This window comes from Puma concolor, chromosome E2 (assembly GCF_028749965.1).
Source record: "Puma concolor isolate L17-30 chromosome E2, mPumCon1.1.hap2, whole genome shotgun sequence".
Classification (NCBI taxonomy): Eukaryota; Metazoa; Chordata; class Mammalia; order Carnivora; family Felidae; genus Puma; species Puma concolor.
In genome coordinates, this window is record NC_141681.1 from 11575873 (window position 1) to 11636820 (window position 60948).

The 60948-nt window shown below is 41.1% G+C and overlaps 1 long non-coding RNA gene and 1 pseudogene across 1 annotated transcript; both read left to right on the forward strand.

The window, feature by feature from the left end:
* The first annotated feature begins 51972 nt into the window (after nucleotides 1-51972).
* LOC147573369 (uncharacterized) lies at nucleotides 51973-60103 on the forward strand. Its single transcript, XR_015244535.1, has 3 exons — nucleotides 51973-52023; nucleotides 57467-57606; nucleotides 59888-60103. It is a non-coding gene; the product is annotated as an uncharacterized LOC147573369 (long non-coding RNA).
* Nucleotides 57494-57593, forward strand: LOC112857610 (U6 spliceosomal RNA; annotated as a pseudogene).
* Nucleotides 60104-60948: the final 845 nt, after the last annotated feature.

A 60948-nucleotide genomic window follows, 5' to 3' on the forward strand; every position in this document is an offset into this window, starting at 1 on the left:
GAGCCTGGAGCCTGTTTCCGATTCTGTGTCTCCCTCTCTCTCTGCCCCTCCCCCGTTCATGCTCTGTCTCTCTCTGTCCCAAAAATAAAAAAAACGTTGAAAAAAAAAATTAAAAAAAAAACTAGATGTTAAAAGCAATAATTGTAATGTCTCCTAAGTCCATCCATGTTGTTGCAAATGGCAGGATCTCCTTTTTTTAAAGGCTGAATAATATTCGTGTGTGTGTGTGTGTGTGTGTGTGAAGATTTCTTTATCCATTCATCTGTTGACAGACACTTTGATGGTTTTCAAATCTTGGCTATTGTAAATACCAAACAGATAAAAGCAGAGAGTAGAAGGGTTATTACCAGGGGTGGAGGGGTGGGGTAAATGGACAGAAGGGAAGATGTTGGTCAAAGGGTACAAACCGGTTGTTATGTAGGATGAGAAAGTATAGAGCTCTAATGTACAGCATGAAGACTATAGTTAAGATAACTGAATATTGGAGGCGCCTGGGTGGCTCCGTCTGTTAAGTGTCCGACTTCAGCTCAGGTCATGATCTCACAGCTTGTGAGTTCGCGTTCTGTGTCGGGCTCTGTGCTGACAGCTCAGAGCCTGGAGCCTGCTTGGATTCTGTGTCTCCCTCTCTCTCTTCCCCTCCCCTGCTTGTGCTCTGTTTCTTTAAAATGATTAAATGTTAAAAAAATTTTTTTAATTAAAAAAAAAGAAAACTGAATACTGGAGGTGCCTAAGGGCTCAATTAAGTGTCAGACTTCGGCTCAGGTCATGATCTCGCGGTTCTGAGTTTCAGCCCCGCAGTGGGTTCTGCACTGGGTTGCGGAGTCTGCTTGGGATTCTCTCTGTCTCCCTTTCTGTCTCTGCCCCCTCCCCACTTGTGCTGTCTCTCTCTCTCTCTCTCTCTCTCTCTCTCTCTCTCTCTCTCAGAAATAAGTAAACCTAAACAACAAAAAAGAATACTGAATACTAGAAATTTTCTAAAAGATTGTTTTCAGGTGCTCTTATCACACACACACAAAAATGGTCACTGCGTGAGATGATATGTTAATTAGCTTGAATGTAGTAATCATTTCACTGTATATGTCAAAACATCATGTTATATATCTTAAATATATACAGTGATGAATACAGTATCATTTTGAGAATAAAAACAGTAACCATACAGGAAGAGTTTGACAAATAGAATTTTGTACGCATTAAGAACTTGGGTCATTACAAGGCACAGGGAAGAGATGGGTCATTACAAGGCACAGGGCAGGCCGGAGAGTGGGGGAGGTTATTTTGCATTATATAACAAAGAACTCATATACAGAATAGACCAACATCTTTAACAAATTACACTTCACAAATGAAAACAACCAGTAAGGCATTAGCATATAAGATACTCAACACCACTGATCGTTCAAAAATGCAAATTACGTGACTGCCAGAGTGGATACAGTTGAAAGGGTGGTGATATGTTGGAGAGGATGTGAAAGAATATGAACTCCCATCCTGCTGGTAGGTAGAATGGTTACTAGCACCTTGGACAAGTCTTCGATCCCGTATCCTAAATCCGAATGTGTGGATTTTCCATGACCCGGCAATTCAGCTACCAGGTCCGGTCAACAGAAAAGCTTAGAATATGTACGTTAAAGATGTACGCTTATATCCGTGCCAGTGTTATTTACAATAGCTCAAACCCAAATACTCACCAACTGTAGAGTAGATAAATAATTTATGGCATATCTGTACCATGGAATAATGTATAAAAATAGAAATAAATTAACTTATGCTACAAGGAACAATTGTGGATAAATCCCACAAGGGTGATGTTGAGCAACAGAATTTAGACACACACGTGAATATGCTTTGTTACTAGGTTGATGTAGATCTCATAAACAGGCAAAACTAATCATTGGAATTAGAAGTATGGCTCATGGTTATCTTTGGCTGGAGGTGTGTGACTTGGAATAACAACCCAGGAATGTCTGCGGCACAACTAATGTTCTCTTTCTTAACAAAGATAATAGCTGCACGTGTATGTTCATTTTAAATGCATCACCTCGTGATATGTGCATTTTCTTACTATCTAACAAAGGGAAGTCAGTACCTGAGATTCCCTCCGACTTCCCTTAATAAAGTTATTATTGCCTTCTCAATCACATGAAACCACCAGCTTTTGGAGCTTGTCTTTATATATAAATAATATTTGCCATTTATCCAATTTCTCTATCCAGGATTTATCACTTTCCCCCCTTCCCCAAAGTGAAAACTGCTTATAATCCTAACTTTCTGAACAGAGCACATTGGGCATTGCTGTTTCTCATATATGAGAATAATCTTTGTAATTATTAATATTATATGAAATAATTGGCACATGGCTTGGGCTTCTGGATGCAATATGAGACGGATTAGGCCATTAGTTCTTCCAGTTGTTTGAATGATGCCCTCCTGCTTTCCCAGCCTTTCCTCGTCTGCCTGCAAAAGTCTGGAAGAGATATGTCCAGATGGAGGAGCGTGTGAGTGCAGGCACACCATACCCTCCCCACTAGCTTAATTTTAACAACACACTGATATTAACATATATTGCCGAAGTCAACCTAAACCAGAACTTAACATTTGTATTACACCAGCGTGGTTTTGCTTTTGCTTTGCCTTTATGGTTATCTGTTTATTTGTTAGGGTCACCATGCCCTTGGCGGTATACAACACTATTTCTACCCAAAAGGATATTAACATTCTTTATGAAAATATTACTGTTCCCGTATTGGCTCCTTGTTAATACCTTCCAACAATCTCATAATGCTTCGTCTCTCCTCTTGCTTTGCAGCTTTGCTGATTCTTATTGTAAGTTCCTCCCGTCCTCAGGGTCCACATTTTCTGTAGCATTTGGAAGAAAAATTATTTTACTGTGAGAAAATAATGCCTTAATTGTCAGCAAACAATACTTGTGAAAATGGAAGCTATTATCACCTCATTGGTCTGCAAATCGATATCCAACAGGCATTGTAGCCACAACACTGAGATCAAATGAGCTCTGGGGGCTGGTGTTCCCTCTGGGGAAAGGGAGTGAGCTTTAGGGACCCTGGCAACTGTGGGGTTTTGGAGTGGTGATGGGGGGGTTGGGGGGCGGGGGGAGAGGGCAGATCCAGAGCCTATAGCCAAGAAAGAATTCTTGAGACATTTTTGGTGCAAAAGGTGCTTTTGTTTAAAGCATGGGGACAGGAGTGGGGGAGGGGTAGGAAGAGCTGCCCGGGGGTTGTGAGGAGTGACTGATTATATACTACAGAGTTGGGGGAGGTAAAGGCCAAAGAGAAGCCTCCAGAGGCACGTTCATATGCTAAAGAGGACTCCTATGACACTTGAGGCCTTGCTGTTGTCACGCTAAGGTGTTTTCCCCCCAGTGAGGCATTAACATTAAGACGGTAGGGGATTCCTGAAGAAATGTTATACTCTATTTGCCTCCAGTATTTGTCAATGGGCTGCGGGTTGTAAGGAAATTCAGTTTCATTTACCATTTCCTTCTTTCCTTTGTTCCCCACGTCACTATGGAGGGGAGGGTGATGTTAGGGTTCCAGGAAACTGAGTCTATAGGTTTCTGGAGGTTAGGCTGCTGACAAGATTGCCTTTTTCTTATAATTTACTAAGACATATGTAAACTGCTGAAGACTCAGGTCCTTCAGGACTGTGATCTCTATTAGGTAACTTTTTGTTTGCTCCTTCTCTTAGCTTTTGGGCAGCCTGGAATGCTTGAGGAACGTCACAGGTATCCCATCTGGTGGGGGGAGGCGGTGTTATTAGCTTTTGCTTTGCCCTCACCTTGTCTTAGGCTCCCTCAGCAAGACGAGCCAGTGGGCTTTTCTCTTAATAAAATAGTCTGTGTATAAATGCTCTATCACATCTCATTTTAGCGTTTATAGTCATAGCTTATGATAATAGCGGCATTGTTGGTGACAGACTGACTTTTGCCGGAATAAACTGGACAAAAACAAACAAAGAAAACGCTTTGAAGACACCAGAGAGCTATAGTGAAGGCCGTAGGTATTTGGGGGACTAAGGTCTGAGGAAAAGAAAAAAGCCAAAGAACTAGGAGTCTGGCAGTTGGCCCCATTCTGCACTGAAGGCAATGAGAATTCTTTTTTTAAAAAATGTTTATTTGTTTTGACCAAGTGAAAGAGAGAGAGAGTGCATGCGTGCATGGGGGAGGGGCAGAGAGAGAATCCCAAGCAGCTCTGGGCTGTCAATGCAAAAGTGCAGGGTTCCATCCCTGGAACTCCCAGATCCAGACCTGACCGGATACCAAAGGACTGCTGCTTAAAGGACTGAGCTACCCAGGTGCCCCAGGCAATGAGGGCCTGAAAAGCAGTTGCTAAGAGACTGGGAAGAGTAAATATTCCAACAGTCCCAGGGAATGGGGAGAAGGAACAAAAGAGAGTTTATATTCAACCCAAGAGGAGGGACCCTTTTAAATCAATAGGGGTGGCACTTTAAACTTCAGGCTTTGGCTCAGGTCATGGTCTCATGGTTCATGATGAGTTCGAGCCCCAGTCGGGCTCTCTGCTCTCAGGACTGGAGCCTACTTCAGATCCTCCGTCTCCCTCTCTCTCTGCCCCTCTCCTGCTCCCTCTGTCTCTGTTTCTCTCTCAAAAATAAATACTTAAAAATAAATAGATACATAGATCTCCACACAAGGCTATAGCTGAACCAGAAGCCAGCACTCACTCATACTGAAATAACTAATTAAAAAAAATTTTTTTTAAATGTTTATTTATTTTTGAGAAAGAGAGAAAGACAGACAGACAGAGCAGGAGCAGGGGAGGAGCAGAGAGGGAGGTGGCAGAGAATCCGAAGCAGGCTCCAGGCACTGAAGCTGTCAGCCCAGAGTCCCACACAGGGCTTGAACTCACAAACCTGAGCCGAAGTGCTTAACTGACTGAGCCATCAGGCGCCCCAAAATACCTAATTTAAAGTCTGCTCCAATTCTCAGTTACATTTAGGTGATATTCTCCAATCCAGCAGTCTCCCTGAAGCAGAAAAAAAAATCTTTATTCCATATTTTTATGTAAATATACGAGTCAATAAAATATAATTTGACATAAAAGAAGACATGACTAAGAACCAATGAAAAGTCATAAAAATAGATGCCAAAGAAAAGCAGTGAAAATATCAGATATGTGCCTTGAAATCATGGTAATTAAACTGTTCCAAGTATTAAACGACAGGATAGAATTGCCAGAGAATTAGAAACTGTAATGAAGGACAAAGTAAGAGTTCTAGCAACAGAACGCCACAAAATGGAAACAGTTGGGAAGTGGATGAACACTGTGGCTACCTTAGACATGTTCTGAGAGATGGTTTGTTGGTAGGTGAGAATAAAATACCAAGTATGAAGCAGAGCGTGAAAAGAGTACAACAAATACTAAAAAGAATTTAGAAGACATCCGTGACATGGATAAAAATTCCAACATACATGGAACTGTAGTTGCGGGAGAGAGGACAGGTAATGGGGCAGAAGCAGTATTTGAAAATATAATTGCAGATGCGACGTGGGACACCTGGGTGGCTCAGTCGGTTGAGCAGCTGACTCTTGATTTCCACTCAGGTCATGATCTCACGGTCTGTGGGTTTGAGCCCTGTGTCCTGCTCCACCCTGGGCATGGAGCCTGCTTGGGATTCTGTCTCTCTGTTCTCCCCCTGCCCCTCCCCCATGCATGCCCCCTCTCTCTCTCTCAAAAATAAACACACTTAAAAATATAATGACAGATGATTTTCCAAAAATAGTGGAAGAAAATAAGCCACAAACGTAAGAAGTGTTACAAATTTCAAGCAGGATGCTTATTAGAAAGCCACGGGTAAACACTGCTGAAAACCGAAGGCAAATGGAAAAATCCTAAAAGTCAGCCAGGAGAAAAACTGTGTATTACACTCCTAGCAAGAAAAATAAGGTAGGTTAATACTTGGCTTCTCAACCTGAAGCAATGGCAGCCAAAATACAATTCTTTCTCATTATTTCTAGAAAGTGCTCTAAGAAAATAAGAGTCAGTGTGGAGTTCTATACCCAGTAAAAATATCCTTTGGAAAATGGAGGGCAAAACATTTTTCAGCAAACAAAATGTGAGAGCGTCTGTCACCGCAGATCTTCATTAAAAGTAATACTGACAAGTGTTCTCAACAGAAAGCAATTGATGATTAAAGGCAGATCAAGGGTGAAACTAAGCAGATAAATGTGTGAATAAAACTATGTCATTCTTGGATAGACCGTTTCAGTTTTACAAAATGAAAGGAGCTGTGGAGATTGAGGACACAATGCCTTGCTGGATATAAACACTGTATGTAATACCACTGAAATGTACATCTAAAAGTGGTCAATTTTATGTCTATTTTGCCACAATAAAAAAATGGGCAAAGAAATACACACATAGGCCACCAAGGTATAAGGAATGACATAACATTCTCCACCAGCAGCTTAAAAAATAGTGTTTTGGCAAGGGACACATCAGTGATGAGTTCCCTGAACTCGTGGTTTACAGGCTTGTTTTCTGCCATGGCAGTAACTCTTGAGGGAGCAGTCCTTCCCCCCTAATAAAGGTCTCTTTCCTAAATAAGGACTCTTCCCTGCAAAGAAAAAAAGTTAAAAACTATTGTACAGAATGATTCATCATGATGTCTTGTGGAATATTAAATTCATAATAAAATAGTCAACCCCAAGAGTCCATGAATCAGAGAAAGGCCCATGTATTGACCAGAAGGTGGCACAAGTACTAATTTAAATTCGACTTTATCAAGAATGCCTGTTGTAATCTCTAGAGTAACTTTTTTTTTTAATTTTTTTTTTCAACGTTTATTTATTTTTGGGACAGAGAGAGACAGAGCATGAACAGGGGAGGGGCAGAGAGAGAGGGAGACACAGAATCGGAAACAGGCTCCAGGCTCTGAGCCATCAGCCCAGAGCCCGATGCGGGGCTCGAACTCACGGACCGCGAGATCGTGACCTGGCTGAAGTCGGACGCTTAACCGACTGCGCCACCCAGGCGCCCCTAGAGTAACTTTTTAAAAACATAGGAATAAAAGGAATATCCTAACTTACAAGCCAATAAAGACGGGAATGGAATAAGATTCATCGTAAATCAAGCTTTTTTTTATCATGGGTTTCCTGCAAAGAAAACCTTGAAGGAACAGACTTGCGAGCTGGTAGTTTTGGCGGGGAATGCGATGTCAGGGAGCAGGAGTTCGTGGGCAGGAGTTGAAACGGGGAAGGAAAGAAAGCTAATACAGATGAGCTACCATGGTGAGCCGCAAGGCTACATCCTACTAGGACTGTCTGAGGGAACTTAATGAAATAAAGATCATAACTGTGTACCTGGGTGACGAAAAGGACCAACATTAACCCATCCTCTGCCCCAGTGTGATTCCATATGCATTGGCTCCCCTCCCTATTGGGTTCTTGGGGTGACTCCCACTTACGGCTTAGAGAATTTCCTTCTCAGGCAACCTGTGGAGGCAGGCTCAAGATAAGGCACTGATATCACATGCAGAAAGTGGCAAAGTCTTCATAGAACTGACTCCTGAAGATTAGAGAAAGAAGTAGGGTCAGTCAGATTTTAACAGGTATGCAGGAGGCTCTGTTGTAAGGTTTGGGGTGGTATTCCTGAAAAGCACCCCCCCGCAAATCTCTTAGGATCCTAGAGAGCCTGTGAGCTACTCAGTTTTCTTTCTGTGAGGCTCTTTTTCCCTTAAATTATCCAGTGTGTGTGTGTGTGTGTGTGTGTGTGTGTGTGTGTGTGTGTGTGTGTGTACACGCCTTGTATGCAAGTAAGAATCCTGACTGATGGAAAGGAGAACATTGAATGTTCAGGCACCATCTTTAAACTAATTATTTAAAGAAATACCAACAAGAAATAATTAAGATTCCTCAGCAGAGACATTACAACAGGATGCAGCTTTATAAGTAATATTTGGATCTCACATTAAATGTCTGGAGAAGCATAAGTACTTTAAGAACTGAAAGAGTTATTTAGTGGAACCAACGCTTCTGATCAGAGAGCAATTTGGGCTCAGACATGAAAAGAATGTTCTAGGTATGGAAAGGAAAATATAGTCAAATGTTGATAAAAGGAAGGAACCTCAAGCTGTAGGAACAACTTCAAGGAGGCACCCATCCAGAATTTTTTCATGCTTAAACATTATATCTAAATACGAGAAAAGTATTTTAAAAGTTTCTTTGTACAAGAAAATTAACATGAAAAATAAAGGCTGGACTTGGGGTGCAGATGATACATTCAAAAAAGAGAATGCAGGACATTCTGTATCTTTAATTTGCTATTCTCCCTTTGTATGAATTATCACCAATGAAATGGAAAAAGAAAAATATTTCAGTGCACGTGCAACCACAGAAGATGTGATAAGTCCTTTGCTATTTCGTGAAAATTTAAATTTCCAGATTCATTAAATAGCAATCCTAGGTGTTGTAGCAAAAAAGCTAGGAGAGCCATGTTTATGGTAATTTGGGGGAGGGGCAAGGACTATTTTCTGGAAGATGGAGGGGAGAGGCTGGGTAGAATCCCCCACAAATGGCAGCTCATTTAGAACTCCACAAATAAGATGGAAAAGTATATAATTTAAGGAGCAGCTGGGAGCGCTGGCAATATTTTGGTCGCAGCATCCAAGACTAGAGATGGGGACGTGTTTGCAGGATTTTGTCACCTGCAGGGCAAAGTGCCCACCTTTCTCAGCTGTTTATGTAACAAGTCCTTCTCCCCTAGATTCCTAGAATTACGGTATCATACTGCCTGGAGAACTAGACCAAGGGGTGGAGAAGTGCCTTTGGTCCCCTCTCCTGTCTCTTTTAGCTGAAGGTTGACTTGTATCTATAAAAGGAATAGTGCTCTAATAATCTTTCAATATTCTCAAAGCAGTGAGGCCGGCAAGGAAGACAACACATGTGTATGACCTGAGACTGGGCTTGAAGAATGGAAATGCTCATTTGCAGCCTTAAAACCCCCACATCCTGATCGCACATCCAGGAGAAGAAATGTGCGCCTTTAAAATGTTTACAATATCTGTAATGAATGACACCCTCTAGTCTTCGGACCATTTTCATCCACCACTTTCATCATCTCTCATACCTGATGTGCACTGTCACACTTACTAGCCTTCTTGAGTCTTAGACGTGGGAGTAAGCAGCCCACGGAGGAGGAAGGTGCATTCCAGAAACAGAATCAAGTGTTTGAAGCTGCGCGCCCCCTGCGAGTTTCTCAGCCACGTTGTTTTCTGCTCTCCTGTGTCCTATATCCTGTGCTGGATTTCCCCTGTAATATTTAGATTGTGGCTTCTAATTCATGCGGCATATTAATCTAACCTAACTGCATGTAAAGCCCACTGCAGGAATTTCTCCGTGGGTGGCTTGGCTTAATTATCCAGAGAACTGAATACGACAAGGGCCCAATCCTGCTGTTCTGATTATTGGAAGGACAGTCCCCCTCCACTGTCACATTGTCATGTTTGACGGCTCAGAGAGGAAATGTTTACGCGATTGAAAATAGTTTGGCCCCCAAGTGGCAGATTTTAGAGATAGTTTAGCCTACTTTATTCCAGAAATAATCTAAAGAAGAGATGCGTGAATTAACAAACTGGGAAGAATGATTTGCTTTATCCTCTACCTGAATCCTTACATACATTAGATTATTGAATCTCATGCTAGCTGTCATTTTGGAAAGGTAATTACTTCCACTCTTTATTGTGAAAAATTAATGTCTGTATCAATGTGGGGAGTTTTCCAGGGACAGTGAAATGCTTTCTTCAGGCAGAGAAGACAGCTAAGTGTCCTGGGTACCTGAATGGAGGAGTCAGCCTACCTGTGCCTACGAGCTGTGTGGCCTGAGTCAGATGAGGTGAATTTTGGGTATCTTTTTCCTCAACCGTAAGATGGAAATAATAACCTGCCTTTTTCTAAATTTGAAGTGTAATTGTACATGTAAAATGCTTAGAATCAGCACTTCTACTTCTTGGCATATGCCCAGAACTGAAAGCAGGTATTTGAACAGATATTTGTACACCCATGTTCCCAGCATTCTTCACCACAGCCAAGAGGTGAAAACAAACCAATGTCCATCAGATGGATGGATGGATCAACAACTTGTGGTATGCGTATATAGTGGAATATTATTCAGCCTTAGAGAGGAAGGAAGTTCTGATACGCACTCAACGTGCATAAACTTTGGTCACATCAGGCTACGTGAAAGAAGCTTGTCACGAGAAGACAAATGCTGTATGATTTCACTTTATGGGGTACCTGAAATAGTCAAATTCATAGAGACGGTAGAATGGCAGTTGCCAGAGCCTGGGTGGAGGGAGGAATGGAGGATATTTATTAGCGGGAAGAGTTTCACTTTGGGATGACAAAGGCATTTCGGAGGCAGATGGTGATGATGGTCGCACCACAACGTGGATATAATATATGCCCTATGCCTCAAAATGGTTAAAATGGCACATCTTATGTAATGGATATTTGACCACAGTTTTTTAATGTTTACTTATTTTTGAGAGACAGAGACAGACAGCACAAGCAGGGGGTGGGGCAGAGAGACACACACAGAATCTGAAGCAGGCTCCAGGCTCTGAGCTGTCAGCCCAGAGCCCGACGCGGGGCTTGAACTCACGAACCGTGAGATCATGACCTGAGTGGAAGTTGGACGCTTAACCGACGGAGCCACCCAGGCACCCCACTTTTACAATTTTTTTAAAAAGCTCTGGACAATGGTCAGCAGGGTGGTTCTCTCTGCGGTGCCTGGGTCACCAGTATCCAGCTTCACCTGGGTCTTGTTCTGAAAGCACATAATGAGCCCTGTCCCGGGTCTTTCGCATCGGGGACTGTGATGGTGGAGCCCAGCAGCGCGCTTCAAGCAAGCCCACTGTGTGATTCTCCTGCACGCACACACCAAAGTTTGAATTTCACAGGAGGAAACTATTGCTAAGTAGTTAACAAATATTAGCTGCGATGACATCCCTTCTTTTGCTGACTTTGCTAAAGCTCCCTCGATTCAGGTTCCAGAAAACATTTGTGCTTTTATTAAACTCCATACTTGTCTTCTTTATAATACCTGCTCTGATGTTTCACAGCGAGCATGTGTAACAGCAGAAGGAAGTATGAAGGGGTAAACAGCAAAGAAAAGATATTTACTAGTGGGGGTACATCCCCAAAGCTTATCTTTCGTGTAGTTGAGTAACAAAGAGACCAGAGGTCGTTTCCATAGTAACACACATTCTGCAATTTATAAATTGCAGAATGTAGAAAAAAATTCTTGAAAATGCCTATGGAGACTGTAAAGGTCTTCTGAAAAATGTCTGTAATACCTTAAATTGGCATGTTCCCTCTCATGATAAACATAGAGGTTATAGGTTATTCAAATGGGTCGTAAGCATCTGGGGGGCCCTTGTAATCCTCATTAAACTTTCAGTCACCATAAAGACCTCTTTATTCTTAAAATGAACACGCTGTGAAAGAAGTCATTGCAAAAATACCCAGACTGTGATAGACATTAACCTCCTCCATCAACAGCTTCCACTTTGACTGAACTCCAATAAAACCTAGGAATTCTCAACTGGAAAGCACACCTTCTGCAGCCACGTTTGCTTTTGTGTGTGTGTGTGTGTGTGTGTGTGTGTGTGTGTGTGTGTGTGAACCTGTAAGTCAAATGACTCTCCCTTGGCTGAACAAAACCAAAATCTGATTCCTTTCGCTCATTTCTGTCAGGCCCCCGAATGGGTAAACTCTTCACTCAGTTCTTGATAACCAGGGGTTGTTTCCTCCAGAAACCAAGTACTCAGCACATGTGGCTAACCCCACTCAAAATTACTTCTTTTCTTTTCTCTTCTTGTTTTTTTCTTTCTTTCTTTCTTTCTTTCTTTCTTTCTTTTTTTTTTTTTTTTTTTTTGCGGGAGCTGACAATGTGTGCTCGATATTTTCGGGAAATTGCTCTATAATGCATGTCTGTAAAGGGAATGCTGGTCTCAGTGGATCCAAAGACTTGCCCTCATGTATTTTCAGGCCACATCTGGTGGTGTGCCCCAACGTGTGCATCTTAGGGCTCTGGGTGGGCACCAGAAGGAGTTGGAAGTTCAGGGGTGCCATATTAGGTGGCCCCCTGCCAGTCACCTAGATCACCTGTGACTCAGCTTATGTATAAAATAAGACTTGGGGCACCTGGGAGGCTCAGTTGGTTAAGCGTCTGACTCTTGATTTCAGCTCGGGTCATGTTCTCACCGTTCGTGAGTTCTAGCTCCACATTGGGCTCTGTGCTGACAGTGTGGAGCCTGCTTGGGATTCTCTCTCTCTCTTTACCTCTTTCTGTCCCTCCCCCACTCTCTCTCTCTCTCTCTCTCTCAAAATAAATAAATAAAGGTAAAAAGTTTAAATTAGACTAGATTCTCAGGTTCTTTCTCTCTCTAAAGGTTCTGTGACACTCTCCCCAACCCACCCAAGGACAAGTTATGGAAAGCAAGCTGGATGGTCATAATAAATGACTAGTAACTCCAAACAGGAATATAAGAAATTGTTCCTATTCATCGTCAGGTCTAACTGAGTAGTAGTGACCCTGAAGGAATCAAAATGAGGCAAAACTCGGCATTCCCATTCGAGGATAATTGGGCTTTGGGAAGGACATTGGGTGTTAGGCCCATATATTCAAAACCACCTTCAGAAATGTCACATACGTCAGGACCGCTCTGAGCCCTCTGCCCTAGGCTCTGAAAGGACCTTCTAGAGCAGGGATACAGGGTGATCCCATCAGTAACAGCTAAATAATGCACACCCAAGGGTAATTTATGTTTTGTAAAGGGGTCCTGTTCAAACTGAAATGTTCAAAAAAAAGTTTTTCTTAATGTTCTGGAACTTGCTCTGGAGCCCAGTTCCTAACAGTAGCTAACCACAGCAGGAAGATGGGGAATGCACAAAATGATTTTAAACGAACAAATTCACGGCAACAATTTCTTCTTGTTTAATTTTGATTCATTAGGAGAAAGTGCCAGCAAAATTTAAATCCCTTTGTATGGCTGTTTGTCTATAGCCCATTTTTCCTTTTTCCCTCCTTATCCCTTAGAGAGGGCTGCTGGGTGAAGGAGGATGTGTGCAAATCCTAAATGTCTGGGCAGTCGCCCTCCATTCCCTCTGCCCTCAGAAGCGAGTGGTCCTGTAAACTCCTGGGGACCCTGCCTTCCAGTGGCTTATCTGTCCTGCTCTTGACTGATGGGCTATTGATGATGTCTGGTACCCACTGCTGTTTGTAGCCTTCTGCCTCCAGTTTGAAGGGCCCCACTATCTGCAGTCTGCTTGTCTCACTCCAAGGTGTCCGCAGGTCACCGGCTAATGTGAACTTGGCCTTCTCAGGATCTAATCACATGGGAACCCTTGGTGATTGTGCGTGGCAGTGCCATCTGTGGGAACTTGGACGTGGGACACTGTCTGAAGGCTTTGATCTCAGGGACCACCTTCCACTTTGCACTTTGTGTACCTCTGATGCCCTGTGAGGGGTAGTAGGGAGAAGGCACCCTGGTACATTTTCTGCCACTCACGTCCCCCTTTGACCAACTCCCAGTGCCAGGGCAGGACGCCACACTGCTCCCTCACTTTCCCTTACTGACCACCTTCCTTTCCACATTGTCCCTACCTCGTCATGCACAGTGAACCCCACACTCTCAGCCACCCCATCTTAGCTTTCAAAAGGCAGAAGAAAGGTTTTGACTTGACCATGACCTTTTCTCCCAAACAAAGCCTCTTCACTTGTCAAGAGCTATTCTATCACTAGGGACTCAAAAATCTTAGTGAAAAGTCAAAAGCAGAATACCGACGCTGCTTTTTTCCTCCACCTTTTAACAGTCCCAGTCTTCCTTGATGCAGCAGGTGCCTTTGGCCACAGAAAGAAAATCTGTGACCCCACTTGGCAGCGTGCTCTGTGCCAGGCTGTCTTCTGTGCACTGTCTGTATTGACTCTCCGTTCTCTCAGCCACACTAGGAGACGGGTACCATTATTACCCCCACTTGGTAGAGGAAACTGAGGCTTAGATGAATTAGGTAACTCGACCGGAGACACACTTCTAGTAATCTAGTAAGTGGTAGGGCTAGTATCCCAGGAAAGAGCCACTCAAGAGCCAAAAACCTCATATATATATATATATATATATATATATATATATATATATATACACACACACACACACACACACACACACACACGTTCATATGTATATGTTTATATATAATATATTCATATTCATATATCTGTGTATATATATAATCCTATTTTATATAATTATAACATATATTATTTAAATATTTGCTATTTTATTTATATGTTTACAATTTACTAAATACTAAAGGATTTAATACTTAATTAGCTAATTGTTCTCAATTTCTTTCCATATTTTTAAAGCAGAAAAGCCACTTCTACTAATCCCTTGGATAATAAGCCAGAAGGGGCGCGCTCCAGTTGAAGCAGGGACAGACTGGGGATGCCTGGGGGTCTGGCAGTGATGGCCAGTGCCCTTTGCTTCCTCCAAGGCAATGATGAACCCTCTTCTTAGAATCTTCTTAGAATCCAGTTTGAGACCCTGCTCCCTGTAGGTGACTCTCTCATCACAGGACTATCCCCTAATGCGTGACTCAGAATCGGATTGCCAGGACTGGACCCATCACCAACCATCCAGTTTAGTTTTTGACTTGGTGGGGACCAGAGGCAAGTACTTACGTGAGCAGTGGGCGGTAGTCTCATGACACTTGACTTCCCACTTCCCTCCACGTTTAGAGTGCCCTACCCTCACCCCTCCAAAGCAGAGGGTGCCAACTAGAAGCTGGTGCTCCCACTTGGTTTCAAGGGCATTTGTGTTTGGCCATCGTCAGACTCCTTCTTCCCACCTTGCTTGCCTATTTGCCTGAACAGTCTGGCCCCAGACAGCATCTCTGTGCCCACCCTTGACCCACGGTCGCTTCCTCATAAGCCTGAAATTAGAATCCCGTGACAGACCACATGCTCTGTGAGGGCCATGATGCCATCTTTTCTTCACTGTGTCCCCAGCACTTGGTACACGACTTGGGATGCAGTGGCACTCCACACGTGTTTTCTTAAGTTATTAATTAACTAATGGCACTAGCTTGTGCTCCTATCAGTTGACTCAAATGTCAATGAATTAATTATCCTGAAGAAGCAGATGTGGTTTTACATGCTTAATTTATAAGAAGGAAGTCTTTTGATTATCATGGGTTTTGTTTTTAAAAATCTTTAAAAAAAAAAAAAGTGGGGAGATTTTGTGATTTGATGAACCATGGAGTTAATTGCTTGCTCTGAATTTCAATTACTCTTTCCCCTGTCCAGTCTGTTAAAGACAACTTTTGGCAGCTTTGACACTTCATTTTACATTTTAAATAGGAGGTCAGCTCACCAAGGAGCTATAATCATTCAGCTGGGGAGAGGAAATTTATCAAATTTTGTATCCCAAGTATACAAACCAGTTTGAAGCAGATTTATAACTTAGAAAATACTGTGATTTTTCATATTTATTTTCCATATTTCAGTATAATTCCCTGGAAACAAAGCCATAACCTGTCAATGTTTTTCTATCATTATAATTGCAAGTAATAATATAACAAGCTTTCTCGACCCTCCAGGAAATTTGGAAATACTCACTAACCTCCTATCTCAGGGTACAGCTCTCTTAAAACAAAAAATGCTGATATGTCATTAATTATTTTTATCATGCTCGGTTATCATAAATGATAGGAGTTTGTGAGTGAAATGCCATCTTCAAACGACAAGAATCATGTGAGCCTCATCAGTGATACTTTAAAGAATATGTATGTCAGCTCAGTGTCTCAATGATTTCAAATGATCAAAATGTTAGAGGCAAGAAATAATCTCTCAGTTTGAAGTCATGTCCACTTTCTCTATATCCTAATCCCGCCTTTTCATTTGCATTGGATTTGGGCAAATCTTCTCAAATAAAATTAAAGATATTAAAACAGGTGGCATATCTGAACTTTACCCTTGATTTAGTATCAGAGTTCCCCCCAATAGGAACATCGCTGAAACACTCTCTCTCCAATAGTTGAGTCTGTCTGACAAGTTGTCACATAGTGCCTTGCTTTCTATTTCTTAGGCATCATTTTTCCCAACAGTATTCAGTTTTTGAGTAACGGATCCTTGACGCTATAGTAATCCAACTTTCCTGTGAACCTACCTGGCCACTGGGCGGACAGGTCAGAGGCTACAGCCAAGATTCACAGTCAGGTTGGTTAGATTCTGATGCCTTGTGCCCATTCCTCTTTGCCATTTTGCTTTTATATACAAATTGTTAATTCATGTTAATTCACTGTTGAGTTTAATTCTGTCACAGGTAAACTGTGTATTAAATATATTCAACACTACGGAGATTCACCATTCTGCCACACAGAGGCCGTACTAAACCTCACAAATACCTTTTAAAGGAAAAGAAATGGCTCTTTTCTTTATGCACCACTAATTCCCTATCATCTTAATTTTTTCAGTTATTTAATTACTACCCTTGGGAAAGGCACGATTTTTCGTATAAATACCATGAAATCAGAGGGATGCCGTTCTCTCCAAAACTAATTTTTGTTAAGAAGGAAATACAAGATTGAACCCCCCCCCAAAATTAAAAAAACAAAACAAAACAAAACACCTCTTCTCCTGTTTTAGGTTGTAATCTCTTAAAAAAAAAAAAAAAGCTTCCTTTGCACTTTAAAATGTCTTTAGTAAAGGCCACATTTCACTGAAATACCACATTAGGAGGTGCTTTATTTCTTTCATTCTGAAGACTTTAAATAAGTAAATTCGTAGCTACTACAGTGGTTTCTTTAGAAATGTATTGAGGCTTAAGTAAAGAATATACGCACGCGTGTGTGTGTGTGTGTGTGTGTGTGTGTGTGTGTGTGTGTGTGACTGCGCTGAAATCCAATCCCAAAGTTTGTAGAACCATTCTAAATAATGCCCTTCCCGAGTACCTGAAAGGAGGTAAGTGAATCACAAACTCTTAAACTCTAATCATACCCCTGTACCATTCAGAAAGCACAGCTGCGTGTGGTGTTGCTGTTTTCATTTTTATATCATCAAGGGTTTCCCCGGAAATCAGGGGATATTGTTCTATTGTGAGTCAGCACTTCAGGGCACTTTCCTTCCGTTGCTGGATTGAAAACAATGATTGGCCTGTGTGCTCTCGCCCTGGTGACCCTCATCATCCTTTTTCCCACACATCTTTTTCTGTGATCTGGTTGCCATCCGTTCCCTTCCTTCTAATTCTCAGTTTTTTGCATATGGTGTTCCAGCAGCGTGGAGGATTTTCCTCCTTTTCTTCGTCTTAAGATGGCCTTAAATGTTACTTCCTCAATGGAGTATGATGTAAACCAAGAAGTGTTGTGTAGTCCCATTATTTTTGTACCACCCTATATATGGTAGGCTGTACAGATCAATTATAATTTAATTGTGAAAAGGTTGATGCACTCCCAGCACGGCATTTCCACTAACCTGACCCTCTTTATTATTGTTTTTGTGATATTTTTTATTTAGTTGCGGGGGTGGGGGGACACAGGATCTGAAGCAGACTCTGCACTGAAAGCAGCGAGCCCGATGGTGGGGCTCGAACTCATGAAGTGCGCCAAAGTTAGATGCTCACCCAACTGAGCCACCCAGGCGCCCCTCTGCCACCGTGATCCTCTTAATGTTATATTTAAGTAGCTCAGTACTCACTGATATCCCCCACTATGCTGTAAGCCATGTGAGGACAGGGGTTCCCTGTGCATATCTTTATTGTTTTGTCTGGAGTACATCACAGTCCCTGGCACAAAAGTAGATCCACAATGAGTATTTAATGAATGAATGAAACTTGACTCACCTGAGCTGTGCTAGTTCAGATTTTGATGTCCTCTTGGACCACCAAAAGATTACCCAACCTCGGCATCATTACCATCCAGGCCAGATTTGTTATGTGTGTGTGTTAGCGGGAGGGGACTATTCCATGTATCATAGGATACTTAGTGGCATCCCTGGCTTCTATCCACGAGGTTCCAGTAGCACCTCCCTTTAGTCCTGACAATCAAAAATGTCTATAGATGTTACCAGATGTGGTCTTGGGTGTCCAGTTTACTCCCTGCAGAACCATCCAACTTACATAATAATTCGATACTTGTCTTCCTTCGCCCAAAATCTGTCCCGTTGCCAATAATGAAACACTTTTAGAATAAAAATTCCAGTTGTGTCTCTACCTTGCCTGAGTACTTTTCACTGGGTTACCATGTCTACAGAATTTATAATTTGCACTGTAAATAATGACATCGTCGAAAGCAGGTCCTGAGCTATTAGCCCTGTACTACCTGCGCAATGAATTGCTACTCTGCCCTTCAGCAAGTGCACTGACCTCCCTGGGTTCCAAGTTCCTCATTCTAAAAGCTCTAAATGATTTATAATGTTCTTCTCTCTCTCAGATTCTCAGATTCTTTTTATAATCGAGTTACCTGTACAAATTAGCAAACAGGCTTTATGTGTTTAGCAAAACCTGTTTTTCAAGGTATTTCAAAAACTAGCTCTCTCTGCTCCAGGATACTTTCTAAGAACCCAGAGTTGAACTTCAGTGTCCTTCTTTTGAGGTACCATGAAATCCTCTGCAAACCTTGTGCAAAACTGCATGTTATCTTATTTTGAAAATCTTGTTTGTTCTCAAATAGACTGTGAGTAGTAGAGTACTACGTTGTTAAAGATGGGATTCTGAAGCTGAGTACCTGATCATGTGACCTTGGGGAAGTGATGTAACTTCCCTGAACCTAATTCCCCACCCCACACCCTCCACGGGTCAGGAATTATAATGAGGCCTTGTATGGTTATTGTGATGTTTAGAGTTTGGCACGATGCCTGGTGCATAGTAAATGTTCGATAAATTTTACTGTATTTTCCTTATTCTAAGACAGCAGTGGAAAGTGTGTTTTAATCACCGACTTTTTCTCTTGGTGGCACATCCAAATGTTCACCTTGCAATCAACGAAGTCATAGGCTAGAGAAACTGTAGTATGATGAACTCACAGGGCCCACCAATGTAGGGGGACAATATAAACTTGCTGAATTAACTATCATTGGTGTACATGCAAGTTTCAGTGCTGTGTGGACACGTGTTCCACTTTATGGAAAAATGTAGTTTTCTTGACTTGTATGGAAACCAACAAAAGTCACTTCTTGTTTATGACCTAGATGGTCAGATTCCAAATCACTTTATAAAGTTATCCTCATTTGCATTGAATGTCCTTTAGTTGTAACATTTAATTAATATTGTAACTCATCAAAGGTGCTGAATAATAATATATGCCACTATCCGATTTGGCCACTCTCAAAGGAGCATACATTTATTCAGATTTCCCATACCGGAGAGATTAAGGCCTGAAGATGTTGCATCAGAACCTACAGCTATCTTTGTTTATTTTTCCCCAGGCTGCTAATTATGTCCTCAAAATATGATTAGCTGAAGCAATTTGTATGCAAAGCATATTCTGTCTTTCTGTCATTGTCATGTGGTTACTCGACTCATGTAACCTAACAAGAACCCATTATCAGGAAAGGTAGTCTGTGCACACGTGAGAACAATGAATAAAATGCTGATTTAAAAGGTGTCAGTAAATTCAGAAACAGTATTCATGTTCTTAGAAAATTAAATACAACATAGTCAAAGGAATATTCGTTGAGTAGCTAGGAGCAGTCCTTGAGTTGGGCTATACAGTGGAATCACCCAGGGATCATTTTAAAATAAAAAAAATGGCCTCAGGGCACCTGGGTGGCTCAGTCGGTTAAGCGTCCGACTTCAGCCCAGGTCATGATCTTGTGGTTTGTGAATTCAAGCCCCGCGTTGGGCTCTGTGCTGACAGCTCAGAGCCTAGAGCCTGCTTCAGATTCTGGGTCTCCCTCTCTCTCTGCCCTTCCCCTGCTCATGATCTGTCTCTGTCTCTCTCTCTCTCAAAAAATAAACATTAAAAGTTTTTTAAAGTGTTTAAAATACAATAAGCCTTTGGCTCATAATTATCTGACAGTATGGCTCTTCATGGGAAATCTTCCGTTGTTGTCATGAAAAAAAAGCAAAACTCACACCTATCATCGGTGTGATTTCTGTTGAGAAGGCAGAAGGTGAGAGCTTGGAGAAGGAACCTGGGGAAGCAGGAATGAGAATTATCTAACAGGGAACCCAGACATATGAGGGGGAACCACGTGGCACCTTAACACAGGGGGAAGAAAAGTGGGGGCTGGTGTGCTTACTGTGCTTTTAAACCATCAGGAAGTTTGCTGGTTTGTGTCACTCACTGTATTATACTAAACTACAGACACAGAGATTGCCATGGAAAATTCATTTTATTTTATGATTTCAGGACAAGAGAGAACCTAAATAAGACACGTACCTGGTGCGTTTTATGAAATGCCACAAACGTGACTCGGAACCAAAGCGGATCGATCGCCTTACGTGTGTGCAGATGGCAGTGGAATTCTAGTCATGGTATTTCTCTCACTCATGCTGTTTGGTGGAACGGAGAATGAAAGGGAAAAAAGGAATCATTACATACGTTTTTTTACAGCCACACTATATAAAGTACATGTATTCAGTGTGATTTACCCTTAGTAAACGGATGATATCAAATAGAAATGTGTACTGCTTTTGATCATTCAGAGAGAGGGACCTTCTTCCTCTTTAATGACAGAGGGTCAGTACTGGCTCTTTATGGCATACATGTTCCTGTGTTTAATTAGTTAATTAAGGCATCGACTCAGAACATAGGAAATCCGGGGGGAAATGTTGTTTTAACCTGACCTCATTGTCCCCTTTGTTGACCACCTTTGTGATCCAGCCTCTTCCCCTTAAGGGATAGGAGTTGTTTTCCCGTTTCTTGAATCTGGGCTGGTGTTGAGATGTGTGTTGGCCAACGAAGGAGGTGTGGTTGTGCCGGTTCCAAGCCTAGGATTCGAGAAGGCTTACCTTGCTTGTACTCTCTTTCAGAAACTTCTGGCCTCCTTGGGAAAGAGCCTGAGCTGGCCTGCTGGGGTATGAGAGGGAGAAGCGTAGCCAGACCACACCCGTGGGAGGAGAGATGCCTCGCTGACCCACAGGTGCTGTACACAGAAGAGAGAGGCCAGCTGAGATCAGAGAGCTGCCCAGCTGGCCTGTAGACTAGGTAAGCAGTAACAAAGTATTCTTGTTTTATGTTTTTTAATATTTATTTATTTTTGAGAGAGAGAGGCAGACAGAGTATGAGCAGGAGAGGGGCAGAGAGAGAGGGAGACACAGAATCTAAAGTAGGCTCCAGGCTCTGAGCTGCAGAGCAGAGCCCGATGCGGGGCTCGAACTCACAAATCAGGGATCATGACCTGAACTGAGATGGGACGCTTAACTGACAAAGTATTCTTATTTTAAATCAGGAAGTTCGGGGGTGGCTTGCTGTGCAGGAGCAGAAACATGACCTAGAAAGTAGCACCTGGGCATGAGATGCTACCCTAGCAAAATTCTAAGATACGTGGCATTGGCAAGAAGGAAAACATGAGCCGGAGCTTAAAAAAGAAAAGGGCAAAGAGCTTTGTTACAAACGCTCAGTAACCGGCGAGAGAAAGGTTATTGGTTGCTAGAAAAATGGTGACCGTAGTTCACGGACAGAACTGCCCCTCGTGGTGAGTAGAAAACAGGAGCAGAACCTAACGAAGTTGGGGCCTCGGCGAGGTGGTTTTTAAGTGGAAATGAAAATGTCACTTGATTTCTCTTTTGCCGAATGTGATGAGGTAGGGCAGTAGTGAAAGGAGCTGGTAGATACATGGAACACATCTTTAGGGAGGCAAGTTCACAGCCACAGATTCTCGCATTGGTCAGCACAGCCGGCCTGCTTTGCGAGGGAGATCTGAGCCATCAAATTGACTGCAGTGGTTTAATTTCAGCGTCTCATCAAGGGCGGCTGCCAACTCTGAGGTTTAAGAAATCATTTCATTTCGGACTCTGATCTTTTGATGATTATCCATAAAAGCCGCCAAGTTTTATCTGACGTGATGTTTAAAAATTTCATACACATTTGTCATTCCCTGTGCTTCGGTCTTGAAACTTACTTTAACAATTTTTCTCAATTTATGTAATAGGGAGGTTTGGCTTGCTGGTTGGTTTTACAAAGTTTATCATGCAATGTTTGGGTTGTTGTTGGCTTGCTTATTTGGATTTTGCCTATTTATTAAGCGATCTAAATTGTTTGGGCATCTAAATACATCTTCTCAAGGATTCTTCATCTGCTTGTATGTAAGATTATCCTGAGTACCACCAGAATTACCCATAGTACCTGTCTAGTGCTAGGGGAATTTTAAAGATAATGTAGACCTATTTTGTATTTCATGTCCGGTCAGCATTTTTATGTAAGTAAAAATTTAAAAAATATTTTTAAATGTTTATTTTTGAGAGAGAGAGAGAGAGAGAGAGAGAAGGAGACAGAGCGTGAGTGGGGGAAGGTGCAGACAGAGAGGGAGACAGAATCTGAAGCAGGCTCCAGGCTCTGAGCTGTCAGCACAGAGCCCAACCTGGGGCTTGAACTCATAGACTGCAAGATCATGACCTGAGCCAAAGTTGGATGCTTAACCAACTAAGTCACCCAGGCACCCCTATAAGTAAAAATTTTTACAGAAATTTTTTTATAGAGGTCATGTTAACATCTTCTAAAGATGAGTAAACATAACATTGTAGGCTACGGGTGGGGAAAACTAATGTAAACCTTAAAAACATTCTTTTTAGTATTTTTATCATTTTTATTTATCTCTGTTACCCATAGGTGTTCTGTATTAGAGAATTGATTTCTTTGGGGCATCGTTATCTCTATAATTAATCTCTGTAATTACATCTCTATAATTAATAGCCTTTCAAAATTTTAAAAATTAAGTACATGTAAATTATAATAAATATCCAAATACTTAAATAGATAAGGTAAGTAAATTTGAAATTGTATAAAAAACTACAATTGTTTCTTCCCCATCAGCACTTCTGAGAATGATGGATTCATGTTTAAGTGGATGAATTTCATTCTGTGCACACTTACTGTATCTATTTAAGATCTATAGCTTTTTTGAGTATTTTTGGGAAACAGAAAAGACTTGCCTTGGTAATTTTTGTTTCAAACTTGTATCTTTTCAAAGGAATATGTTTAAATCATGGTAGCATGTTGTCCATGTTCAGTTTCTGTCTGCTCATATACAGCAGATAATCTGAGCTGATATTTCATTTTGACTATAGAAGTGCTTAGAGAAGCCTGAAATGTCATCCAGAGAGAAATGTTTTTTTATGTTAATTTTGGAGACAGAGACAGACAGAGTGTGCATAGGGAGGGGCAGACAGAGAGGAACACACAGAATCTGAAGCAGTCTCCAGGCTCCGTGCTGTCAGCACAGAGCCCTACGCGGGGCTCGAACCCACGAACCATGAGATCATGACCTGAGTTGAAGTTGGATGCTTAACCAATTGAGCCACCCAGGCGCCCTGAGAGAAATATTTTCACACAACATTTGTTGTGCGTGCTTCTAATGACAGAAAAATGCCCCATCATCTACGGCAGTGTATCCCTTGCTTAGAGAGTGGTACCTGACACGTATATGTGCTCTATAAATACTTGCTGAATGAATGATTATGGAGGAAAATCTAATCTCTCTGAGCGGCTGAAAGGAGGAGGAAGAACATGTAATATCATGACGAATGTGGCGGTAATGACAGAATGACGCTAGGGCAGCTGGTGCCCTGGAGACAGCTTCCTGGCAGTCGGGGGATCCTCGATTCCAGCCTCACATTCTGTACACTCCCTGACTTCAAACCAGGCCCTGCGCTCATCCGAGGCCAATTTCCTCATCTATATTATGAAGGCCAGACTTTAACATGCAAACAGTCTTTTTTTTTATGGTCTAATACCCCTCCTTACAAATGGGATTCTTGTCAGGTTTTTTTGTGTAAGTCTAGCCAGCTTCTTAGTGTTTGATTTCCTTTTTCTATTTATTTTCTTTACCAGCGTGGAGTCTTTCTTTTATCTGAAGGTTCTGCTCTGGCAGTAGTGTTCTCGCTAACGTAAATATCAGTTATTTATGCCTGGAAGAAATCTTACAGATGATCCTTTCCTATTTACTCATTTTGTTTCCGTAAGAACTGAAACCCTGACACATAACATGAATTGTTTGTTTCCACATCGAATTGGTGGTAAAGGCAAGACTCTTGGTTTTCTGATTTGCTGCAAAAAGAGAGTTCTTTCTACTTGTCAATTATACCGGCTCAAGAGAACTTGGGTTGTTATTCAGGATTTAATTCCCATCTGCTTTCTTCCTATTGTTTACTTTGTTTTTTTTCTACGTGAACAGATATAAGTTCTCTTCAATTAGCAATTACCAACCTAGCAAGAAGAGTAGAAAACACACTGTAATATGGTAATGAAAACTTCTTTATAAGGAATAATGCAAGAGCAGAGTCCCATTGATAAAGTTTTAGCATCTGAACTTTAACTACCATCCAAGTGATTTTGTGAAAGGTTCTCAATGTAGCCAAAACATCTTCCCAAATCTTTAATTTGGGGCATTTTGCTTTTGGGAATCAGAAGCACAAAATAAAATTTTGTTTCACCTTCTTCCCGTAAACACGTGAATTTCCCTGTGCTACAGGATCTGAATCCAGGAAGCACATCTATTCCTTTTATTAATTTCATTATACCATATCTTTTTCCCTGGGACTGGAAGCGGATGGCTGTTTCAACACTTAAAATGTTTACCGATGGCAGCTATTTTCATGAATTCACATCTCAGCACCGTGGGGAATGTTACTTTAGCCTCTAATCGTGAGCTGAATCTGTCAGAGAAAATGATGAGCAGCAGTTGGTAGCAAACATTATTTGCCACACTTGGTAGAGCCTTCTCTTTGCTGCTCTCTGATTTCAAGTGGGGATTCACACAATTCTTGGGGCCAGAAACAATAACTCAAGTAGAATCTCTAACCAGAATTCTCTAACGTCTGGGAATCATTTAAAAAGCCATCTTATTTTCCAGCCAGCAGTGATTGCTGTTAGCACTAGGAGCAGTTCATTAGTGAGGGACAACTAAAAGAACAGGAATTGTACTCTTACAAATAAGTTCGGCTTAAAATAACCTTTGTGTTTTATTCTTCAGTGAACCACCTGTCCTACATTTCTGTTAGACCTCAGCCCAGTAATAAGCATTAAGCTGTTTAATAAAACAACCGATCAATTTGATTGAAAGTGGCTCAGGTTAGCGATGCTGTTGTCACATGAAATAAAACATAAGGGTGATTACCAGGTCGTAAACGTTTGACTTTGGTTATAAATCCAAGCACTAAATATTTTGCAGTCGCCTGAAATCCCCTGTCACACATATTTCATCATTTCCTCCCCCGTGGTTTCAGTGAACATCATCGTTTCTATTCTCTGAACTCTTGTAGTAATTATACTCAGTACTTCAACTCTTAATTCTGTGTTGCATTGTGTTAGCGGAACATGTTAGCACTTGAGAGAATCTTGCTAAATCCTCTAATCTAACCTCCTCACCTAACAAAGTGACCCAAGGCTCCTAAGTGATTTTTACAATATCTGTATTATGTACCTAATGTAGAGCACAATTGAAACTAGACTGTAAATGTAATGGTGTCTCCAGAAGTTTGCCATCATTACAGTGTAGTACCCTTGTCTCCCCAATGCAGTGTGTCGGGTGCCTTTGCACCTTGCACAGGAAGGTTCACTGGAAGAAAACTACAGGTAGAGCAGGCATATAATAAATACTTTAGCCTGCTTCTCTTATCCTCAAGATTGTGTTAGGTTGGCAAGAATAGCTGGAAAAGGCCACTTCAGTAAATTTTACACCTGTCATGAAATTCTATTTTGGCAGACTGGTTTTTAAAATAATTAAAACATCTAGAAAGCATGATCGGCTTTTGTAAGGTTTAGTAGGAGCCATTACATAGATTCCAAAGCCTAGATTCAAATACAAAGTACTAATTGATAAATAAAGATTATTTGAATTATCCTGCTTTACCAAATTATTATTTAAGAACTTTTTCTCTGGGGGCGCCTGAGTGGCTCGGTTGGTCGGGCATTCAACTTCGGCTCAGGTCATGATCTCACCATTGCCGAGTTCTAGCCCCGTGTCGGGTTCTCTGCTGACAGCTCAGAGCCTGGAGCCTGCTTCCGATTCTGTGTCTCCCTCTCTCTCTGCCCCTGCCCCGCTCATGCTCTGTCTCTCTTTCTAAAAAACAAAAATAAACATTAAAAAAATATATTTAAAAAAACCCTGTTCACCTGGAACTTTATAAGGAAAACTATCTCTGCTAGACATCCATATTTCCACTCAAAGGATTGGGGGATCTTTGGGAAAATGCTAGTTATGAAACTGGGACAGAAGACACAAGGTGAGCCTGGTGTGTCTTGCAGTGCTGAAAAGTAGGGAAATGGTACAAACAAGCAAACAAAAAACTACAGTGAATGTCAAAGCAACACAAGATCCAACTGAACGAGTTCCCAATGGCTAAAGAGGGTTGATTGGAGCAATAAAAGAGATAAAGTGGTATTAGATTATAACACAAAGTATAAAATATTAGATTATAACACAATAATAAAAAAATAAAAAAAAAATCTAATAAAAAAATATTAGATTATAACACAAAGTATAAAATAAGTATAAAATCTGTGAGTCCATACAGATATTAATAAATGAATGGAGGAGGAGAGACAAATCTGCCCTGCAGAAGAATTGCAAATATTTTATGTAGATAGTCTGCCCCCGGCGAATTGAAGTATAAATCCCTCTCCTCAGTGTGGGCTGCACCAGTGACCTCCTTCTCAAGAACGCCGTATGGAAAAGGGAAAAAAATAGAGGAACTTGATTGTGGAGAAACCCAACAAACACTACCTCAGCCTGGAGATCAAGGTTAACATCAAGAGAAATAAGTCACATTGATTTATGTAGCCTTGATATTATGTGATAAAAAATTACACTGTACCCCTGTGTTCTTCCTTCCCCAAACCCATAACCCAAAGCTAATCATAAGAAACATATCAGAAAAATCCCAGTAGAGGTACATTTTTCAAAATCCTTGACCACTACTCTGCATTGTCAAGGTCATCAAAAATACGAGAAGTCTGAGAAATTTTCACGAGTAGCCTAAGGAAACATGATTACTATATATAACACATTATCACAAATGGGATCCAGGAACAGAAAAAATGCATAAGGTAAAAAGTAAGAAAGCTGAATAAAGTATGGGTTTTCGTAGTGTTTTAATCTCAGCTCATTTAAATTAACAAACGCACCATGCTAATATGAAATATTAATAATGGGGGAAACTGGGTCAAGGGTGTAAGGGAACACTGTACTGTGTCCACAAATTTTTCTATAAATCTAAAACTTTCTAAAATAAAAAAATTATTTAAAATAAGTGGCAAAATAGTTGAACACGTGAGTTGCAAAATATACAGTTTGCTGTGAAGCTGGTGAAAAGATGCTCAACCTCATTAGTCATCAGGGATATGCAAATTAATACCACAGTGAAATACCACTGCACCTGAAAATACCAAAGGATGGTGAGTATTTCTTGCATCTGGAACCGTCCTACATTACTGGGAAGGATACAAAATTATTAAATCATTTAAGAGAACAGTTTGAGGGTTTCTTAAAAAGTGAAACAGATTTTCCTTCTGACCCAGCAATTCAACTCCTAGATATTTATTCTGGGGAATGAAAACCTATGTCCCACACAGACATGCAGACAAGTGTTTACAGCAGCTTTCTTCGTAAGAGCCCAACCTTGTCAGTTAGTAAGAAGTTTCTTCTATACAAATTCTGTTCAATAATGAAATGACTATTACATGATTTTCTAGTAATTTTGCCAAATATATTGTCTCTGGAATATCAAGATACATGTTATATAAACCCAAATATGGTAATCCTATCTTTTATGTAAGGCTTAGTTATTCATGTAAGGATAACCAGTCTATTTAATTTAATTTATTTATTTTTGAGAGGTGGGTGGGGAGAGTAGCAGAGGGAGAGAGAGAGAATCTTAAGGAGGCTCCATGTTCAGCGCAGAGCCCAATGCAGGGTTCGATCCCACGACCCTGGGATCATGACCTGGGCAGGAATCAAGAGTTGGATGCCCAACCGACTGAATCACACCTCAAGGATAACCAATCTGTGTTAAAGTAATTTTTCCCTATAGATTCCCACTCCAATTCTGATTACCCAGTCATGCTCAGCAACAGTGAAATGACTTCCTTCAAATCATGAAAAGATTCTTTTTCAATGTGCTTTTGAGCTCTAGGTGGTTCAAGTCAGATCTACTTCAAAGAGAGCTGCTTGTGATTTTTCCTTTCTGTGGGACATTTGGCTCACTTTCTAAGTCAGAATATACTTTGCATTAATGGAAAATGGCTAGATTCATGGGTGGGTGGGTGGGTGAGTGGGTGTGTGTGTGTGTGTGTGTGTGTGTGTGTGTGTGTGTGTGTGTTATTCCCTCATGGGTTAGATGCAATGTTGTTTTTGGTTTTCTTCAATATTATACTCTGAACCAAGATGCAAAGTTAATATATTGCATTTAAATTTAATAATATATATATATAATTGTGGTTGTTTCCATAGAGTAGCAGCCACTTATATAAAGAGTGAAAATAGATAATTATTCAGATATTTTGATATTGTTAAACCATCTAAGTAATGATTAAGTATTTCATAATTCAAACCTAAATAGTTGACTTCAAGATCTATATTTTCATAATGTTTCAGTAAAATAGATTTATTTCAAACCCACTTATGACCAGTTTTTAAATTAATAAAATGTTCTGTTGAGTTTACTTCTGTCATTTATTTGAAAACACTCAGGTTGAGGGGCCTGGGAGGCTCAGTTAGTTAAGTGTCCCACTCTCGATTTCAGCTCACATCATGATCTCACAGAGCCTGCTTGGGATTCTCTTTCCTCCTCTCTTTCTTCCCTTCCCCCACTCACACTGTGTGTGTGTGTGTGTGTGTGTGTGTGTGTGTGTGTGTGTGTGTGTGTATGTGTGTGTCTCAAAAAAATTTTTTTAATTAAAAACAAAAAGAAAGAAAACCCTGAGGTAGCCTCTGCTGAAATTAAATGATGAAGCATCTCTGTATTTTTCTACTGACACTAATATTTCAGGAGCTAATATTTTGCCTCTGATTTAAGATTCTGATTATTGGCAATGAAGATAATCCATGAGACCTGCTTCTTATACAGAGAACTGTTCCTAGAAGATGTATTACTTTATTATTTGGACATTATTTATTGCATATTTCAAACTTTAAATTGTTTGGAGACAAGAATTACTTTTTAAAATATTCTTTAGGTTCAAATTCCCCCACCTTGTCCTGCAAACCAGCATGAGTAAATCACTCCACAGCAGCATAGCAAAGAGAAAATAAAGGTCATAAGGGACCTTATAATGTATTACAGTTATTTGCTGGGACACTTCTAAAATCTGCCACATTTAAGATGCAGTCATACATGTGAGGATAGTTTTAAAATGAGCAGCTCTCTTACCAACATAATTTGCAGAAAATGGAGGGCCGAGTTTGTTCAGGAACAATAATGCAGTCTCTAAATATCACTGCTGAAGGAGAGAAAAGCGTGTGCATCCAAATTCATATTCGCACCTTCCTTTCCCTCCCAAAGCAGCAAACAGCGCCATTGTCCTTACATCTGAGCAAACCATTCATCTAGGAGGTGTTTGTAATACTTAACAATTTCCTCAGAGTCTAATTAGTCATCAGGCAATGCCAATTCAACCTCCGGATGTCTCTAGGAAACTATCCACAGATAGGCTGCAATCCATTTCCTAGTTCATGTTGCAGATTATGGCAAAAGTCTCTGCATTTCATTCCCTGGAGGCACAATTGTCTTCTTCCATGGGAACCTGATTGCCTGATCTAAATATTTCAAACTGCACTAACTGCTCAGTTGCCCAAGGATCAAGAATACTTTTATCAAGATCTGTGCAGACTTTTGAGCTTTGCCCACTATTTGTCTTACTCTCAGTCTCCCCCTTTCCTGTGTTCAACAGGCACATTGGGCTTCTCTCAGTTACATGACTAGGCCTTGCTCCTTCCTGCCACAGGGCCTTTGCACACGCTGATCCTCAACCTGAAATGCCCTTGTCACTCAGAATACCTTTCACACACCCGTATCTGTACAGATGTCAGTTCTTCAGAGAAGTGACTCAGTTCCCTAAAGCAGATGACATGCTCTGTTTATACACCCTTTATAAAACCAATATACATTTTTTTATTGTTCTATGTTTAATAATGTATTGAACACATGGACATTCGGCTCAACACTTTATTCTGAACACTAAATATAGTGAAACAAATGTTTTTCGATGAATGAACAGATGTTGATAAAGTACCTACTTTGTTCCCAGCCAGTGATCTGGCTCCTGTAGAAATAACAGCGAACTCCACAGAGACAGATTATTATCAATAGATAATGAGTAAACGTCGAGAAGTGTGTAGGAATACTAGGTGATTCTATGGATAGAAAGAAAGCATAATACAACAGAGGAAGGGATAGAGTGACAGGGGAATGTGATATAGTTTTTTTTTTAAGGTTTATTTATTTTTGAAGGAAAGAGAGACAGAGCGTGAACAGGGGAGGGGCAGAGAGAGAGAGAGAGACACAGAATCCGAAACGGGCTCCAGCCTCTGAGCTGTCATTGCAGAGCCTGATGCGGGGCTCGAACTCACAAACCACGAGATCATGACCTGAGCTGAAGTCGGTAGCTTAACTGACTGAGCTACCCAAGTGCCCCAAGGGATGTGCTATAGTTTTATGTCCCCTGGTCCGGGACAGTCTCCTTGAGGAATAGACATTGGAGAAGGGAGTTACATTAACTGAGTTGCAAGACATTCTGCTTTCTGGCTGCATCACATAGGGTCTTTGAGACATGTTGCTTTAGAACTTTGAATTTTATTCTGAGTGAGATGAGAAGTCATTGGAGAGTTATGAGCAGGGTGTGATGTGGTCTGACTCAGTAAATAAAGTGCCGTATCCTGAATAAATAATAAAGGCTCACTCTGGTCGTTCTGTGGAGTACAGAAAAGATAGAAGCACATAGATTAGTTACCAGCTTACAACAAACATGCTGGAGAGAGAGGTTTGGATTCTGGATACGTTTTAAAGGTAAGGTTTTCGGGATTTGCTGGAGGAGTAGATAGGATTGGTAAAAGAGGGGGGAATCAAGATGAGCCCAGGATTTTAGTCTGAACACCTCGAGGAGAGCTACCATTTCCTGAGAGAGGAGAGCTGGCCGGGGGGAGGGGTATAGGTTTGGGGTAGGTGGGTTTGGAGGGGGAATCAAAAATTAGTCTTTGTTTTAAGAGAACCCAGTTTTCTTTATGGGCGAAAGGATCTTGATATAGCAAATAACTAACAGCATTAGCAACTCATGAACCAGAAGTCAGGCTCAAGGGATTTTGCATTGAAATATTGACATTATGCTCTGAAGAAATTATAAAATATTTATATAGTGGTAATTAATTTTTAAGTCTTTTTTTTTCTTTTGGAATTAGCTTATAAGGCCAATACAGGGCCTGATAGGAATTCTTCTAGGTGGTTTAAAGCCTCTAGTTTTAAGTGACTATGCCAAACACAATGTTTAATTTACTAACTCTTGACTATGTTGATGTATTATAACTCGATGATGTTTTCTTGAGGGATTCACCACCACACTATACCTTACTAAATCATCACAATAATTCCATCGTAGTACTGATAATCTATGAGGGAAGAGATAAAGAGTTTACCTCCAAATAGGTTGAATTTGAAATACTTGAAGACCTCTTAACTGATACTTCCAAGTGTTACCCTCTTAATGTAGGAGCAAGCAAAGGACTTTGCCTGTTTCAGTCTAGGATGTAAATTTTTAAAAATCGCTTAAGTATTTATAAGCATAGGCATGCCCTCATATGTCTTTGGGGTTCAAATTCATAATACTGTTGTAATTGGGAAAAACTCAGGCTGAGAAATAAATTTAAATTTATCCACAGTTGATACTGCAACCACTACCTTGCAGAAGTTAAAAACATACTTACAAAAAGAAAAAAAAAGACACTTCATCAGCTCAAGAGGTTAATTTTTCCCAAACAGATACACCACGGATGAGCTCACACTTCAGAATAACAAGATATGAAAAGGAAAAAATCATATTAGCAAGAGTTGTCGGGAAAAAATATATGTAATCAGAACCCAAGAACTAAAGATTGTGGAATTAATGCAAACCAAGTATTGACAAATGTCTAAGAGTGGATCAAAACACAAGAAATGAAGTGCACAAAACCTAAGACGAAGATAAAATCTTAAAAGAAGCTGAGGGCACAAAGGTATTTCCTTATCTCTAGAGGAACAAGGATAATAATTTACAGTGGACTTTGTGTCAGTAACCATACAAGCAGGAAGAGAACAGAGTGAAATTTTTAAGTGTTGAAAGAAAAACAAAACACACCAACTTAGAATTCTATATCCAGCAAAATCACCCTTCAAGAGTGAAAGAGAAATAGACTTCCTTTAGACAAACTAAAACAGGGAATACATTGCCAGCAATCATGCCCTGTGAGGAATGCTAAAAGAAATTTTTCAGAAAGAAGAAACTCAGATCTACAAAAAGAAAGAGAAAGTCCTGGAAAAATAATGAAGTAAAACAAAATCTCATCATATTCTTAATTGATCTAATAGATCAGTATGGACGATGACATGAATGCCAGCAATGTTACAGGGGATGGGAGGGGGACTGGCTCATAATCTTTTTTAAGGTGTCTGAAACAGTATAGTATTATTTGAAAATATAGTTAAGTTAGTTATAAAAGCATATTATGATCTCTTGGGCAACCGCTAAAAAGATTTTTAAAAGATAAAGCACATTTGGAAAAAAATGAACTTCTTAGAAATGAAATTTCCAAATTTTTAAATTTCTAAAAAACAATTGTTTTTTTTTTGAGAGAGAGAGAGAGAGAGAGAGAAGCGGGGCTCAAGTTTACCCAGTGCAGGACTTGAATTAACGAACCGTGTGATGATGACCTGAGCCAAAGTCAGATGCTTAACTGACTGAGCCATCAGTCACTCAAAAGAAAATTCTTAAATTTGAGTATAGTTGACAATGGTACATTAGTTTCGGTGTACAATAGTGATTCAACCACTCTTTATATTATGCTCTGTTCACCACAAATGTAACTACCTTCTGTCACCATACATCGCTGTTACAGTGTCATTGACTATATTCCCTATGCTGTACCTTTTATTCCCGTGACTCATTCATTCCATAATGGGAAGCCCCGTATCTTTCACTCCTTTTCACCCACTGTGCCCTTTCCTTCTCCCCCCCTAGTTTGTTTTCTGTATTTATATGTCAGATACTGGGTTTTTTGTTTGTTTATTCATTTGTCTTGTGTTTTAGATTCCATGTGTAAGTGAAACCATATGGTATTTGTCTTTTTCTGTCTGACTTACTTCACTTAGTGTAATAGACTTTAGGTCCATCCACCTTGTCACAAATGGCAAGGTCTCATTCTTGTTTATGGCTGAATAATATTCCATTGTGTGTGTGTTTATCACATCTTTTTTTTTAGTGTGTATTTATTTTTGAGAGTGGGAGAGAGAGCAAGCAAGCAGAGGAGGGGAGGGGCACAGAGGATCCGAAGCAGGCTCTGTGCTGACAGCAGAGAGCCCGACGTCTTGCTCAAACTCATGAACCGTGAGATCACGACTTGAGTCAAAGTTGGCTGCTTAACCGACTCACATGTTTCTTTATCCATTTGTCTATGGATGGACACTTGGATTGCCTCCGTACCTTGGCTGCCATAAACAGTGCTGCATTGAACATAGGAAGCATATATCTTTTTGAATTATTGTTTTTGTTTTCTTTGAATAAATAGCCGGTAGTGGATTTTGAAAACACATATTGAAAACTATATCACTGGCTTTAAAAATTAAATGGATGAGTTGGAAAAAAAAGATAAACAGAAGGTAGTGTTAGGGCTCAAAAGTCTGGAGAAATTATGCAGGTGTAGTCTAGAGATTCAGAGGGTTGGAAAACATGGAAGAGATGTCACACAGGATACAGGCTATAGCAGACTCTAGCCTTTAACCCTTTGAGGAATACCACACAACAGTTGTTTACGATGCGATGATATTTAAGGCCACGAGAAGGGTACAGGTGGTTCTTGGGGGTCTTTCTGTGTGCAAAACAAGACAAAAAGACAAGGCCAGCTTGGCTAAGCAGATCAGGGGAGGCTCGTAAACAGAGCCTGGCACACTTGGTTGATGCCCCAATTTGGATAGACCGAGGATATAGTCACTGATTTGAAAACTATGGTGTGAAACGTCTGGTAGTAACTGCTCAATCATTTATTTGGTAAAAGTGGTGAAGTGCAAAATAGTTGGAAAATACATATATGCCCTTGTTATGGTGAAATTTGGGGAAATAATTACCATCTGTATCCTGAATCCATTATGGTGGACGCAGCTATGTTACATCTGAAGTATTTCAATCCTCCTGTTCTATGATTCCATGAGCAGGAACGTAGGAATATTGAAATGGACTGTTCCTAATATAGATGAGTGCATAACATAGGATCTTATGACGGAATTTTACTGTGTAAGTGTTCACAAAGAGCAGACCAGATTAACAGGGACACATCAATAGGAATATTGATTTTTTTTGGTAGATTAATACTCTGTGACCAATATTAAATATTTTAAAGTACTTTTCAAGGACTTGAATTTGTATAGGGCTGTTAGTGCATCAAACACTAGGAAAGAGGGAAATGAAGTAGGTGAAAGTTTAACATTCCAGGCTGTTTGCTCCATTGTGCTGTGGGAGACAAGAGGTAAGATCACCCTTTGTTCACTGTATTTTCGAGACCCTTTTGCCATGAATTATATTTGCTGATTTGTTATTGTTCACTTCCAGTTATATCTGAATAAAATTGTTCACTGTTAACCATATCGGAATAATTTCAAGAAAATTTTTGTATTCCCCCAAATGATATCAGGAATTTGAAATACATACTCTAGAGCAAACTTTTAATTTAACTCTTTCGTCCTTTCTATCGTTAGTATTTTATGGCTGACAGCAGAAGAGTTAGCATTACCTGTCTGCTTGATGGTTAAGGTGTGCATTCACCTAACTGATACATTAGGGAAGAATTGCTCATTTCAAGCCAATGTTTTTCTCCAGGACGTATTTGCAAAGATTTTCCTTTTTAAAAATTTTTAAATTTCTGGGGCGCCTGGGTGGCTCAGTCGGTTGGGTGTCTGACTTCGGTTCAGATCATGATCTTGCATTTCGTGGGTTCGAGCCCCACATCCGGCAACCCAGAGCCTGGAACAGATCCTGTGTCTCCCTCTCTGTCTACCCCTCCCTCCCTCATGCTCTGTCTCTCTCTCTGTCTCTCTCTCAAAATTGAATAAATGCTTAAAAAAATTCTTTTTAATTTTAAAATTTCTAATTGATTTAGTGTAACCTCCATCATCTCACAGAGTCCCAGGAGACATTAATGAAAAAAGATTAAGAAAAATGTCGTGTTTACATTTGTTAATGTATTCAAGTGCGTAGCTATCCGATTTCTAAGACTGTGCTTCAGAGGCTTATAACAGATGACGAATCTAATATATGGGTAAGGAATGTACCCTCATATATAGGTGAGTAATGCACGCGATGCCTCTGGAATGCATAATCTATGAAAATACCCTTCCTAAAATCAAGTTGAAAAGACCCTGAAATCTACAAATGGCGTGTAACATAGCATGAAGGAAGATGGTGGAAGGTGGGGCATGGTGGATTATTTGGGGGAAGAGATACATTTTCACAACAATATTTGGTTCTGAAATTGCTTTTGACATTAAAAAATGAAAATATATCACTGTACTTCTAGAGAAAATAGTCTGAATTTGAGACAGACTCATATGTTGTGTCTTCTTTCCATTTTGTTTAAATCCATGAACCCATTTAGGCCTTCTCAAATTAATCCCATCATTTTGAATGACCAATTAAATTCACGTTCAAAAGATCCATTCAAGCCTGTGCTTGATTGTAAAGTAGGTAGACTGATTTTTTTAAAAGTCTAGCTTTGACCACCTGGTACAAGTTTTTGTCAATGGGCTGGTCAACGCCAATGCAAAAGATGAGTCAATAAATAAAATCAAGTACTAGAGTATTGTTAACAGATTTGGGTAAATATTTTAGAGGAATTAATGCTATATGTATTTATGAACATAGATATCATTATTGACCCCAAATTTATGTTAAATAAGTAAATAGGAGACATATTGAAACCTAAGGTTTTCATGTGTACAGTTAAATTAGTCAAACCAACTCATAGCGGCCCCTGAAAACCAGGCCTAAATAAAAGAAGTCTTGCTTCATGATATAAAAATGGTAAGAAACAGGGAGTGGCCTAGCCACATATCTCCAGTTTCACCATCTCCTCTGCCTTCTTACCCACAGATTTATATTTAAAAAATTTTTTTTTCAACGTTTATTTATTTTTGGGACAGAGAGAGACAGAGCATGAACGGGGGAGGGGCAGAGAGAGAGGGAGACACAGAATCGGAAACAGGCTCCAGGCTCTGAGCCATCAGCCCAGAGCCTGACGCGGGGCTCGAACTCACGGACCGCGAGATCGTGACCTGGCTGAAGTCGGACGCTCAACCAACTGCGCCACCCAGGCGCCCCCACAGATTTATATTTAAATAGGTGGAGGTATTTGTGGCAAAGAGTTGCTGAAATGCAGGAGTCTGCAAAACCCTGAGTGGGTCACAAACTTGGTTGTTTTTTTAACCTGTTCTCTAAGCTTGTCAACCCTAAAGAACAATTTGTAAAGCTTTCAGTGGCGTGGTAAGATAAAACTAACAGCCCTGTCATGAATTGGAAATCAATAAAGCATTAAAAATGCAAATACATTCTTGTTAATATGATATAATTGTGAAGAACTTTTAGGCATTCAATTACCATTTAACACAAAAGCCTGTAACGATTTAATTAGGAATCCTTCACCTAATTGAGGTCAAGATTGTTAGCAGTGGATGTCTAATTAGCTTGCTTCCAGCAGCTATCTTTTTTCAAAACTCCCTGGATAGAATCCTTCCTTACAAGATATCTACTCCCCCCACTCCACAACATGCGCGCGCGCGCGCGCGCACACACACACACACACACACACACACACACACACACACACACACTGCGTGTAAAAGCTATCAAATAAATCCAAATAAAGTCTGGACCTGAGTAGTAATAATGTAGCACCATCATATTTCTGGTTTTGACAGTATGTTATGTGTATACGTTATCATGGCCAGAAGCTGGGTAACAGATACTCAGGAACTCTGTGTAACTACATTGGCAACATGTGCATGTTACCCGATTTCAAAATAGTTAAAGATTCATCCCTATCTTTCAGAATTACAAGAGCATTTGAATGGTCTACTTTCTCTTCAGAGGTTTTAGTGATTTATTTTGAGACAATAATTGGTTCCGTGAAATAAGGCCAAATTAGTATGGCGTTTGATATGATTCAAGTGAATACAAGTTTGGTCAATCCAAAATTAGGACCTCAGGTCACACAGTAGCCGTTCTAAAAGTTGTTGGAGAAGATTTCCCTGACTTTACACATCCCTCGTTTGCTTTTGGCCAGATTATGGGCTTTTGTCATCCAGTTATAAACCTCAACTGGAAATAAAATCCAAAATAAAGTCATCAAATTAATCTCCTATGCCTAAAGGACTAAATAGCCCATTTTATGTTCTTAAAGATTAAGTCTTCATAATTATTTTAATGGAAAATATATAAAAAGAAACAGTATTTTAAAATGAGCAAACAAGTACCAGGAGGGATTTACCGTTATTGAGTCTCCTGTAGCAGCAATGACGAAATTATGTCCCCTGAAGCTGTAATGTTGTTAGGGAGCTCAGGAAAAAAAAGAAGGTAGTAGCTGAATAAGTTATATAATTATTTATGTATAAGATAATGTCTCCGTGTATAGATGAGAATTTTTTTTAACTTTATTTTTGAGAGAGAGACACAGAATATGAGCAGGGGAGGGACAGAGAGAGAGAGGGAAACATAGAATCCAAAGCAGGCTCAGGGCTCTGAGCTGTCAGCACAGAGCTAGACGCGGGGCTTGAACTCACAAACCATGAGGTCATGACCTGAGCCAAAGTCAGATGTTCAACCGACCGAGCCACCCAGGCACTTTGAGAATTTGTTTCTTTATACTCCGCACATGCTGAGCAAACTTTGGCTTTGGAATTATTTTTAAAATTTCCAGTTAACTTTTAAAAATCAGCATTCTACTGAACACCTGTTGGGAATGACTAGAAGAGAGGGTCCAAGTATGTTTGCTAGTTAAGTCTAGCATCAACAGCCCAGATTAGAAATGTAGACCCCACGTGACTTGGGTTGGTCATTTTAAAAACCGGGAATCAGTGACTCCCTTTCATGACTTCAGGGTTTTTACACTTTCTTTCTTTCTTTCTTTCTTTCTTTCTTTCTTTCTTTTTTAACGTTTATTCACTTTTTGAGAGACAGAGACAGAGTGTGAGCAGGGCAGGGGTAGAGAGAGAGGGAGACACAGAATCGGAAGCAGGCTCCAGGCTCCGAGCTGTCAGCACAGAGCCCAATTCGGGGACCGAACTCACAAACTGTGAGATCATGACCTGAGCCAAAGTCGGAGGCTTAACCGACTGAGCCCCCCAGGTGCCCCAGGGTTTTTACATTTTTATTAGGGTTACCTGATTCACCTTATTTTTTAAAAATCCACCTTTAAAATTGCATTAGAAAAAACCACCAATGAAACATTTATTTTTATCTTGGTTATAAGTCACAAAGTTCCAGACTGGCATGACTGGAAGAATGATTCCGTGTCCAACATGGATTTTCACCTGTGTGGTCAGCACTCCCGATCCACGCCAGGACCTTCCAGTTCTTTGAACATGCCAAGTGTTCCATGCCTCAGGGCTTGATCACAGGCTGCTGCCTCCACCTAGACTTCTTGCCTCTAATCTATATAGTACTGCCTTTTTTTTTTTTTTATCATCCATTCATTCATAATTTAAATGTCACTTCAAATGACATTTGAGATCTAAGTCACTCTGATACTATTGACTTTAAATAGGGAGTTTCTCTGGATAGTCTGTGGGGATTTTCACACTGGAGAAGAGAATCTGTGTGAAATCTTGCAAGCCTGGGGGTGCAGCCTGTGTCCAGTGAACGTCCCAAGCACATCCCTGCAGCCGTGGGAATAGATCACTGAGCCATCCCAGAGAAATGAGTCATGGCGGAGGGTGCGTTTTGTCAGAGGGTTCTTACGTCCTCCGTGGTCCTGTATGTGGAGGTGTAAGGCTCAGCCTGGGGAAATGATCGGCAGAATAGTGTTAAAAGCTGTGGTGTTGGGGTATTCACATCTAGATCATTACCTGTACAGTCTGTTATGTTAGAAGTGTGTGTCCTTCATTTTCATATTTTACCCATTTTACATTTCCAACTACCAGCTCCTGCTTGAATGTATCGCAAGCTTTACTAATAGGTGTTTGACTTACCCCATGCCTATAATGGTAACCACCTTCTTCTCATATATGCCCCTTTTGTCTTTAAGACTCCAGTTAATGGCACTGCTTTCATACTTGTAAGGCCACATAGTTGGAACACATGGTGTGATAGAGGGAGAATGTTAAGATTTTGCTAAAGAAACAGGGTGCTTGGGTGGCTCAGTCGGTTAAGCGTCCGCCTCTTTATTTCCACCCAGGTCATGATCACACGGTTCATGAGTTCAAGCCCCACATCAGGCACTGATGTGCTGACAGTGCAGAGGCTGCTTGAGATTCTCTCTTTCCTTGTGTCTCTGCCCCTTCCCTGCGCTTGCTCTCTCAAAATAAATAAACTTTAAAGAAAAAGATTTTGCTAAAGAAATAAAAAGAAAATATCCTTGTGAATGAATTATGTCATTCATTCACCACTTTTTACTAGCCATCACTGTTGAATGAAGCTGTGCTAGGGACTTTGAGCTGCAGATGTGAGTGTTTGGCTCTGTTGTCCTTCGGTAGAAAATTCTAGTCCCTTGGTAAATCAGGTAATTTATCAACCAATCCCACCTCTTGGCCTTTCCCCCTGTTTTTCAAAACTCTCAATCAGCAGCAACTACACGGACCATATATTTTTAGACACAAAGATAAAAAAAGTTCAGTACTCTGCATTACATATTTTAAAATAATGTTTACCTATTGACCTTGCCGTTTTTACGAATATATTTAAAATAGCGTCCTCCTTCCCTTCGGCTTCATTTTCAACTTGATTCTAAATGGGTAATTGATAGAAGACGAAGGGATGAGTAACAATAAAGAAACGAGGCATTAGTCAAAATACAGAGGTATAGAAGTATACTTATTAAAATGAGAAAAAAATGGAGCTCCCTACAAACAACCCTTAAAATTGCCTGATTGAGTTATTGAAAGGCTTGTTCACAGTCATGAAAATAGCATTGTCGTACAATGCCGATGTTACAGTAAGAAAAGAAGCAAGTATCTTCCCAGCACTTTAGAGAGTGCCCCTTCTTTTTTTTTTTTTTTTTAATTTTTTTTAACGTTTATTTATTTTTTTGGGACAGAGAGAGACAGAGCATGAACGGGGGAGGGGCAGAGAGAGAGGGAGACACAGAATCGGAAACAGGCTCCAGGCTCTGAGCCATCAGCCCAGAGCCCGACGCGGGGCTCGAACTCACGGACCGCGAGATCGTGACCTGGCCGAAGTCGGACGCTTAACCGACTGCGCCACCCAGGCGCCCCCCCAAGTATATTTTTAAAGAGACGAATTGGTGATTTTTTTTTCCCCACTGAATTCATATGTCTTGTTGAAGTATCTTCTGATATAGCTACCTGGTCTCTTTCATTAAAAATCTAAGTAGAAACATATTACAGTTATTTCATGTTTTTAACCTACCTTAAAATTCACAAAATAACCACAAATAAGATATTTGTCAGAAGCAGTAAATTTCCTGTTTGTATTTTAATTTACACGCAACGGTTGCTGATTTGATTTTTATCTTGCTCCAGCAACCACTTTGGAGTGACTGTGTGGTTTGTTCTTTAATCTACCCATTTTTCCTAATTCTTTTAAAAGAAGGGTGAAAAATGATAGTATGATTTAGCTGTGCAACAGTTGTAACAAACAACGGGATCGTCCTTTTTTTAGAAACTCTCAGCGCCATATACCCCTATCCTGGTTACGTTTTAGAAAGATGGAGGGTGTTTGGCATTCTCTTTGTATCTCTTTTTTTTTTTTTTTTTTTTCAACGTTTATTTATTTTTGGGACAGAGAGAGACAGAGCATGAACGGGGGAGGGGCAGAGAGAGAGGGAGACACAGAATCGGAAACAGGCTCCAGGCTCTGAGCCATCAGCCCAGAGCCCGACGCGGGGCTCGAACTCACGGACCGCGAGATCGTGACCTGGCTGAAGTCGGACGCTTAACCGACTACGCCACCCAGGCGCCCCTCTCTTTGTATCTCTTAATCAAAGACCCGTTCAAGTGGGTAGTAAGGCTAAAAAGGACATAGTTCTCACGGGAGAGGCAGGAAGGACAACAGCCTCTCCCTAGACAACTGGGGAAGGCGGTTATTACCTTCCCCAGGTAGACAGGCCAGACCTTTGACATGTTTCTTTGTATCTTAGTCTCTAAGAGATGTTTCTCCTGAAGGCTGTATTGCAAACATAAAGGGTGCAGAGACTTCCTGTTTACAACCACCCTTCTTTTCAAAGGCACAGGGCCCCTTCTCCTTCAGAGCTCTCGAGGCGTGTCTCCACCATGTCTACCGATTTGTAGCACCGTTTGGCGACAGTGTTTGGGGCAGGCAACATGGCAGCCTTGAAGCAACTGCAAATATTTAAAATTAGTTGGCGGGGGGGGGGGGGGGGCGCCTGGGTGGCTCAGTCGGTTGAGCGTCTGACTTCCGCTCCAGTCATGATCTCGCAGTTGACGAGATCGAGCCCCGCATCGGGCTCTGTGCTGACAGCTCAGAGCCTGGAGCCTGCTTCTGATTCTGTGTCTCCCTCTCTCTCTCTCTGCCTCTTCCCCGCTCATGCTCTGTCTGTGTCTCAAAAATAAAGGCAAACATTAAAAAAAATTTTTTTTTTAATTAGTAGGGAGGTGAGGAGAAGTAAAGGGAGAGAAATGAGTTGAGAGACGCCACCCAAATGGCTAAAGTCTAAGGACTGGATGGAGGTGGGACACTCGAGGACAATCCCTAGTAATAGTCACTAAAGGATATTTTAAGAATGTGGGTGCCCGGCATTGAATTTGAAGTCGTGTTTGTGGTTCCTAAATATGCCCCAATTCTGTTCCCCTCCCCCAAACCCTAATTCTCCATGTAAGACCACTAAATACACAATTGTCATATGTGAGGCTTCGTTGGAATTTAGTGACTGCGTAGAAAGAGAGAAATTTTTCCAAGTTGATGCCGTGTGGAATGGAAATGAATGTACCCAGGACGGTGAGATAGTCTAAATATATCAGGCACGATTGGTGAGCCAGGGGTGACCAACGCGGTCGTTCCCACTGCGGAAGTAGGACACATTTGGGGAAGCATTTTGGATACACAGAAAGATTGGGTTTTAGGTTGTAAGCCAGTTTCTCTGGCAGGAGCGCACCAGCTGGCATCTCCCTTACAGAGGAAGTGGTTAACAGAAGAGTGGTTTGCATGATAAAACGGGGCCAGCAGAATCGAGATGAGCCTCTCTGTGGCTCCTGGCAGCCCAGATCACAGCACAGAAGGGAGTTGAATAGAAGCCTGTTCTAGGGAATGGCAGCCAAAAAGCAGTGACTCACTCAGTCATCTGGTGAAACCACTGGTGACTCAGCTGAGTCTACTGTGGAAGAGGGGCAGAGACGAGGGGTGCAGGAGAGGACGCGGTCGGGAGGGAGGGCTGCTTTAATGTTGCCACCCCCCCACCCCCCGCTCCCGTCATTCACAGTGCTTTGCGGGTCACCCCATTCACCTGCACACACCTCCTGCCCTCATGCTCCCCGCCAGGCCCTTCTAGCATCCTTCCCAGCCCTGCCTGTACCATCCTTGATGGGACTGGGTTGTGGGGCGGCTCATGCTCCTCTGGGGGGGTACAGTGGGCTCCTGCTTTGCCTCCCTTCCATGGGAGATGTCAGGGAGACAGGAATTAGCGAGCCCCTAGGCTCCTGGGCCTGGGGGCTGGTGAAGCTTGCCTGTCCTGCCATCCTCCTGGGATTGCGCTCTGTTGGACCTGCTCACACTGAGATGTGCCAGTTCCAGCACATTCTCCTTTGCTCCAGGCGTTGAAAGTCTAGTTTATCACCTGTCACCTGGCCTAAGGAGTTGGGTCATTGGTGCTTTGGAGCACGTCTCAGAGGTTCTTCAACTCCCCGGCAGCATTGATAAGGTGCACAGAAGGAGCTGGCTGGGGAAGGCGAGTTTCTGTATCCGTCCCTGTCTCCACCAATGCCCTCATCCTGGGCAGCGGTCCTGCTCTCTCAGTTCCAGATTACAGCCACAGAATGGCAGCGAGCCCCTGTTCAAATCTTTGGACAGGTAAAATGTGGAACACTTCGAAAGACGCTGTGTTTCTTGCCATTTTCAGAGTACTTAAACATATTGACGTAAATGTAATCCTGCCTCTTCAGAATACCTGGGCTTTAGCCAACCTGGTTTCATGGTAATAAGCATCTTGTTCCTACTTAATGTCCAGCATGAAGTCTCCAAGCCCCCGTAACTGGAACATTTAATAAGAATCATGGCATTGTAATTATTCTCCCTGGGAATTGGGGTTTTCACCTAGAAATGCAGTTTTACTTTATGGCATTTTCTTAATTGCGAGATCTCATTTTTGCTCCCAGGCTCCCCGTGGGCTACAGGACTTTCTCTTGTATCTGCTACTCACCTGACACCCGGAGACTTTGGTCCCCTCCTCTTTATGAAGCATTTCTTGGAGACGAGACCAAGTAGTGCCTATGCTTATATTATGTATTCAAATACCATTCTTTCTAAAATTGGAAAAATAAACAAATGAATGGAATTGATTTCTACTCTTAATAAGAGAATTCTAAGTTTTGCGAGGACAAACTTTTAGATAGACTCAGACTTGGAGAGAAACTTTAGTGGTGTATTCATGTGCAAATTATCCTCTGATACTCAGCTTCATTTATGTTCTGATTAATGAATGCAGACTCAATCACTCCGATCAATTCGGGGGATAAAATGTCAGCGGGGTCTTCAGTTCTTGCTGTCAAGTCAATCATATTTACTGCATGCCTATTTTTTAATTAAATTTATTTTTAGGACAATTTTAGCAATAGAGAAAAATTGTGAAAATAGTACAGAGAATCTCCATATAGCCCATACTCCGTTTCCTCTCTTAGGAACATCGTATGTTAGTATGGTACATTTGTTACATCAACGGACCAAGATCGATGCATTTTTTATTAACCTATTCACATTCCCTTAGTTTTTACCTAATGTCCTTTCCTATTCCAGCGTCCCATCCAGGTGACCATGTTACGTTTGGTAGTCCTATGTCCTTAGCCTACTCGTGCCTGTGACAGCTTCTCAGACTTCCCTTGCTTTTGGTAATATTGACAGTTTTTAGGGATACCAGTTAAGTATTTTGTAGAATGTCTCTAAATTGGGATGATCTGATGCTTTTCTTATGATTAGACAGGGTTGTGCAGGTTATGTGGGGAGGAAGTCCACAGAGGTAGGATGCCATTTTCATCACAATATTTCAAGGGTACATACTACAAATATGACTTATTGATATTGATGTTGATCACCGGCAAAGAAAGTGTTTGGCAGATTTCATCGCTTACAGTTCCTCTACTCCCCACTCCCTTCCCATACTCTGTTCTTCGGGAGGAAGTTACCATGCACTAGGCATTCTAGTGGTGGTGCAAAGAAAATACCAGATGAGCCAGGAGGATCATTTAGTACCAGAAACTGAGGACATGTTCAAAAAACAACAGGATGGAATTATGTCAACTGGATATAGGAGTCAACCTGAAAGATTTCCCAAAGGCCAAAACTGAAATAATTTTAGCAAAAAAAAAAGATATTATATTGGATAATAGCCCAAAGTATAAAAGAAATACCCACGTGTCATATTAATATACATAAATAATTGAATAAATACATATGCAAGAAGAAACTTCTTTACTGAAATAACAAGGCATATATGTAGATAATCCCCCTTCCCGAGGATGGAACATGTCCTCATCACTTCAAGTCCACTAAATGTGGGTTGATCTCAGTAATTTGCTTTCAAAGAATAGGGAAGAGGGTAAGAATAATAACTTTAGACTAGAGAAACCTGGCAAACCCTGCCTTAGCCACGTGGTGAAGGCCAGTATCATTCATGATGTCATATCGACATCATGTACCTCCTGATATGAAGTGATAAGGGAAGGTAGGACACTTCACCTCTGTGGTAATCTTCCCTAAAGCCTGTGACCCCAGTCTAATCTTGAGAAGACATCAGACTGCCCCAGACTGGAGGACACTCTACAGGATGCCCAGAAACCCTCCTCAAGACCATGAAGGCAGAAAGAAAGAGAGAAAGAGAGAGAGAGAAAAGGAGAAGAGAAGAAAAGAAAAGAAAAAAGAAAAGAAGAAAGAAAGAGAGAAGGGAGGGAGGGAGGAAGGAAGGAAGGGAGGGAGGGAGGGAGGGAGGGGACCAAGAAGCTGTTGTACATCACAGGAAACTGGGAAGACATGACAATCAAGTCTAATGTGATGTATCCTGTGTTGAATCTTGCAGTGGAAAATGGGCATTAATGGAAAAACTGATGGAATCTGAATAAAGTCATAATTTCAGTTAATAGTAATGTTCCTACATCCGTTTCTTGGTTTTGAGAAATGCACTATGGTTATGTAAGATGTTAATGGGGGAAGCAAAGTATCTATATAGTATTGCAATATAAGGAGTTTATATTTTGAAAAAATAGTTGCATTTCTAAATTTAAAATAAATCATCTCTTGAGGAGACGTATTCAGCATATGGTAAACAAATGTATGGACTAACTGGAATGACTCCTTGTATCTCTTGTAACGAACAGGGTAAGTCACAGGTAGCTGAAATATTTCTGACCTTCAAATCTAAGGAAACCATGAAAAGATTCAAGATTCTATCATCTTTACATGAACCAGGTAATCAAGCAGAATTTCTTTTTATTTAGAGCAGATGGATATTCCATATTTCTTCCTTGAAATTCTTAACTTTGCAAGCAAGGCTGTTCTTGCATTTAATTAAAATTAAAAAAAAAGGCTTCGAATGTACGATACCCACTGAATATTGGTGGCTCCCCCAGTCACATTGCTTGGAATATGAAAAGAGATATTTTTACCATGGTAGGTGGCTTACTCTGAAGACATCGCAACTGGAAATATGGTCCCAAAAGCTGCAGAATATGGTGCCTTTTGCGGATAACTCATAAAGAGTATGCAGGGATTGTAATGGTCACATAATTCCTAGCCTCCCACTTGATGCTTGCAGACGTAATACCACATATTAACACCAATTAAATTATATTTAGAAATATGTATTATGTCTTGTAGATGCACAGAAGCCACAAGCGCGTATAGTGAACTATAGGAAGGTGTGATTTGTATCAAAAGGAGAATGGCAGTTAATTTCTTTGTGTTTTTAGGATCTAAGTAATAGTTCTGATGAGTGACAGGCAGAGTATGTAATTTTGATCTTACTGGTCCTATGTAGTGGACTTTGTGATGAAATTATGTAAGCCCATGAATTTCTTACATTTTATAAAAACAGTATTTTATTTAGAAAATGAGAATATATTTTTATTTTTTCTTTCTCATGTCCTTATTCCAGGATTTGGCATACCTTTGATCTAGTAGAACATGTGGAGTGTTGAATCAAGAACGCTCTGTAGCAAAGACCAGAGATCATTATTACAGAAACTACTTGATTTTGAACACTATGAGTTTTACTTTCTCTGTGGCCACTTAAATATACAGAAGGATGTCATGATGTACATTATTTTTTTTTCCTTCTTAAATGAACTCCTTTCAGATAAAAGAACAGTGGAGAAGAAAACACTGTTCAGGATAAGTTGAGGATTAAGAAAACAACATTGCTGTGCCCTCTTGCATATAATCAATTTTTCTACTAAAGGGTAAATTTGACATTCTTCCAACTACCACTAAAACTGTCAGAAAACCCTTAAAAATAGCATTTAAAAAAATCAATAGTGCTCCTTCACATCTTTTAAATTGGTCACTTGATTGCCTAGTTCCCTGAAACACTTTGGAATCCACTTGAGTATAGATGGCTTAAGCTAGTCATCATGAAAGCCATTAAAGAGAGATACCCAATTTAGACCACAAGGTAGCGTCGAAACATATTAACATGTGTCCTCAGATGTTGCTTGTAAGCACTGCCATGATTTCTTGAATATACCCATCTCCTGAGTCAGTATCAGTCGTTATAATTGATACATGCATTTTTGGTTTGATTTAAAAATGTAATCCAAATTTGGAAGTCTGGGTTTCTTTTATAGGGTAGTATACGACAATCCGAGGAAACACCAAGTGTGATTTCCAATCAGTGGTGGTGTGTAAATAAATGCAGGACTCTCCTGAGGTTGGGAGCTCTGAGAAGGTCCTGATAGGCACTGCCATCCTTGTCTTTCCCTCCGCACTCCATTCTCCACACACCCCGCATCCTCAAGGCAACAGAAAGGTTGGATGCACAGAGTGGCCATTTGACTGTGTCTGTGTCCGCCCTGCTGTAATGGCAGCCAGATTTATGAATGAGAACTATTGTGTCTGCTTGTGTCTGCAGTACAAGGGCTAATGAGTCCAGATGAAAGCAATGATGGAATGATTTGGCCAAGAAGTGACGGCCAAATGACATGGATTCTTAAAAATAGGATTTGGGGTGGCAGGGTGGCTCAGTTGGTTAAGCGTCTGGCTCTTGATTTCGGCCCAGGTCAGGATCTCATGGTGGGTGAGATTGAGTCAGCACAGAGCCTGCTTGGGATTCTTTCTTTCTCCCTCTCTCTGCCCCTCCCCTGCTCTCTCTCTCTCTCTCAAAATAAATAAACATAAGAAAATAGAATTTTAATTTTAGAATTGTTTGATATGCATATCAGTTGATTGTTTACAGAATGCTGAATTACTTTTCAAATCACCTGTGTACGTGTTCTAAATGTAAGGTGTAACACAAGCAACAGAAGGCAGGTGAAGATGCCCATGAATGCCGCTGGATGCAGGACCCTGACCGTGCCTAATGCTAAGGCTGACCTGGCATTTGCAGTTAATGGAGCTAATGTATGTTATAGGCTTGATCTGTGTCTTTGTAAAATTTATACATTAAAGTCCTGACCCGCAGTACTTTAGAACGGGACAGTATTTGGGGATAGGGTCTTTCAAGAGGTAATTACGTTAAAATGAGGTCATTAGGGTGGACCCTAACCCAATGTGGCTGGTGTCCATGTAAGAAGAGGAGATTAGGACACAGGGACATAGGGAAAAGACAGTCATCTAGCTCTTCAAGCCTCAGAAGAAACTCTGCTGGCACCTTGGTCTTAGACTTCCTATTTGTTTGTATGTTTGTTTGTTTGTTTTTTGAATAAGCCAATTTGAGACTGGTTGTCAGTCGGAACTCACTGATTGCTAAAATATTAATGCTGTGTACTTCATTTTTTCTTATTGGCCCATGCTGTTGGTTTTCTTCAAGAATATGGTGGTTCCTTATTGGCCTTTTGTGTCTCATCATAGAAAATCCAATGGGAAGTTCTGTGTGCTTGTATTTTCCAGAGCTTCATTTTAGGCTGAACCAGTAGAGGGCAGTCTCGGTGCTGAGGCACCCTCTTACAGAGCGGGAGGGCTCACTGCGGAGAGGAATACCCACCCTAGTGTCCCAGTTCTCTCTTCAGACAGCGTGTGTTAGCACTTAGAGGAAAACTTTGTAGAGCTTGGCCTGGCTGGCTGCCTTTGCGGTGCGTGAAGTTGGAGGAGGTGTATGGGACCTGGAGGATTGCATTTTTAACAGTGCTTTGATTATTCTCTGTTGTTTGAGCTCTGTCTCTTGTTCCTATCTCCCACATATCTGCCAGCTCCCCTTCTGGATATTTCTGGGACTCTGCTTGCAGGGCAGGCTGATTCTCTCTTCTCCTCTGGTCCTCCCTGTGGTTCTGACATCCTCTACTCTTGAACCAAAATTTCTGTCCGTTTTCAGTTTTCTGTGAAAATATTTAAAATCTGTTATCTAGGGATGACTCGTTCCATTCTCCCATCTGTTACTAGTATGTCCAAGGACACAAATGTTAAGAGGCATCATTTATTTTATTTTGTTTTGTTTTGTTTTGTTTTACTTTACTTTACTTTACTTTACTTTACTTTACTTTACTTTACTTTTATTTTATTTTATTTTATTTATTTTAAGAGAGAGAACAAGCGAGCAGGCAATGGGCAGAGAGAGAGGGAAAGAGAGACTCCCAAGCAGGGTCCCTGCTGTCAGTGCAGAGCCCACTGTGGGACTCAGTCTCACTAACCACGAGATTGTGATCTGAATCAAAATCAGGAGTCAAGCACTTAATGGACTGAACCACCCAGGTGCCCAAGAGGCATCTTTTATAGCCACTGCCAAGGAAGAAGGATTAATACTAGAGGGTCCTATCCGAGAGACCCTCTGCCCCCAAAGAGGGGGCTGGCACCGATCAGCCACAGATGAAATCTTTGACCGTGTCAGTCAACTGAGACCTCTTCTGTCTCTGTATCCTGTCCCTACTCTACTTTAAAACCAGAAGAGCCATTGGTAGCCTGGCAAGATAATGGAGAGGGGAGAGAGGAGGACAAGAATATGGTGGGGAAACAAACAATGGTCTCCGTTCTCCATCATAGATGTTCAGCCTGTGGGAGGCTGGACCTGAGTGGGGGAGGAGCTCCAACCTTGGACAGAGTTTCAAGGTTTGCTCTCACCAGGACCAGACATTTTAATTGCTAACATTAGACTGCTTATAATTTGACTTATGAGGGGTTTTTGTTATCTTAGGAGTGACTGGAAAAAATGAGACCCTCTCTGCTGTTCACATAGTACAAACGGGGAGTTAAAACCACAGAGCGGATTGAAAAGGACGATGACTGATTCTTCACTGACTTTTAAAAGATATGTCAAGAATGTTTTCCTTTTTGGAAATGTGTTAGGATGACAGCTTATGGGTGGATTGACTCTTAATTTTGCTCCTTAAAAGAAACTTGAAGCTGCCTGGGTAGCTTGGTCGGTTGAGTGTCCAACGCTTGATTTCAGCTCAGGTCTCGGTGCCGTGGGATCAAGCCCTCTTTGGGGCTCCATGCTCAGCATGGGGTCTGCTTGGGATTCTCTCTCTCCCTCTCTCTCTGCTCTTCCCCCTCACTTGTGCATGCGTTCTCTGTCTCTAAAATAAAAAAGAAGAAAAAGAAACTTTCACATACTTACGCATGGTCTGCAATGTAACGGTTCTCCAAGATAAGTGCATCATTTTTTTCCTTGTGATGTTTTCTCCATGTGATAATCTGATGGTGCTCATGTGCATGTGCAAACTATCAGGGGACAAAAATACTAATTCATAGCCTAAAAACCAAAAATGAACATAATTTCAATATTACTATCAAGTTGAACATTCTGGGATGATTTTTTGTTGTTTGCACATAGAGGCTGTGTGTGCCCTTGTCTGACAAATTAAGTTGATTCTGATTAATTTTCTCTTAGAATGTGGATGAGGGCAGCTGTCCCAAGGTCCTGCTCATGCGCTTCCTGTCTTTTTTTTTTCTTCAAGATTTTATTATTAACGTGCAGTCAAATTATATGGATGAGAAGCAATGCTGCGCCTTGCGCCCACCTCAAAGGTGTGATTTTTTAAAATCAATTTTATGGAGGCATAACTTACATCCCAGTAAAATGTACTCATTTTAAATGTATAGTTCAATGAGTTTTGACAAATGCAGACACACATGCAACAATCACCACTTCCGAGGCAGAGTCTTTTTATCATCCCCCAAAGTTCACTTGGCCCATTTGCAGTCCATCCCCTCTAACCCCCAGGAGTAGGCAAAACCTGATTTGCTTTCTGCCACTATAGGTTAGTGTTGCCTCTTCTAGACTATCAAAGAAACTGAATTATACTTTCTGTGTGTCAGGCTTTTTTTTTTTTTTTTTTTTTTTGCCCAGCATGTTTTCAAGATTCATCCATATTCTCATGTTCATCACCGATTCATTTCTTTTTGTTGATGAGCGGTGATTACATTCCCCTCCCTAAATTTCTGTGGTTAGCAGTGACCTGTGCCTACAGCATCTGCAAGAATGAGTCCGGGGGTGGGGGTGGATTTTATCCCCAAACATGTCATTTGTATATTGTGCAACCTTGAGCCAGTCCCGCCTAAGCCAGCCTTTTCATGCTCGATGTGGGTGATGATGGCACGTTACTTGGTAAGCCCAAGAAAGGTCTACGTAAGAGACGCAGGAAGTCAAGAGTTGGTAGTGCCTTTGCCAGCACGAAGATGTGGAAAGCCATGTGTGGCATAATAACTCTCCTCATGATCCCCAACAGCAGCGTTTGAAGCCTGATCCAGGAAGCTGCCACTGCCGTATTCTGTCATTCCCCTCTATGTCCTCATGTGTGGGAAGATACTATTTCCCACCTCCATTGCTGTGAAAAATGATGATCCTCTCACATACAAAGGGTTGTATTTGCAAACAGGAACTGAGAAGCAGTAGAAGGCTTCTTTGGGAAATGTATTTTTATTCCTAAGCAAGTATAAACTCATATTTATGTAAGGTAAAAATTAATAAATGGAGAAACAAATAATAGAGGACAGGGATGTCTGTAGTCTAGAAGCACACCTTTTTCAAATGGTTCTAATTGCTCTTAAAATATTGTTATTCCAGGTGCAGAGCACTATTTGCTTTTCTGTGCTCCATACCCGTCACCGTCAAGGTAAGAGGGATGAAATGCTGCCTGTTTGCGCACTGTGCCTGGTTCATGAGTGATGCTTTAGGCTGCAAGGTAGTGTTTTATGTCAGTCTCAGACTGTTGATAACCAGAGATGTCGCCCGACTGGCCCTTGCGGTTCATATGAGTTCAAGATGCCCTCAGCAATAACCACTAGGGAACTTTGAAAAAAATGTTTAAAATGTTCATTACTTACACGTCCTGGAAATTACATGGCCTGCCTAGGGCCACACAGCAAGGTCACAGCAGGAGGTGGAGAGAAGCACATGGGCCCGATGTCCTGCTTCTCTTGGGGTCAAGGTAGGGGCTTCACATCCTTAATTCCAACAAAGGTTCATTTGAACCCACGGAAAGCAGAATCTGAGAGTCAGGGACAACTTTTCTACTCATGTGCTTTGGGAAGGTCCTGCTCTCACCCTCCACTGCTTGTGCAGGCCCTCGTCACACAAGAGATGAGGTGTCCTCCTGGCCCTCCCCCTTCTGTGGTTCCCTGACCACTGTAGATTCCCAGAAGTCTGTCTGCATGGTGATGTCATGAAACACCATCCCAGTGGTACCTGGGGACTTAGGTGGAGGCAGCCGGGGTCCTGCTTAATGGGCTTCCTCCTGTCTGCCTCCTCGGGACCAATCTGTCCTCCTCTCAGGAAGGAAATCTTTCATTCATGATCTTCACAGGAACAATATGACAACAAGGTTAATTTTACGTGTCAGTTTGGGCTAAGTGATACCCAGGTAGCTGGTAAAACATTATTTCTGGGTGTGTCTGTGAGTGTGTTTCTGGAAGAGATCAGCATTTGGACCTGTAGACAGAATAAAAAAGATTGCCATCACCAATATGGATGGGCATCACCCAGTCCATTGAGGACCCAATAGACCAAAAAGGTAGAAGAAGGACAGATTCTCTCTCAGTACTTGAGCTGGGATATCCCTCTTCTCCTGCCCTTGGACATTAGTGCCCCTGGTTCCCATACCTGCAGACTTGGGCTGAGACCCTTGGATCTACAGGTCCTCATGCCTTTGGGTTGGACCAAACACCATTGGCTTTCCTGAGTTTCTAGCTTGCACATGGAAGATCATGGGACTTCTCAAACTTTGTAATCACATGAGTAAATAGCTCATAATAAATATTCTGTATATCTGTATGTTCTTGGTTAGGTTTGTCTGGAGAACCTGAATAATACCTAAAAGTGGTTTTAGAGAAAGGGAAAATTTTTTTAGGTTTATTTATTTATTTTGAAAGAGAGAGAGTGCAGTTGGGGGAAGAGGCAGAGAGAGGGAGAGAGAGAATCCCAAGGAGGCTCTGCATTGACAGATGAGGGGTTGAACTCACGAACCATGAGATCATGACCTGAGCTGAAATCAAGAGTTGGACACTCAAGATCATGACCTGAGCTGAAATCAAGAGTCGGTGACTAAACCGACTGAGCCCCCCAGGCACTCCGAAGAAGTAAAATTTAGGGCTGAGTTTTCTGAATTGGTTCTGGGGTTTCTGGAGTTGGCTCTCTAACCTAATTAGATTTAAAGATGCTAATGATTCTGTTTGCAGCAGTAAAGAGAGCTCTGGTCGTCCATGGTGTGAGCCCTTGATAGCAATATGCAAAAGACGTGCATTGGATCCTCCTCATCAAGGAGTTAAGAGACTCTGTATGTAATACTTGGAAACCTTTTTGGCAAACGGGGGAATATAAATGACATTGGTTCCTTTTTCCTAATGTGGCTGGACTAAGTGGTGAAAGAAATAGATGGGCTCAGAGATTTGATCTGATTTCTCAGCTGAAACACCACATAAATGACCCAAGAGCTTCTATATGTGCCTTGAAGGAGATGCCATACACACAGGGCTGAAATTGCTGCAAATCAAGCACAGGACCCCATCCTGCAACTGGCTGAGTTACAACACAGATTGAACTCCTAGCCTCTCTGGGCGTCTGTTATTAAAGTGAGAGCAATGACTGGGAAAGAATGAGAGCCTGTTATTTGGAATGGGGACATGTGGGAAGATCCTGATGAAGCTGGGGACGCTGAGCCTCTCAATTCTAATGAGTCTTTCATGCTGGTGGAAGGGGCCTCTCCACTCTCAGTGGTATCAGCCTTACCACCCCCGTCTCTGGGATGGAGACAGGGAAACTTAAAGTAGGACAAAGCAGGCTGTTCTTCCTGAGATTCAACTACTTTTCTAGAATAAAGGTCCCGGTATTACTCCCTTTGGTGGATTTCCAGAATTTTGAAAATCCTGATTTTGTTCCTCATACCAGTGATCTCATTCTTTTATGGAGAAGAGGAATTTTGAATGTTCTTACCCCACTCTTCTTGCCGACGTCACTTAGGGTCATGTCATGAAGCTATTAAAAGCATGACTTGTAGCCCTTTTCTTTGTTTTTCTAACAGTTAGGTGTTGTCCAACCAGAGGTTACAGCTGTCCATAGTATTCACTTTGCTGAAAAGTGGCAGATGGTTTTGCTTGTGAAAAAGGCAAAAAAAAAAAAAATTCATAATGTTTCATTTTTAACAGCAGCATACAATAATCCCCAGCTGTTCAACGTTTGTCACATTTTGCAAAGAACCTATAACCATCAAGGAGGATTTATCTTCTGTATTTTTAGGTGGACATACCTCAATTTGTAGAGGTTTTCTGTTTTCCTTTTGGTAATATTTACATAATGCTTTTTAAATTTTTTCAATGTTTATTTTTAAGAGAGAAAGAGACACACACAGAATGTGAGTGGGAGAGGGGCAGAGAGAGAGAGAGAGAGAGAGAGAGAGAGAGAGAGAGAGGGAGACACAGAATATGAAGCAGGTTCCAGACTCTGAGCTGTCAGCACATAGCCTGACGGGGGGCTCAAACCCATGAACTGTGAGATCATGACCTGAGCTGAAGTTGGTCGCTTAACCAACTGATCCACCCAGGTGCCCCTATAATGTTTTTTGTTTTTGTTTTTGTTTTATAAATAACTCTAACTGATCTTTTCCTCACTTTAATTTTTTCCTCAAGGGTTAGTGTAGAAATGAATCAAATTCTCGCTTAATTCCATGATTTTCGTGACATTTCTGTTATCTCAAGAATGCCTCTTGTCACCATGACCCCTAAAGGGGAAATCTCTCTGTGAATCATATGACTGGAATTAATCTTTTAGCATCTCAAAATAACTCTGAATGTTCCTGTTCATCTTTACTTCAAAATATTGGCCCAGTCTGTGCATGTATATTTATTTATGTGCAAGCCAAGTAAACCTAACCTTTTTGTGATCTGGAATTTTCATGACTTTTGAGTGTTCTTATCATGTGGTCTTGGAACCCAACTGATGGAAGTGAGTTTATTTATAAAGAAAATATTATTTGAAACTGCTTGAAAATAGGCGATACAGAATTGCATAACATTGTGACTTTTCAAGAACCTTTTTCACAAAATATCTGAGAAATATCTCTTTTTTTCCGCTGTGTATTCACTTTCATGGTCTATAAATATTACTAGGAACATGATTTTGGGGGAAAAAAACTGTTTTTCATGTAACAGCGTTGAGTGAAACTGATCTTTCTCTACAGTTTACCCTTGTGGTCCTTTTTGAATTTTCAGTGATTAATAATGTTGAAAAATATCAACATTCGTCTGAAAGTTAAGAACACGTCAGAAGGCTGATAGCCCCTTCAAAGTCCCCTGAGAGGAGGGGAAGAGAGGAGTGATTGAACTGGATGGAGAAACCAGTCTTCAGTAATGGTGATTAGAATGTCTTTTATAGATTTTATGGAAACACATGATTATCTTAGATCGTTTCCAGGGTTTTAAGAGCTGCTTATACAGCTGAAGCATCCAGAAGCTCGGGTGTAGTTGGATGTGGACCCCAGTGTTGTCTTCTCACTGTTAGATAATATATGATGGAACTGAGGGAGGAAAGAAATGGGGGGATGGGAGAGCTCCTGCTTACCTGGACAGCAGGACATGAGCTTCCTTCTCTCTAGACCTGGAAGATACTTAAAGCAGATTCTCTCACTTGCATGGGTGTTTCCATAACTTCTTCAGAGCTCCCCCACCTGTCAGTCTGCTGATTGCACTCAATGGCAGTTTGGGTGATGTTTTCTGTGATAGGATTGCCACTCCTCTCTCCACCTCTAATATTCAGGACCTTCAAGCCACACAGACTCTCTGCTAGAGTTCTGTCTTCTTTCCAGGTTTACTTGTTCAGGTGTCAAAATAGGTCCAGGAGGCCCAGGCTGAGTTTTAGTATCTCAAGGATCGTACAACATCACCTGCTCTATGTCCCTGCTCAGTAAAAGTCCAGGGCAATTCCTGTGTGGCTACTTTTATTGTTGTTCTGCTTTATTTAAAACTTTATTTTTTATTACTAAAAAAATGTTCGGGGCTCCTGGTTAAGCGTCCAACTTTGGCTCAGGTCATGGTCTCGCAGTTTTTGAATTTGAACCCAGGGTCGAGCTCTGTGCTGACATCTCAGAGCCTGAAGCCTGCTTCGGATTCTGTGTCTCCCTCCCTCTCTGTCCCTCTCCTACTCACACTCTGTCTCTGTCTCTGTCTCTCTCAAAAATAAACATACATTAAAAAAAATGTTCTGTAGACCTCTACATTTCAATGGCAAGAGTCAGATTCCATTTTACCATTTTCACCCCTTCCAGGAAGCATGAAGCAAGCTTTCCTTTGGGCTCCATTGGTAGCTCACCTTCTACCCTCAAGATTCCTCCCCCTACATGCACACAGAAGCTTACACCAACTCACACACCCTGTCCTCCTGTGTATTGTGGGGGGTGGGTGTGTGTGGGACAAATGGCACCGGTTTCTCTGAAGAAATCATCTTCATAAAATTCTCTCTACAACTAAAATTCCTGAGGCACCTGGGTGGCTCAGTCAGTTAAGTGTCTAGCTCAAGTCATGATCTCGCTGTTCATGAGTTTGAGCCCTGCGTCAGGCTCTCTGCTGTCAGCGTGGAGCCCATTTCAGATCCTCTGTCCTCCTCTCTGCATCTCCTCCACACACCTTCCCTCTCTCTCAAAAATAAACATTAAAAAAAATTGAATAAAAAGATAAAACTCCTAACCATTTTCTACCCTCCAGCCAAGTGAATATCAGTTGCTAGCATTTCCTTTGGATATCTACATCATGATCTGACTCCTAACACTTCATTACGGTGTATCTTTTATATCTGTGTGTCTCAGCCAAAAGTTTCAATGCTCCTTTGCAGGAGCTTAAAGTCAGAATATCTACTTAATTGTATTTATTTGGGCTGGGAAAGATTTCCAAACATGCATGCCCCAGCAGAGCAAAACTGGTCTTGGGTCCATCATTGAATTTGAAAATGTATTTATGAGTTGGGGCCATTCAACCAATCAATCAACTCATCAAAGACTATCTTCCTACACTAACTCCTTCTAAACACAAGTAGCAAATTAAAACTGGTTCTTTTCTGTATCTTTTTCACAGTTGAAATCAGAATAATTTCAAGAGCAGGCTCGCTTTGGCTGCACGTGTACTAAAGTTGGAACAATACAGAAAGATTAGCGTGGCCCCTCAGCAAGGATGATGTGCAGATCCATGGAGACTAATTTCAGGAGCTAAATCAGGTATCAATTTTTACCTCTGTTCAAATAAGGAACGTTGTCTTCTTGGCATCTTTTTCATTCCTATCTTATTTTCCACACTCACCAACAGACCCTCTTCTGGTACTCTGCCCCAGCTTGGAGGTTGCTAATTACTGGGGCGAGATTCAGAGCAAGACTGAAACCAAATGATCTGCAGTCTCTGTGTACCCTTGAGAATCATTTTCTCCACAGCACCTTCGTGCTTGGTGGAAAAGGCAGACTTCATTAGCGTAAGTCACGAATAACACAATGAAATAGTACTTTCCAGACTTCAGTGACACTACAAGATTCAACGAAGAAGCTCGTTTTGTCTGCGAGAACTTAAGCCAGGAAAGACTTTCTTATCTATTTGGCATTTTCCTATTTTCCCCTCAATCTAAGCTAATTTATCTTAAGGCACTGTCACCAGTGGTCCTCACTCATGTAAGGTAAGTACAGTTGTTCAAATGGGTAAGCTGTGTTGGATACAGTAAAATATCTTCATAACTCAAAAAAAAGTCTAGACAAATGAGAAGAGATCTCCCAGATAAGACTTCCAGGAATCACACTGGCTCACTTCTCCCTTAGTAAGAGAACCCAATATGTAGCCGTGTCGATTGTCAGTAATGGTTTTCCCTGCCTTATTGCCATCTAGGTACAAGCTCTAATAATATGTTCTTTTTGAGATGTAAGGAGAAATTCTGTGTGGTAATTGTGAAAAGAACAAATACCTTAAATGGGAAAGTTTATATCCTCATTTGGGAAGCGATAACAAATACCAACATAGAAGATTCAGGATGATCATGGGTACCTTAGTATTCACTGTAGCGCTAGTTATGATGGCAAAGAAATTGATAGCCTAAAAGCCTAGCAGATGGTTAGTTATTGTACAACCACAGCACCAAAATCCTCCGCCACCATGCATTCCCGTCACGTTTTTCAAGAATACTTAATAATACAGGAATGTGTCTCGCTGTGCAAGACATGCTGTGCAAGAATGAAGTATATTTTTCCATGTGATGGAAAATTATACAGCCTTAAATATTGTTTCTGAAGATTACTAATAACATGGGGAAATGTTTATGGCCTTATGTTCACCAAAAATCATGATGTCCACTTGTACAAAATACCACTAAGTGCATAGAAGAAATCTTAAAAAGAAATACATGAGAATGAGAAACACTGCTTTCACACGAGTGGTCAGGATACGTGCATACCTCGCCCCTCTTCTTTAGTATAGCTGAAGGTTTCTACAGGGGAAAAAGTACCATCTTTGCAGTGGAAATACACTTCTCACTTGTATTTCTAAGAATAAATACAAGCACAGTAGAGACTTTAAGTAAAAGGAGGGCTGGGGAGGCTTCCTTGGCTTTGGCATTTAGAAGGTAATTGAAGAACTTAGCCAGAACATTTTCAGTGAAGGTGATGGGGGGAGAAGTCAGTTGGCCAGAGATTAAAATTTTAAATGGGAAGCTAAATGTGTTAGTGAATTTAAACCCTATTTCCAAACCACTTGGCTATGAAAGGGATGGAAAAAGATAAAGGAGTAGCTGAAGAGGGACATTAGGTTAGGAACGGGCTATATCTATACGTTTAATGGGAGATACCAGAGGATATTTAGGGCTGCGTGGGAGTCCGTAGAAAAGCAACCGTTTTGAATATAGGTTAAAAGCCTCAATTTTCTCTGGGAAGGAAGAGAAGTTATCAGCAGAGAAAAGTGGCTGGTGGCAGGTTTTGAGAAGAGGTTAACAAAGAATTAAAATCGTTGCTGTGGTGTTTTTTTTCCCTGCACCGGTAGTTGACCAGTGGGCATGACAGTATTGCTCAGCAGCGTTAGAGCCCAGATGCCACTGTGTTCCTGGAACGCGTGACGACACCAATCTGCTCAAATGTGTGATTTCATCTAACAGTCTGTGGGGGGCTGGGATGGAGCAGAAGAGGTGAATAACGGGACCGATGCGGAATGGAGAGATTAGAAGTTTGGGTGGGAAAGGGGGACCCAAATTATAACTCCTTTGCAACCTCAGGGACGTGGGGGCTGAGGAGCCTGCGCTGGGAATTAGGGCTTGTAAAGGAGTGGAGATGTAGCCCCCAAATCAGGAAGCGGACAGGGTCCTCGAGGGCGGCCTGAGGCACTCAAGCCATTGTGTCATCTTGTGTCTCTTCCTTGCGGATGGGTCTGGCTCATCGTGCTTTCATCGGCAGGGTTTATTGTAAACGTGACCTAACCAGCGAATATTTTCCAGGCTCACTTTCTTGTATTTATTTTTCTTTAATTGCACAGAGTGTTGTGAATAGTCAGAGAAGCAACAGTGAATAGCGTCTGTCACGGAGAAATGAGCGGTCCTTGGCCACAGCACATAAAGCTGCTCCATGGAGCTGGGGAGCGTGCCCTGTGGTCTGTGCAGGTAAAGGGGGCTTCCAGAAAGAAAGAGCACCCCGAGGCTCTTCCTAGGCAGCTAAACTCTCCTTGCTGGAGTATCATCCCTGATAATCAGATTTCGTGTCACCCGTGAGCTAAATTATGTGTGAAGGCTGAAAGTTGAAAATTCCCTCTCTCATTGGAGGAAATAAGATAGAAGGTTAGTGTCTTTTTAAAAAAAAAAATTGTAAATATATATAAATATATATATATATGTATATATTTTTCTCATTAGTGTGATAACACAAATTCACATACACTGTCATTTTATACGTTCTGATTGCATTAGAGATCAGACATGATTTTTCTTCTGTGCCATCAAGAACATTATTTTTTAATCATTGCTGCCACAGCATGTCTGAGGCTGTCTGGTTCTTTTTAATCACATAATCAAAGGAATGTAGTGGGTTCATCATGAGTATCTATATCTATAAGACAGTGTCCACATAGACTATGGGATAGTTTATGGCCTCAGAGTAGGAGAGGGACTAATATAGCATATATAATGATTAATATTATAGATCAGTTCTTCCATATCTACTTCAGGGCTCCTTTGCATTTATTCCGTGTAATAATTAATAATAGGCCCCGTGGGCTTTAAACATTAGCCATGTCCTGTGAATAAATAATAAACGTATCATAAACAAGCAGGGAGAAAAGGAAATCCCATGCACACTTTAACATGCTCAATTCAGTATCTGTACTGAATTTCCCATAAATGGGTAGAATGCATCTTAGAAAATACCCCTAAAATCAAGTACTTATTAAGACAGGTTCACACTGATGATGGTACAGATATTGAGCATGTAATCTGTGCCTCGTACTGTTGCAGGTGCTCTCTCTGTATTATCTCACTTAATCTTTGGCTCAGTCCCATCAGATAAATATTACTACTGTCACAATTGTAAAGGAAAATAACCTGA